General features: G+C 42.9%; 1 protein-coding gene across 1 annotated transcript; it reads right to left on the reverse strand.

The window, feature by feature from the left end:
- Nucleotides 1-4,345: 4,345 nt before the first annotated feature.
- On the reverse strand, nucleotides 4,346-43,924 carry LOC119648583 (cilia- and flagella-associated protein 43). Its single transcript, XM_038050354.1, has 16 exons — nucleotides 43,849-43,924; nucleotides 43,530-43,795; nucleotides 43,097-43,470; nucleotides 42,616-43,035; nucleotides 35,279-36,042; nucleotides 26,654-26,823; nucleotides 25,851-26,593; nucleotides 25,459-25,683; nucleotides 19,897-20,411; nucleotides 10,499-10,937; nucleotides 10,308-10,436; nucleotides 5,260-5,403; nucleotides 5,057-5,200; nucleotides 4,874-5,001; nucleotides 4,641-4,802; nucleotides 4,346-4,582 (listed from the first exon to the last, which is right to left on the reverse strand). Exons 1-16 carry the CDS (start codon nucleotides 43,890-43,892, stop codon nucleotides 4,435-4,437), a joined length of 4,815 nt encoding a protein of 1,604 aa, XP_037906282.1. The 5' UTR covers nucleotides 43,893-43,924; the 3' UTR covers nucleotides 4,346-4,434.
- Nucleotides 43,925-72,089: the final 28,165 nt, after the last annotated feature.

Below are 72,089 nucleotides of genomic sequence, written 5' to 3' on the forward strand. Positions count from 1 at the left end.
TACACTAGCGAATCCCAAAAGACCATACCAGTTGTGTCATAACGTTGCACCACATCGGCGGTTTTCTACTTTGCCCTGGTTAAAAGCTTGGCTTATATGCATCGTAATCCGTTGAAAAAGCTTAGAGTTCTGAATGTCAATAAAGCTCTAGAGTTTCGCACTCCTAGATCCAGACTCACGTAGTCTGACAGTACCTCACCATTTCCGTACAAAAGTCCTCTTGCAGACGTAGAAAACTGTACAGACCTCTGAGTGAAATTACGCGGTATTTCTAGCGATTATATTATTTGAAATAATAAAAACTTGCTTTTTCTTGTCGCTAGTGTTATTTATTGTCCTTCCAAATACCGATATTTTGGGGAACTACTTGTTCCCTCCATCAGTGCTACCAAGGATTTGTCCATTTAGCCGCAGGAGCTGAAATTCGAATACACTTGCCTTGTTGGCAAATATAATATATCATATTCTGTTTTGGTTGGATTTCGGCCAAGTCCGCACATCACAGTTCACGCGCATACCTTTCCCAATACACCCCACTTTTAACCAAGGGAAACATTTTTGACACCAATATCACCAAACTGTTGGCATATGTCACCATCTTCACCCCGATCGTGTTCAATATCTGTGAAATTTCGTCCATCATCTGGGGCGTCCCACTCCTCACTCTAGTCAAGTGGCTACCTCTCAGATCAGATTGCATTATCCTGATTTTGAACATAGATACTATCTAATGGGTAAAATACCCTTACAATTCTATTCTGGTTAGAGAGCTTCTTGATGGTTTTGATACTAACGTTCTTGAATACTCAGTCTACATCAAGGGAGGCAGGTAGGGTATATTGTTCGTGGTGTAGTTACCGCTCAACATCTCATGAAGAGCTGTTTCTGTAAATTTGTTTTTAAGGTAGGTGAGCCCTTAAGAGAATTTCCAGGACGCATTCCACAGTGTTCAACACGAAAGAGGTGAGGACGATCGACCGTAATTGTTTCGCGGACTAATGGCTACGCCTGACCACTTTCGGTATGAAAACCAAGCGCGTCCGTCCCCGGTAGTGCGTTACATATTCAAATGAAATTCAGCTCCGGTAAATCTGTACAAGCCATGGCGCAATCCTTTCCTCCCTCTTTCTTGAGCATGACTGACGTTATGGACCAGCGAGCGATTGCTGACCGAGTTATCTTTGTATGATTGCTAGTATTTGTGCCCTTGGTCAGTTTCATAGATTGGACAGATTCCACCACGGAGGAAATGCCTTTTTCCTGTGTTTTGTAGGGCACGAGGGTTGGTGGTATGGAATGCCTTTTCCAGAGCCGCAAGTTTTGACTCTAGTTCATCTGTCGTACCAAGAACTTCTTCCCAACCGTCACAGTACTCCGAGATGTGGTAATGGGGGGTTAATTTACTGCACCTGTTACATGCCGATAGGTTTGTGTTAATAATATAGTCAAAGAGCGACTGAACTATTTCGTTGTTTTCAGAGCTGCCCAAAATGTGTGCCTCGTATTCGCGTCAACTTTTCTCGCTACCTTGCTGGTCATGAGCCATGTAAGTCGGAGAGATATACACGTTTTCCGACCCCGGTGGATACAGGAGGAATTCGTAGTCCAATTCATGCAATTTTGCCATCGTTTTCATTCATTTGTGACGCGGTGTCTTCACTTTCTCTTTCTTCAAATTGGCGCGTTTTTCCGCCATTTTATCCTTCAAACGGCCCAAAAACGCTATCTAATAGCCACTGTTGACGGTTTTTCCCTTCTCAAAATAGTCGATGAATATTACACCATTTGCTTCCCAAAATACTGATGCCATAGTCTTGCCAGCGAATTGTTGTATCTTTGTACGCTTTGGACTCGGTTCACTACGTGCAGTCCACTTAGATGACGATTGTTTTAATTCCGATGTGAAATAATGGAACCATGTTACGTCATATATCGACACATAAATTCCAGTTTGTCATGAAGGAAGAGGTTCAAACACTACTTAGAATCGTCGACTTGTTGTTTTTGAACAGAACTTTCTGCAGCACGTTCGTTTGATATCTTTAGAGCCTCAGCTATTTCGACCTACTTCATTTCACGACAATGGGACAAATGTCTACTCAAGTGTTTTTATATAAGAAATGTACAGAACTTTTCACACCTGAAGCGTCCAGTTTTTGGTTTTCCGACTTGTTACCCACTGAAACCACCTCCGACTTCCTATTAGGTGTTATACGGAGCGGAGTTAGCTCTCTTCCATGACCTGTGCGAAATTGGATGGTTTCGTTCACGCAAATTCTCCAGTTGCTCCTCAGTTTCTCCTAGATTAATTTGTAGATTTTTTTATGCAATTTGGGAATTGGAGTCGGTACTTAAAATTGCACTATCGCTTGCAAACCTTGTAGATAAGAGTCAGTAGGTAGATCGGAAGTGTAGGCGAGATAGTAAGGAGGCTGCCTTGAGGAACTCCAGCTTGAATATTGTAATCGTGAGACTTTAAGGCAAAAGGTAGAATTTCGTTGCCTATGGAGGTCACTTGGGTGATTGCGATTTCCGGAAGGTCCTTCAACACTTTTCCCATGATGAGCTCATGCCCTGCTTTCTTTGAGTTCCCTTATTCTCTAAATATTCGATTATCCTATTTGGCTCGAAATAGCAAGCTTCTCTTTGGGGTAACCATAGTTGTTTTCCAGGTATTTTGCATATACTGCCCCTTTTTAGTCATAACTTCTTCCCAGCCGCTGCCTCCTTTTATTAGCTTTTAACAGGGAAAAGTAGTAGATAATACACCTCATATGTAGCTTTGTGGCTAGCGTTTCAATTGATTCTTGAGTGATTTATGAAACGATCGACTCTCCTTGGCTAATTGTTTTTTCAGATCTGGATATCCATGCACTTGCCATTGTCTTCTCAGTTTGCGTTTTATTGAGAACAACCGTAGTATTCTATATGGTGCACTATTTTAGTGGCATGTAGGCATGTGGTAGAGATCTGACCGATCATAGTCATTATTTCGTTGAATCTCAATGGGACTTTGGTGACTTTGCCTTTGGTTTTGAAGGGAGTGTTAATTTAAGTTTAAACATACACTTTCAGAAATTTAACGAGTTCATTGATTTGGCTGTTAGTTTCCCACCTTTATTGCAGGTTATAGGTGCACTTACAAGTTTCGCAATAACCCGCGAGTGGTCTGAAAATAGTTTATAACACGGACCGCTCGTTTTCAGCTTATGCTTTATATTCATAAGATAAAAGTTAGTCCGGTCCAGAAATTTTTGTGAATCACCTGGCCAATAAACGCGATATTCAAAAGAAACGATAACTTAGGATAGCTATCGTGTCTCGGGTTAGTGGATCGCACAACTCTTTTCCTTTGGGAGCTATCAGTTAGGACCCCCGATGACTGTGCTTAGAATTAAAGGTCTCAACGACATCTGTTCCACAGAGTGTTTGAATGTTTGAGAAATCCGTTTAAACTTTGAAGCATAATAAATCGCAGTAATGGTTATCTGGCTGATCTACTTGAGTAATTGGATTGAAGTTGCTTGGAGGTAGGCCCTGCGCTAGTAGTTTTCTAGAGGATAATGCTTAATCTGTTATATGATAAGTATTCCAATACGCAATGGGCTTTCCCGTCTTAGGCGTAATTTAGGAATCATTCTTATGAGTTTGACAGTGAGTGTGTGTTTCGAATATGAGGGTTGTGTCTATTTCCTTGTGAAACCGTTATTTATGCCGAATGAAGCAGTCTACAATCCAGTGACATATTTAACCAGAAGTCGGTAGGCATTTGATTAGATGGCGGAACTGGCAGTGAATGGGTCACACACCGAGTAAGACCAAGAATTCTCACTAATTTAGGAGGAGGAGTCCTAAAGTATATGGTGCAGAACAGCGGGAAAATGGTGCATTTTTTTCGGAAAATTGTGGAGAGGTTGGCGATGAACCAATAATAATTACTTCTAGTGCTTAAAAACCTTTTGTTTCTACTTCAATGTGGACTCTTTGGAGCAAACTTAATATTATAATTTAGGGATCCTAACGACTATTTATCAAAGAACTAAACAGAAGTATGAGCTCAAAAGTCTACTTGATTCCAGAAAACTTGAGGACAAAATCTTTTTTTTTCAATTGCTCGGGTATATTGTTTACTCTTTTGTCAGCATGTCCCATAGTCGTTATTGTTTCCAACTTGCCTGTCCAACGTTTGCATAGGCAGAGTCATATATGCACATCCCCGGAGGCATACCTATTCACATTCATAGGTATTTTGCCGAATAGCCCCTTTTGACCAGGAAAGGAGCAAATTCTACCAAAGCTTTTAAAATAATTATAAGAATATTATTGTATTATAAATGAACTCAATTTACATTTAAATGCATAAGCAAATTAAATAGTGTAAGATCTGCAATACAAATTAAGTTACTCAACTCAAAACTGAACTGTGACAAAAACTTATGAAAACGGATTTGTTTTTGGAGCATGCAATGTCGGGAATGTCCTCAAACGTTGGAGCTCAAGCATTGTAGCTAATTCCAATATTTGAGCATGTTGTGCTTGAACCTTCCTAATAAGTTTTCCTCTTTCCACGACAGTAGCCATCCTGCAAGAGAAATGCTATAAACAAGGGATGACCGATGTTAAGATGATTTCGAGAAAACCTCTCCGCCTGTTTCTTGCGTTCCTGTTCTTCCATTGTATAATCTCTAAATAAGCTTTGTTCCGTAACGTCTACGTTGATCCTAGCAATTTCTGCATCCAAAAACTTATTCTCGCGTCTCTTCATTTCAAGTTGGCGCTTTACCTTCTCCACGGAGGTATCTCTGGAAGGTACACGATTTGATTTAATTTTCTGAATTGTTGGCTTAAGGGTAATACTGTTTGGAGAGTTTACATTTCTTCAAGAGATTTTTTCAGATAGATCCGCGTGGCTTCAATTTCTCGATTCAGTGCGGATTGGCTCAAATCGTCTGCTAGTCCCAAGTCTTTGCGTTTCAAGTACATTTGGACTTCCTTTGTTACCTGAAATGTAGACCTTTATTTTTGGAAGCTTATAGGGATTATCTGGTGAGAGTACTTTGCATTTCTCGATTATGCTCAAATAGTCCTGCATATTCTTCACCTCCATTTGAAGCATTTTGTGTTCCCATTCCTTATAGATAATTTTCCTTCGGAAGATGGCAGAGCGGGTCATAGTTTTTATTTTAATTTCTCCGGCCTTCTGTAAAGATTGGGGTATTTTTGGAGTCGAATTCTTGAATAAAATACAAATATTTCCACCTTGATTATATCATTTATATTGTCGATATCTGAAGTGTTCAGTAAAACGTTTCCATCAAAGTCACCTATATGACCCGTAAGTGGAACTTCAATGATTCCCCTAGGCATCACTACTTGTATAGTGCGATTTCTTAGATTAGCGAACTGAGAAAAAGATAAAATATGAAATATATCACAAACTAATATATCCATTGACAAGTAATGAAAGCTGACTATCAGAGATAACAATTTGATAAGGTTTTAAATTAGTGATCCGACCCGCGTCCACAAGTCTTCACTTTAGATGGCATCTGTTCTTCATAAAGTACACCTCCATCGGTAAAAAATCTATAGGTATCATTCCCGTGGTGACGTCCACGGCCGCAACAGTTGTTGTCCTAAATACATTGTTCACTGTCAACTTAATTAGATCTTTGGTTCACGACGAGATAAGGCCCACGAACAGGTTGCGACTGCATTTAGGTTTTCCGAAGTCAGGTATATAGTAAAATTAGGGCAGTGGTGTGCCGTTTTATTTCCACAAACTCCTAAGATTGCGACTGCCGTGGCAAAGGGATGGGCAAGGGCACTAGAACCTCGCCAGCTCAGATTCTTAGGACTAGTTCGTAGTGTTTACGGAGAATAAAAACAAATCTCTCTGCTACCAATGAGATTTGAACCGCGACCTTTCGCTACGGCAGCCCAGCACTCTAACCATCCGGACAGACACCCCTAGATGCTATACATTAAAGAAAAGTCAATCTTTGTCCATACCTTTTACCCGACAGTGGAATGAACCCTTGAAGCCTGTCGCAGGTATGATATCAAAATCATACAAAACCATAGCTCGCAATTATCAATGACAACGGACTGCGAATTATTCAAAAAGCGGTGTCACAAGAAATGACTTTTGGAAGTGCCCGGTTTACGCAGAAAGATATTCACAAACAAACGCGGGTCTCCCCACTTTCATCTAAGTTGACCATGTGTCAATTGAACGTAGTCACCGCTTAGCATTGATAAATGTCAGAACATATAGTGGAGTCGGTGCAGATTCGGACCACTATTTCGTTGGCATGGTGCACCGGATTGCATCTTCTTTGATAATTAAGTGAGATTTAACGCTGCATTCACCTATAATAAAGTCTTTCGTAACACCTATAAGGGAGTATTTAATGCCTTAATAATCGTGGCTACAAAATATCCTGCACATGGAGAATTGACTAATGATCCACCTGGAGAATATTATCATTGGCACGACCACAAATATATTTGGTCCAAGTCGCATCAAAAGTCGGAAGGATTGGCTCTACTATGGATGTAAGCTAGGAATGGGACGGAGGGATACTATATACCGGGGAATGTTGCAATCTTAAAGGATGCGGGCACGCGTAGAGACCTAGCACGAACTACGTTGAGTGGAGAAATGGCGTCAAAGATAGAAAAAGAGAGCACTTCTAAGTTACTGGGAGAACCGACTGTGAACTCGAGAAATATAGAGTTTTACCAACGAGTCAACAAAGCTATGACCGAGACAGACTTCTACAAGTACCTAAAAATTCTGCAAGGAACCCATGCTCGAGTTGGTGGTCTGGACGATGCTCTGCTGTCTGAATTCCTATTACGTGTAAAGCTGGTGCTGAAATCGAATCTATCGGGGAAGAATAAAATAACCGCGTTGAATGTATTCGCTATCCCTGCACCGGCTTATGCATTCGGAATATTGCCGTGGACGAAGACCCATCTGGAAAAAGTCCAGCGGCGGATACGGACAATTATGTCCAAATTCCGAATGCATCACCCAAAGTCTGCCGTGCAGCGGATGAACCTGCCTCGTGACATCGGAGGTATAGGCGTGGTTGACGTAGCGGCACAACATCATCGCCAAGTCGACTCGCTGCGCACTTATTTGCATGCGGCTGCCTGCAAGGCAGACTGTGGACTGACTCCATTTAACTTGAAGGATCGTTCAATCCTCTGAGTGGGGTGAAGTCGGACCAAGAGCAGATCGATGAAAGGAAGTCGAAGGCAATACATTGTAAACACGTGAATTGTCTTTGGCAGCCATTTGTCGATTTGCATTTGCCGAATAGATGGTTGTGTGCTTTGGAGCTCTTGTTTGAGACGAAGGGGTTCATATGTGCCATACCGGACGGCGTGGTCGCCACCCGAGCTTATAAAAAGCTCATCATCAAAAAATGGGTGGAGAACGATCTGTGCAAAATGTGTGGTTCGGCGTTAGAGACATTGGACCATCTCATTTCTGGATGTACTGTTATGGCACCGGTGCAATACCACCAGGCATAATGTTGTATGTAAGGTTATCCATCAAAACCTTGCATACAAGCATGGGCTGATCTCGGGAACATGTCCGGTTTACCGATTTGAGCCGCAAGCAGTACTTGATTGTTCTGCTTACAGTATGTATGGGGACCGGCAAGTTCTGACTGATCGCCATACTCTACATAACAAGCCTGACGTACTGTTAGTTGACAAGACGGGTCGCTCCGCGTATATTATTGATGTTGATATCCCCCATAATAGCATGTTGCTAACATTAAACGGAAATATGTGGAGAAGAAGGTGAACTATGAGCCACTAGCTCGGGAAATCAAAGAAATTTGGCGTCTCGAACGGGTGGTTGTAGTCCCCATAATATTGTCAGCTACAGGTATTGTACCTAAATCCCTCACGGCTTCCCTTGATGTCCTGGGACTTTCGCATAGTCTGGTTCAAACAATGCAGAAGTACACCATTCTGCATACGTGTTCGATGTTGCGGGGAGTTCTCGACGGATTCTCCCATTAACCTACCACCGACCACTACCACCAGCGCCCCTTTAACTTTTAAGTGAGTAGGATCGTCCGAGCCTAAATGCTTCGAACTTAGTGCTAATATTAGGTAAAATCCGGCATCTGCGAAGATTGTGACAACTCGGAAAATAATAATCGTTGGCGCGACAACCCAATGGGATCAGGGTCTTGAAATGTGTTAAAGTACTCCATTCAAGACCGTAACGGTACACTACAGGATTACAGTACTTAGTGAGAGGCAAAGTTGTCAACATTGCGCTCGCTCGTCACTTTTACCCATTTGGCTCAGGAACTTATTCACAGCTGAGTCGACTGGTATCCGACAACAAGTCACGATACAAATCCCCCTGCCACCATTTGAACCACTAACCACTAACCAATGTGAACACGAATATAAAATGGGAGGTATAATGGGGTGCAGTAATTGCGTCAGACACCCCTTCAAAATTATTCTGGCTAGATCCTCCTTGATGGTTTTGGTGTTAAAGTTGTAGAGTATTACCCTACTATCCCGAAAGACATCTAAGGCATCTGGCTGTTGTGTAATGACCATTCAATCATGATAATTACCCCGTGAAGAGCGGTATCTGTCAATTCGCCTTTGAAATATATATATGGTTGCCATTTACACCTTGGTGGGGTGTAGTGCGTCAACTATACGCACGCATCACAATTGAATCCCCTTCTCTCTAATTAATGTGTGACCTATCCACTGCCACTTCCACATCGCCCATGATATGCCTCGGAAGGCATGGAGTTGAGAGACAGTGGCGGTTACTTTCTATATGCTACCCCCATATGGGAACACAGAAGGAACACTAGCACAGAGCAGCCACAACTTGATCTTGGTGCTGCGATAAGTGCATTTTCAAATTTTAGAAAGGGTAGTGAAAACGGATCTAGCGTTGTAAATGCGTCGCGCAACATTCAGTTTGTAGCTGCCGTCAGCAGAAACTATGTTTTCTAAATATCAAATTGATTGACTCCTTCAATGCTCTGGCCATTACTGCTGATAGTGAGAGTGCGATGACCCGTCATAATAAGGACCTTGGTTTTATTGGTGTTTATCTTCAGTCCAACTTTGCCTGCCCCTCTTTCCAAATTCAGAGCCATTTGGGTAAGGTCCACGACCCGGTGAGAGAGCAAACTGATGTCATCAGCATAGTCAAGGTGTTTGAATTTCTCCGCGTCCTTCGTACAAGGTAATATGAATATTGGTAATATTGGTATCGGAGCATCCCCGAGAGGTCCCGCACGCCCGATTCACTCCCTGTTCACACTGCTGAAAGCTTTCTCAAAATTGATGAAGAGAACGTGAAGCGAAGATCTAAATTCCACGCACTGTTCCAAAATAATAGGTAGGATGTTGATGTGGTCAATGCAGGAAAAACCGAAGCGGAAACCAGTCTACTTTCGTTCGTAGATTATTTAAAGTTTTATCTTTGAGGAGATAACCCTCCGATTCATTTTCTGAAAAGGACTCGGATTCCCAGATTTTTCGAACGAATAAGTAGTAGATCTGCAGTAACTACGGGTGCATCGATAAATAACTCTGTGGGACTTTAATCCGTTTGAGTTAATTGATGGCTGAAATGATTTCTCTTCTGCTTGGAGGAACAGCCCGTATCCGCATGTCACGGTGACTGGCTATTTCAGGCACAAGAGGAGGAACCTCACCGCATGGTTAAGAACCGAGGTGAAGTCTTCTTTCCACATTTTTTAGCTTACAAGACACCAGGTCTTACGCACAGGTATTACTATACCTCTGTAGGAATTAGTTTTAATACTGCTTATGTAAGAATTAACTCATAAATAAATAAATAAAATAAAATAAAATATATTTGGCTATGTGTCTTCGGTGTTTTGTAGCTACTCTACCACCTCATTTGAAACACCGATCACCGTTGCCGAGGCCAATTCCTTGTTATATCCATCAACTTGCTATGACATCGACCATAAGATGGGGTCGCCAAAATGTATATTGCGGCCCTGACTTGATTGCAAGTTCAGCTTCCTGCTGCGGAGCAAACGCTGTTTCGGTATGGTAGACTACCTAACGTAAAACGAGTAGAAGGAACGACGAACTCTTCGCTGCTATGGATAGTTGCTGCGAGCTACACTCCCTGACTCTCTTATCAAAACTGTGTAGGAAAAATAGATTCCAAGAAAACTAATTCATCCATTTAGAAGAATAATGTATGATTTTTACAGAAACTCAGGACCATTATCACTGAGTTAACATTGTTTCATACTCACGTAAACTTGTCGAACACTCTCTCGTTCTTTTTCGATATCAGCTAGTCTAGCCTTCTTAGCTGCCAACTCCTTAGCGAATGCATTTAATGTTGCCTCGGCTTCAGCCATTTGCATTCCCTGTGCCTTTAGCTGCAAGATATGAAAGGTAATTAATTTGTAAGTTGTGGTACATGTATATGCCCTTGTTCTACCTTAAATTCACTTTCAATTTTTACTCGTCGCAAATGACATAAAATCCCCCAAAGGTGGGGCGAAATTGAATTCGGTGCGCTTGAGATATTTTCCAATGAGTCGAGTAAAGATAAAAATTCATAACACTCTTCTGGAATAGGTGCTCCTGATTTTACATAATTCCTTGTGATTACTCGATTACTAATGTCCAGGAGAATCGACGCTGTAGCCCAGGCTCTCGTTATCCATTTCGGCCGTTTTTTGAAAATTTTGTATGCTTGATCAACAATTACAGGTGGAGCACTTTCTCCGAATTGAGATTTGAATTGACGATCGAGAAGTCGATCTCGGCTCTGTAGCTGATCATAGCGTACCTTACATTCACTGAGGCGTTTTTCTAGTTCTTCCAATGTTTGAAGAATTGTTTCGGCTTCATTTTTTATTTGGGTTATTTCATTCCTGGAAACGAAAAGACATATTAACAATGGGGCAATCTAGCGCTCGAGTTAAGTAACAAAATCAATTAGCAAGACTCTTAAATAAACCAAGGCAATAGATTGGCCTCCACATTATCTCACACTGGTTCGACGATGAATGTAAGCCAGCAATGTAACGGAACAATGCTACATACCAGGCACAAACTTGGCCGAATGGAGAAACGGCGCGGAAATTTTATCGACCAGTAAACAGAATGGAACCTTATACCCCTCGATGTTCATCCTTACCAAGACAAAGAGCGAAATCTGATTTCCTACCATGTGGCCATATTTGAGTTGAGTACTTTGATGAACTGCTTAACAACCAAAACGACGGACAAATGTTGTTAACACCAATATCAAAAAGGCATCACTCCAGGTAAATCAGCAACAGATCAGATTTTCTCTCTGTGCCTATCGATGAGAAAATTGTTGGAATGTGGCCATCTGTTCTCAGGGTAAAAGTGTACACCACCACAAGAGCCGAATTCTTTTGAAATTGATTAGAATGACTAGAGACTCAGGACCTTTCACCATCGACGAGACAAGGAAATGCCCTATCATGCATCCTCTTTAGCCTGGCCCTGGAAAAAAGTGATCCATGATGCTGATCATCTTGAAGTCCACCCAATTACTGCCCTATGCTGACAATATTGACATTATGGGGAAACCATCCCGGGATGTATTATATAATCCATTATATATTCATCCAGGTGAAGCAGTGCGAGATCTTCGGCTGCACATTAATGAAGGCTAGACGCAGTACAGGGTGGCAAAGTCAGCACCAAGAACTAAAGAGCAACATCATAAGTTGGCACTGGTCAAACGAGAACAATGAGGATCGAAGACTACCGTTATTGATAATTTCTCCTATCTAGGGTCGAAAATCACAACCGATAACAGCTATGACGACGACATCCGTACGGGGTTGTTGGCTGTTTCAGCTTTCCAAAATTATTCCGACAGAAACGTCTCCCCGTAGGGTCAAAGCTTTTATTACGTTGTTGCACATGAAATGGCCGATTTGGTACTAAAATTTGAAACGGCTGTAAAGCTTCCAAAAATTGATCTAATTAATCAAAATAGGTGCTAGTCGATTCAAAACACCTCTCCCAGCGAGATACAAGAGCATGTATGCCAGTTTCGTAGAAGTCCAGTTTTCAGGGGTTGATAAACCCGTCGAAGGCAATTTTGATGGCCTCTTCATTCCTAAATTGTTTTTTCGCCAAGAAATGATCTAAAAGTTTAAAAAAGTGGTAGTCGGTTGGCGAAAGGTCCGGTGAATATGGTGGATGAGGCAGAGTCTCATACTGCAATTCGTTCAACTTTTGAACCGTTCTTCTGTCGTGAAGGAGTATCACATCATCTTTGTTGACTGATCTCGGTCGTTGAATACTCAGTTTTTGGTGCATTTCTTCGTGTTTAGCACAGTATTTCTGTGCATTTATTCGGTTTCGGCTTCCGTGGATCATCAGCATCTAGCCATTGTGCTGATCGGTGACGATTGTCGTATAATATCCACTTTTCATCACATGTCACTATTCTGTGCAAAAAGGGATCGTTTCTGTTGCGGGAGAGTATAGAACTGCAAATTTCCATTCGAAGCGCCATGTTTTGTTCCATTTGTCGAGTTTTTTCACCTTTCCAAGTGCCGGTAAACTGTCGAATAGTGTACGCCCAGTTTCTCTGTAATGTTTCTCACAGACTGACGTGTGTCAGATTCGACTAGCGAACGCAGCTCGTCGTTATCAATCAATGGTCCTGGATGTCCAGGTGGCTCACTTTGATGGTTTACTTCACCTGACCGGAATTTTTCGAACCACCGCCGTGTGGTTCGTTCGCTTACCGTATCAGCTCCAAATGCGTTGTTAATGTTCCTGGTCGCCTCCGCTGCTTTATGACCGAGTGTGAACTCTTCTTGGCTCCTTTCCATCTTTTTTCCTTTTTATTCACTGTTATCACAACGATGGTCAAAACTGAAATGACTCCTTGATTAAATGTAGGAGTATTTATACTTCATTATCCGACACCAACAGCGCCAACTGGTGGTGGTTTGATATAGCAAAATCGCAACTGACTTCACTTGATTGCCAAATCGGCGATTTCATATGCAACAACCTAACACTGTGTTCCTCTGAGACCTGCGGTTTTAGCAAGAAAAATTGCGAACTGTTAGCTGCGTTCAAGAGAAGAATATTTCGAAGGATATTTAGTTCCTTACTATTCCGTAGTTTATCTAACAAGGTGCAGTGCATGGCAGTTTTGCTGCATTCCCTGCTTATATTTGGGGGTTGGAGGTTAAAGACTCGAAGTAAGAAGATGCGGGCAGGGTAGTTTTTCTTGTAGGTTTTCTTTGAGGAAAGATTAAAAAAGACGTGAAAAGAGGGGTAAAGTGATAAAAATGCTTGGACCTGAGAATAATTTAAATGACGGTGATGGTATCGTATGATTTATGGAGGTAGAGGTAATCAGAAGTTGAAGTTCGCAATCAGAGAAAGATGAAAAGTTGAACTAGTTCAGCTAATTCAGGAGACATACAGAAACTGTTAACTTTGGAAACCTACGGAACTTTCAATGTCTATCTACTTTTTGCTAAAAAAGAAATTCAAAGTCTTCCTTTGGAGCACAGGGGTAGTTGGAGTTGAAAAGCTTGCATTTGCCATAACTGCGCTCCTTGAAAGGGAAACTAATTATGAAATTGGAGCAACTTTGTACCAAAGGAGAAGTATGGCTGAAAGATAGAAATTACCAATGGGGGATGGAGAGAATATTAATTATGCGCCAAAGTGGTGAAGTGTGAATGAGAGACCAGGTACTAATAGTGGCAGCGGCTATGCTGAAAACGTCATGGATTAATAAATAGCAAACAAACAAAAACAGCCTAACGGAAATGGGTAATAGCCTGAGTATGCTCTTCAAGTTCATCGATCCGAAGCAATAATGAAGTCCAAATCTGGTTTACAAGGGAAATTTCGGAAAAGGAAGAAAATGTTTGGGCAACTGTGAAAAGAAGATTTCAAACGACAGACGTCCAGTTTAGTCAAGATTGTTATTCAGAATGCTTGACGCCTTTCTTACACTAACAGACAGTCAAAAAACACCTGGAGTTATGTCGCCTGGGTGACAATATCGTAACAATCAGGAGAGTTCCTCCTGCCATTTTGTCCAACTAGCAAAATCTGGTAGATAGATCCTTAGGAGACGAGATCATGGCAAGCCAGTTTACTTTCAAGGTAGCTAAAGCGTGCATTAGTTTTGACGAGATGAAGAAACGAAAATTGTTGCTTTAATTATCAACGTCATAAAGAACTTGTGGAAAGCGTACTCCAAGGAAGTTTGGGTGTCAACCATAGCTTCAACGAAATGTCCACAACTAGAATAACTGGAAATAATGGGATTAGAATGGGACTTTCGATACTTCAGTAGGCACGCTACCATGCTTCTTCCGATCTCGTACCAATTGAGTACCCTGATATTCGGCATCGGTTTTAACTTATAAAAGTCTGCTCGGCATGGAAAAGTGGACCATTTTGGTAATACATTCATTCATCATCTCTAGAACTCGGTATTATTTTTTGTAGAGGTGGAAACGTCCACTTTATCCTACTAAAACCATCTTTCCTTGCCCACTGTGTGGCATGGAGTTTTGTTGTGCTTCAACCGGCAGCAGATGCTCAAAGGCAGTAAAGTGTTAGGTAGGCCACGAATAGACTGAAGTGAATACGGAGTGCAGAATTGGTACAGACTAGCGATTCTACTTTAAGCTGGAAGCCATGTTCCCTTAATTGTTGGCCTTTTTTGGCGGTGGAATTAAGCTTGTTGTGTAGGCTCTCATCAAAACCTGTTACTATTTCTTCTTATGTCGAGCAAGATATTTTTTGGTTTGGTATATCCTAAGTGCACACCTATTTGATGTTGGACCGACCAGATGGAGAACAACTTGTTCTCACTTTTTTGGTCCATAATAGGGCCCTAAAGCAAACGGGTGAAGTTTAGATGGGGAGAGCAAACCAAATGTGATTTTCCCTTCATCATAAAAGAAGCTAATGTTGATTTCCAAGCTGCTCACATTTCTTCTTCTTTAGCCTTTCTCCTGTTAAAAACCAAGGTCGGCGCCATTTTGCTCAATCGTGAGCCTGGTCTGGATGGTATCAAGGGGCTTTAAAATCACCATCATCCTTGTTTCGATCAGCATTTTGGTCGATTCCCATCGAATTCCATATTAAATTTAATTTTAGCGAGTAATTTCTCACCAGCACGAATTACACGTCCGTATCATCCAAGATCCCTCTCTTGCAATTTTTCCACGATCGGTGCAACTGTATATGAATCGCGGCCGTCTTCATTTCGCATGTGAATATTTTGCGTTACGCCATTGGTTCTACGCAATATCTTGCCGCCATTACCGCGAGGCACCGTTCATTGTCTTTTTTAGTTGGCCAGTACTAAGAACCATAGAAGGCGATAGGGCGGACGAGACACCCATGTATGCAATACAGTAGAAAATAAATGCAAATAATCTAAAGAACATTCTCTAAATGTTGAGGGGCTAGGATAGCCTAGGATAGCCTAGGATAGCATATCTGGTAGGCAGTAAAGCTACTTCAACTAGTGATGCTCCCGATTGGCTTAGCCAAAAATGTAATTTACGAAAGGAATAAGTACTATTAAAATTGTGTAATACTTATTGTAGGTGTGAGAAATGCTTTGAGTTAAACTAGAACTGAAGCTTGAGTCGAATGTAAGCGGAGGTCAAGGATATGTTCGCAACGCCATGACATTGGCATGAGGAAGAGTAGCTATACGAGGAACAATGACATTTCCAGGAGTTAGCTTTGTAAGAGCAACAATCAACATTTACAGCGGTTACGTTTCTTCCAGTGCAACAGTAGTGCAATATGAGAAGATTTAGGGGGGGGGGGGGTGATCCTTGGAGTTAGGAAAGCCTAAAGCAGTTGGCTGGTATACTGAGACCAGGAGAGATATTCCTTGCGGCATTCGAAGGATATCGCGACCCGAAGGGAACATCGATGGAAAAGATAAATCACCCGTATTAGCGAGTAAACGAGATATATGACGCTACAACGTTCCGAAGATGTTTACATCCCAGTGGGAGACCAAACTATTTGCGGAACCAAGAAATCTCAACATTGAAATCATCTTGTCTGCCAGCGAGGCGATTTTGTTGAAGGGCATAGGGAAGGCCGGAACATCGGGACCTGGGGGAATAATACCTAGATCTTCATAGTAGCTATAGAAATGTCATACAGGAAAGCAAGCGGAATTAATAAAGGAAGCTTGATGCTTTGAGGTAAATAGAAATACGGAGTGTGTTGCCAAATAGGTTTTCAAAGTGTAGAAGTGGACATTAGCTAATGGTTTGACAGGACCTTGCTTCTTAAGGTTTTGCATGGAGAGGATTCGTTTGAGATGATTGCGGACCTTTGGAAAGCTAGTAGGAACGAACAATACAGGAGCTGGGAGTAACTGCGCGATTATTCTGGCAAAATCTGTGGGATCGACCCATTGATCTCGTTTATTAAGAGACGGGTCGAGTAAATGGTACTGTTCTTTTTAGGACAGGGTGGTTGTAGAGAGTATTTGCAATGCGTCGGAATCGAAGAGTCTGTCGACTGTTCCGCGGATCTGAAGCATGTTATGTTCCGAAATTTGCGAAGGATGCATGATTTAATCGTGCTGGCGTAAACTAGAGCTCAAAGTCCCACAGAGTCTCTATTGAATCTATTATTCCAGAGCATCATAGGATGCCACGATAGTGATATGTAACGAAAGTTTTTGAGCTGTGCCTCCGTGAAGTAATCCGTTTTGTGTTAATTGGCTAAATTGATACCTTCGAAAGAAAAATGGGCAGTGATGATCATTACAAAGTTGATCTGGGAATATATTATCTCCTCCAGCAGATATTTGAATGGAGCGATAAAACATCGTGATGAATTTGGTGTTGGTGGGCCGTAATGAAAATCCGTGGCATAGGTTCGAGGTTTACATGCAGAGTTTGAGTCTGAGACCGAGGGTCTGATTTTCATATTAATCTCCATAGAATCAGTCTGGGAAATAGTGTTATGTTACACAGCACGATTAGTGTCCTGATAAGTGTAGTTTAAAGTCAAGACGTCCATTTTGTTTACAGTACCGTCTTACAAAGCGCATCATGTGTTGTAATTGAAATCGACATCCAGTTCAACTTATATTTTCAGTTGTAAAAATCCTGAAAGAGATAGATCTCTGAGTAGTGGTAACCGTGAGAATGTTTAAATAATTCAAATTCAAATTCTACATTCAGGATCCAAAGCAGCGAATATGGAGGGAAATTAATTATATTCACGGGGAGGACATATCATCAGTGCTAGGAATACCGTGAGAAGCATCGTCCTCTCTACATTGCATTTCTGGATCTTGAGAAAACGTTTGACCGTGTGCCACACGAACTCATCTGGTATGCTTTACGACAACACTTAGAAGAACTCGTGCGCTGGGTTCAAGTGCTCTCCCACGATTCCAAAAGTAAAGTTCGAAGTATGGCGGGTGTATCAAAACCGTTTCGTGTCTCTGTTGGTGTTCATCAAGGAAACGCCCTCTCACCACTCCTCTTTGTTTTTGTTATGGACACCGTCACACAAGATATCCAACGTCCAGCGCCTTACACACTGCTTTATGCAGATGATATTTTCCTAGCATCTGATAGCAAAAACGATCTCGAGCAAATTGTCCAAAAATGGAATGATCGCCTCATGCAACACGGCCTCAGATTGAATTCAAACAAAACTGAATTTTTGACGACCGATCTCCATGAAACGGGAACAATCACTGTCAGTAACAGTGATCTGCCCAGAACTGAGCGATTTAAATACCTCGGGTCAACGCTATCAGCCAATGGAGAACTGCGTTATGAAATTGCTTCACGCATTAACGCAACCTGGATGAAGTGGCGTTCCACAACTGGTGTTCTTTGTGATCGACGTATCAACGAACGTCTCAAATCTAAAATTTACCGCAATGTCGTCCATTCAGTCACTCTCTATGGTTCTGAGTGTTGGCCGACCATAAAAGACAATGAACGGCGTCTTGTGGTAATGAAGACGCAGATGTTAAGTTAGACAAGTGGTGTGACATGTTTTGATCACATCCAAAATGAGGATATCCGCGATCGTTATGGGGTTGCACCGATCGTGGGAAAATTGCGAGAGAGGCGTTTTCGATGGTATGGTCACGCAATTCGTGCTAACGAGAACTCACTTGCCAAGATTGGTCTGAACATCGAAGTCGATGGTAAACGAGCAAGAGGCAGGCCGAAACAACGGTGGCTTGATACGCCAGATGGGGATTTGAAAGCCTCGAGATTGCACCCAGATCAGGCATTTGATAGAGCCAAATGACGAAACCGATCACGACGAGCCGACCCCGCTTGTGAACGGGACAAAGGCTGAAGAAAAAGACGGAGAAGATATATCATCAGTGCTCATATAGGTTTAAACTGGAAAGTTCATTTTATTGTTTTCTGTGCTAGTATCTGGGAAGAACTGTGGCAAGTTTTCGTTCATTGTTTGACTCAGATGGATAAAAGGCAAAAACTGAGAGGAGTTATTGTCTGAAATGGGCTGTTCTAAGAAAGTTGTAAGGAAACGCTTGTTTATTATAGGGGCGGTTATGCGTTTAATTCTGTCAATCAAAGGAAAGGAAAGTTAACTATAATTAGATTTGCTCTACGATATGATTCCGATAATGCTAGAGAGAAAAAGGGGGGGGGGGGGGAAATCCACACGTTGATACGTTTATCATATCAAAAGAATAAATTTCTTTTGGACAGTATAGTGGTTCCAGGCCCCTATCGTCTTATATTAATGTCAACAACTACTGTCAACAGCATGCCATGGGATACCTGATCGGATATAATGAGCTTAACTGCTCATTGGCTAAGGTAAAATAATCCTATTTCAACTTATAAAAACTGTTTCCCTCGAAACGTCTCACCATAGGGTCAAAGCTTTTACTGCACAAGACAATGATCTTGCTAGTCCTCATGTATTCCTCGGAGACTTGGGTTCTTAGCAAGAAAACTTGCGAACTCTTGGCCGCGTTCGAGAGAAGAATCCTACGAAGAATTTTTGGCGAGAGAGAGCTTTTAGGGATATCGAATTGGTGGACCTCGACGCAAAACCGGGATGTCTAGAGTTCCTTATTAAGGCAGGCCTAGACCGGATACCGGTTGTTGCACCGTTGATGATGATGATGAGGACAAAATAAAATAAAAATAAATTATCTTAGACATAAAGTAATTAATAAGGCATTGTACTAAGCGATTCGTGGGAAGTGCAAGCAGGTCCTGTTCTGGGTCTGTTTCTTCTCTCAACTTGTGATTGTCCGAACTGAGGAATGTAAAGAGCAGGAATTGGAAATAGAAATTGCACTTGTCGACCGGAAGATGTCAAAAAGTAGCGAGTACAATTGACGTTGATCAATTTGACGTTAATAAACTAAAGGTGGCCGTGGATGGATTTACAATGACTTACTGGTCGCAATGCAGAAGTAGAAATGAACCCTCTCATACCATATGCTTGCGGAGAAAAATGTGAATACTATCCAAGGGTGGTTAATTCTGTTTACTTAGATTGGGTAGGAAAAAAAAATGAAGGAAGTTGTTTGGGCAATAGGATTTGTCCTGCTCCGAATGTAATTGCTAGCATGACTAGGAGGAATTTCGAATATTTTGGGAAATAGGTACTTGATAGCGTCTCTTTCTTTTTTGGTTGGCATTTTATTACTGCGAATATACTCTGCGTGATATGGGAATATTATGAAAAATTTCGATTTACATGGTTTAGTGATTTTTGGAATGAATATTAGATTCCTATCTTTATGGGGCATGACTTCAACTACGTGCCAAATAGGTTGATAATCTATACACTTACTCACATACTTACATATATTTTATTTCGTTCCTTTTATGCTGAATCCGTTCAAAATTATTCATTGAATTTCTCAGTAGCTTCAGCTCCTCCTGTTTGATTGCAGCATCCACTTGGTGTTTTAAAATAAACATGGAGGCGCATTTTAAATTGAATTTTGTTATCATTTCACTTTGGAGACTCTGCAATTTCGATTTTTCTTCGAGAAGCATCAATCGATATTTGTCACGTTCCATTTGAAGTGACTTTTGCTGGGAATCGTATTCATTAATAGCTCGAATGTCATCCTTTGAGTATTCCTCTGGATTTTTGCCAGTTCTTATACATTCAGGCTGTGATGGTGGTTTTTTGATTTCGTCCTCCCATCGCTTTTCCAAGACGCCATCCATCATAGCCATGAGAGCTCTTTCACGAAAATCATCGGCTAATAACGCCAGTCGTTTCTGCTCCAGCTGATAAGCTTCTTCATCGAGGAGTTTCTGCTTGCTTGGTGAGATATATGGAGTGATTTGGACTTCACTGTTTTCGACCTGCAAAAGTAATTAAAGTTTGAATAACATTTGCCTTTGTGAAAAAAGAGGGAAGGTATTTCCTTTGGCCCCTGGTCAATCTTGTCTCATTTTAAGGCCATAGGGTTGGGATTATTTATTCAAAATCTATGTAGGTGCAAACATATGTTGTGGGGTAGAAAATTCAGAAAAAGGCGAACGGTAACACAATCAGATAAGTGGGAGAAAATTCCAACTAAGAATTAAGGGTTCAGGCCAACTTCGCTGTGCGATGAGAACTCATATCTAGTCGAACATTCGATTTTCATTCAAAGAAGTGAAGCTAGACTCTGTATTATACCAAGCTTTACAAAGGGTGGCGCGCATCGTGAAAATTACGGAGTTAGAGCATTATTGCTTTGACCAGGACAAAACTCAATGTGGTATATATGTATATCGATGGTATCGGTATCGGTGGTAATAAATTATAAAATTAGTGAAAATTGCCAAAACTACATTATTTTCTTCGGGAGATATTTTACTAGGTGTACTTAGTTAAGTCACTTTTTAAGGTTTGTTATTTCTCAGGTAGTATACTTCCATCGCACACGTGCGGGCACTCTAGTATATGTAAGATCAGAGGCCGCCTCACCTTCTTAAGTAAAAAAATCTCCAGTATATATGCACATATTTTTGCAGAAGACATGCAGATCCTGGTTGTTCAACGTGAGTATCTGATGTGTAGGCATAATCGTATGGTCCTCTTGGGGCATCCATCACTTCGGCGACCACAATCAGAACTCCGGCGTGACAAGCACAACGGTATTGGCTTTTACTGGGTTCATGGTATCAGATAATCTTTGGTGAGGCTCCGTAGCAAGAGATGAGTCCCTTGTAGATTGGGGTCTAACCATCATCATCATCAACGGCGCAACAACCGGTATCCGGTTTAGGCCTGCCTTAATGAGGAACTCCAGACATCCCGGTTTTGCGCCGAGGTCCACCAATTCGATATCACTAAAAGCTGTCTGGCGTCCTGGCCCACGCCATCGCTCCATCTTAGGCAGGGTCTGCCTCGTCTTCTTTTTCTACCATAGATATTGCCCTTATAGACTTTCCGGGCTGGATCATCCTCATCCATACGGATTAAGTGACCCGCCCACCGTAACCTATTGAGCCGGATTTTATCCACAACTGGACGGTCATGGTATTGCTCGTAGATTTCATCATTGTGTAGGCTGCGGAATCGTCGATCCTCATGTAGGGGGCTAAAAATTCTTCGTAGGATTCTTCTCTCGAACGCGGCCAAGAGTTCGCAATTCTTCTTCCTAAGAACCTAAATCTCCGAGGAATACATGAGGACTAGCAAGATCATTGTCTTGTGCAGTAAGAGCTTTGACCCTATGGTGAGACGTTTCGAGGTGAACAGTTTTTGTAAGCTGGGGGGTCTAATCGCCCCTCTCAATGTACATGGGACGGCATTTGCAGAGGACAGCGATGTTGCAAGAAATAATAGCGCTGTTAAGAAGAACAGGATAACCAAATGGGGTGCTGACCTGGGAAGAAAGTTACTAAATATGTACGATTGGGTACCAAAGTTGGTAACTGAATCAATGTGGATGTATCTGCTCAAGCAATGACAAAGTCACGTCCGAACCTATTCTAGAAGCGACAAAGACATTCTAATTAAGAGCAGCAATAAGTGGTAAGAAACAATTGAAGTTCTCTGCAAACCCCGAAAGAACAGCTCGAAAGGAAAAATGTTAGCGACGAAATTCTTCCAAGCTTGGTAGTTAAATTCTTCTGAAAATTACAAGGCAACAGGAAAGCTAGTCTCCCGCCCCCCTCTTGTGGAGATCAAGACCGAGTTCTTCAAAGATTACGAAGGCATGTTTTCCAAGACGACGCAGTAGGACAACAAATTGAATCTGTCTGAAAGTTCAAAATGCATTAACTGGGGGGTGAGTGATGACTTTGCTAGCTACGCAGAGTGTCCCCACTTCATTACGAGTACTTGCGGAGGAGAAAATCCGCAATGAAATTTTTATGTCGAACTAACCCTACTACAAAAATTAGTTGTTGTAGGATCACAACGTAGATTCGGCGGTTTTTATCGGTTTCGAATACACTATTAATCAAGACATCCTAGACACCTCCTACAGTTTGACTGTTTGACCCGTCTCCTGGAAAGTAACCCGATGCCACGAATACTTCGGGAGTATTCTAATGGATCGTTGATAAATATGTGATATTCAGCGAGGCCTTCTGAGTGCATATATATCTATTTTAATTTGGATTTGCTGGTGATACCAGCTCATGTTTTTTTCAATAGGTGTGTTTCAAATTGTCTGCATAATTCTCTCTGGCAGAGGATTTTCGAACCGATACCAATCCAATGTTATTTTCACAAGTTGCTATTGGAATTACTGTAGATGCAGCTTTGCATGGTGAAACTTTAACTGGGCTATTCTAGCGCTTCTCTTCTCCCTTCTACATGGCACTTGCTTGTGATTTGTAGTTCGCCTTGAGCCTTAGGAGATCCAGCTTGAGATCGCCTGGTCTCTCTTCCTGAATAGGCAGCATTTCTACCTTCTTGTTCGCTCTTGACTTTTCAACCTGCGTAACTTTCTCGATTTTTCAGACATCTTGGTAGAAGTTTACTTTTTCCATTTCTCCTGATGGACTCCCATTTTAAGCAGTTTTCATTTTCTCTCTCCTTTGCTTCTAACTATTCTTCATAACTACATGTGGCGATTCGCGCCACAACCGGTATCCGGTCTAGGCCTGCCTTAATAAGGAACTCCAGACATTCCGATTTTGCGCCGAGGTCAACCAATTCGATATCCCTAAAAGCTGTCTGGCGTCCTGACCTACACCATCGCTCCATCTCAGGCAGGGTCTCTCTATTGATTGCTGCGAGTAATAGCGAATGTCACGTGCTCGAGCTCCGAAATTCCGGTTAATTCAGCATAGTGTACGCCACAACAAAAGGGAATTAGAAGCTGCTGCCGATCGCAATCATTTCAGAATCGTATATCGCATCACGAAAGAAACACTTCAACACGGGTCTTAACCGTATGATATCCGATGAGTTCCTCGTCTTGTGAATAAAATGGCTAATCGCCATAACATATGGATGCGGATTGCTCCTTCAAGGAAGAGAAATCATCTCTGCTATCAATGCACTCAAACAGAGGGTTACAACGGATCATGGCATTTTTTCTCAAATATTTCGGCAACGATCGTGGCATCTGTTCGCTTTCACACCTATATCTTACCACTATATGCATGCAGATATTCGAAAACTACGCCATGCAGTGGAATCCACTAACTCAAGATGGTCAGCGAGTGGGTTGCTCCGTGAGTATATTGCACAGAACAGTGAAGGAGTAGTTCGGGTGACTCGAGAAGCCCTGGGGGTAGCTGAAGCGCATTTCGGGAAACCGCGAACGATGGCGTGTAGGTGCGATTGACGCGCTACGCCTCATATAAGTTTTCTGGGATTTTTATTGTTCTATCTATTGAGGAATTGCCCTCGATGTTAAATCTGTTGATTGTGTGCTTCGATATAGAGGCGATATCGTAGACTCTTCGGTTTTTAATTAGTCGAACTTGACGAGCAGTCCCCAGGGCTATGGTTAGGACCTGTTGCTTATCATGGACGACTTGCTTTCTTCTCTTAATTTTTCTTACTTGTTACTAAGGACCAATTCAAGAAGCTACTTACATCTACGCGTTGTCATCGCAGCCGTGGTAGTATCTTCCTCTTGCAATACTTTATCAGTTTATTGACTTGGGGAGATCCAGGTGTTTGGGAAGTTCCGGGATACCATGATTGCTCTATAACTACTCCCGAGTTCTAACGAAGTTTGGATAGTTACGAGGTCTTCAGTCATTGTATAGGTTATATATTTCAAATTGGATTTATAATGATGCATATGCTTGGTTTTTATATATTTATTCATGTCGATCTCGGGTTCACAAATTTTCTCTAGGGTCAACATTTTCTCCTTCCAACTTGGTAATAGAGATCCGGGAATCGTTTCTTGAGATCCTGGTGGCACAAATCCTTCGCGAGTACTTTCGCGGCGAGGAAGCCTGAGAGACCATGTTTTCTTCTTAGCTTTTCAACTTTAGGGCTACAGTTCTGAACCATTCTGCCACATCGTCCGTTGCACAGTATGTCACCTGGTTGAAAGCATGTTCCGTTGACCAGCGACTTCCTCCCTCTTGGGTTCGGTTTTGGGTTCCTTTGTAGTATTCTCTTTCGTGAGCTGATCTCTGCTCCTCCCTTCTTTCTTTGGCTCTGCTGTGGAGGACTTAGCTGAGTTTCTTTGAGGGCCTCTCACGGTTCTAAACCTTCTGGGCTACTGAGGACTATTTTCATTCTAACGTCTAATAGCTGCAGACGTACATTTTTGTTTGTCTCTGCCATGTGATCATTGATCCTTGGTGGTTGTGGTCTTCACGGCTTTGCTGGCTAACTACCCAAATTTTCTCTTCTTCGGTATTTGCACTTGATGGCGCGTCCGGTGTGGAAAACAGCTTGTATTATATAGATTAGTGTCTTTTAGTTTTTAGCATTAATTAAATTCGCATGACTGTGATCTCTCAGTCGTCCGGTAGGCTCCGGCTTATTCCCTGAGTTGATAAGGTATTAGTGAGGTTCTATTTGAATATAGTTGGTTATGCCTAACTGAAATCTATTCAATGGGCACAGTTCGCATTGGATTGGAGGAGATATTTTTCAATTTCCCAGTTTAAACTCCCAACCTTTTGTTAATAGTAGGGATATCTCGTATAGGCTAGTATATGATTATCACTGCATACTAACAGTATTGAAAGGGTTGTCGTGCGGAGAGATATATATTCATAACTGAATTGCTTTCGGGGAGCCATAGTTCATATCAGTCTACTTTGGGGTTTACTTCCTGTTGAAAAAGGTGAAAGCGTAAGGAAGGATAGGGTGAATTTAGGGTGGGAGGATTCTACGCATTACTACGAGCGGGAGAAATATGATAGTAATGGTCTTCTCGAAAGTAATCAATTTCAGATTAAACTACAAAATATATTCACCCAAGAAGTTTACCTTAATTATTTTCTCCGGTTCCTCATCTAATTGATATTCAGGATCAATAATTACATCATCAAAATACTCGTTGGAACCCTTTAGCTCAGCTAAAATGTTGAGTTCACTTTGTATTTTTCTTAAGCGATTGTTCCTCTTTAAAACTTCATCCATTTGATCCTGTTTGAATTTATAGAGACCAGCGAATTGTTTGTTGAAGTACACGCGAAGATTGTACATATCCAACTGCGAAAAAGGAGATGAGATATTAATAAATAAAATATTTAAAATATAGAAACATTTAATTTTAAAAATGGTTGTAAATATGTTTGCCATTTTCTTGTTTCCTTTAATATGTCCTCTGCGATCTAAATAAAATGAATGTGTGTGAGCATATTGTCATTCATACATACCTCTCCTAAAATTTTCTCCGAAAAGGTCTGTTGGAAGGTAACGACATCCATTTGTTCATACCGATTAGGATGGGGTTCTATAAAATTATGTGTGCTGGTGCCCGTCAAGGCGTATTTCAAACGCTTCATTCGAATATATTCCTGAGAACTGTCTTGCACTTCAGTCTCGCTTGAGGACGTACTATGTTTGAATCCTGATTCTTCGTCAACAAACGTGGGGGCCTGAGAAAGCTGTTGGATCATTTTCTCCGCTGATTTCGGAAGCCACGGTTGAAACTTATCAACTTTGGCAACCATGTTCTCCGTGTTAAGCCACAGAAGCACTTTTTTCAAATCCTCTTCGCTCGCTCTATCCTTTTGTAGAAGCGGATAATTTTCACAGCAAATGCTGGAGAATATTCCGCGAACTTTACATCCTTGCACGGCCATTCGATTCCAGGTGTTGTCTATTATCCACTGTGTGATGCGGTTTTGGTCAGCAACATATGCTTTCATTGCTCTGTCCTCTAGTTCGCGCTCTTGACGGGCCATTTCAAAGAGGCTTTCAGCCCACTCCTTACTTAAGTTGAAATTTTGCAGTGGGAGTCTTTCATTTTCTGGCCATTCCTCATTGAGGTCTATGAGTACTTTCAATTTTTCCTTTAAATTTAGAAACTCTTCAAAGATTTGATCCTTTTCCTTTTTATGTTCCTGTCTTTCGTGTTCCAGCTCACGTTTCTGTTTTACTTCTAGCCAGGTCTTATCTAGAAAACGTATGCATATGTATTTGATTCTATAATTGTATGTAGAGATGACAGCATTACCTGCATCTTCGCCTGTTGGATGGAAACTTCTCGTTGCTTTAGTGAACATTGCTGCGACAGTTTCACTTTGTAGTGAGTTAGCCAATTCTGTCATCTTCGTAGAACTGGCATAATTAGGATCGATGCGGAAACATTTCAGAGTACTTTGAATACCTAAGCATATTCCATACCTGCAAGGGGCTCATATCAAGTGAATTCTACCAGAATAGGTGATGTAGGTGATATAGAGTTCAGTGCAATAGATTTCTCCTTTTAAATGTGAACGTTAATTAGGACTCGTGATCAATGCAACGCATAACGTGGAGGACGCAAATTCTTCACTCATGCACAAAAATTAGGTCAAAAGTACGTTTGATGCCAGAGATAATCATACTCGCATTAACATTGAATCCTTTGATACCTCTTGCAGTAGGCATCATGAAATACTTTTGCCGGGAACATTCTTTCCCTTAGGACATATTGGTAGCGAAATAGAAGCAAACAATTTTTTTTGAAACTCGAAACACTGCAACTGCATCGCTGCAATTAATCTGTTCTTTGGTTCAGGGAGTGACACGGAAGAAATGAGTAGTTTAGCAGGAATATAGAATCATTGACTTTTTAGTAGAGCACTGGAAAACATTTGGAACAACTCAAAGGTAATAACGAAGAGAAAACTAAAACTAAACAATGAATGTCGCATGCAATTGTGGGCAGTATGTAGAAGATATTGAAGGACGAAGTAAATTTGCAATTTGTGATGACCATTGATAGCTCTTCACGTCCACCCAACTATTGGTATGCTGACGATATCGACACCATGGGAAGAACTACCCGAGACGTACAAACTGTCTTCATCCAGACCGAGCAGGCGGCGCGAGATCTTGGGCTGCACATCAATGAAGGCATCAAGGGAACCAGTCAACACCATCAAACCGCACTGGTCAAACAGGAAGAATAAGGATAGGAGAATACAACTTTGAGACCGTTGACAATTTCTTCTATCTAGGGTCGAAAATCACAACCGATAACAGCTACGATGATGAAATCCGTGCACGGTTGTTGTCAGCCAACAGAGCCTATTTCAGCTTACAAAACCTCATAGGGTCAAAGCTCTTACTGTACAAGACTATGATCTTGCCAGTTCTCATGTATTACTCGGAAACTTGGGTTCTTAGCAAGAAAAATTACGAACTCTTGACCGCGTTCGAGAGAAGAATCCTCCGAAGAATTTTTGGCCCCCTACATGAGGATGGACTATTCCGTAGCCTAGACAATGAAGAAATCTATGAGCGATACCATGACCGTCCGGGTTTGGATAAAATCCTGCTCAATAGGTTACGGTGGGCGGGTCACTTAATCCGTATGGATGAGGATGATCCCACCTGGAAAGTATATAAGGGCAATATCTATGGTAGAAAAAGAAGACGAGGCAGACCATGCCTAAGATGGAGCGATGGCGTAGGCCAGAACGCCGGACAGCTTTTAGGGATATCTAATTGAGGCAGAGAGTTTGCAGATTCTTCATTTAAGAAAATCTTGCCAAGGTGTCTTTGTATGAGATATGAGGATGTCGGGCAACTGCATAAAAAGTGCAGGGCCGTCTCCTCCTTCTTCTCACATTGGCTGCACGTAGCCAAAACAACTACCCCAATCATTTCAATATGGTAGTTTAAGGAGCAGTGCCCCGTTAAAAACCTTACTAGGGTTTCCGTGTCCCCCTTCTTAAGGGACAAGGACTTTTGCCTGCCGAAAAGAGTCCAAATTTCTCCACACGGTTGTGTGAATCCTTTCAATTTCAGCCTTCAAAGTAGATTTGACAGTAGATGGTCAGATTCCAAGAGCTGGTTCTTACCCCACCATTGTGGATTCAGACCCTCGGCGAGCCAGTCTGTCAGCCTTCTCATTACCGGCGATGTTAGAGTGCCCTGGCAACCACATCAGGAATGTTTCGTTCAGTCGGCCAAGTTTCAGCAGCCCCTGATGACAACTCCATACCAACTGGCTTGACATATCGTTGCCATTTAGTGTAGACATTCTTCTGCTGCAATGAAATGGCATATATCTCCGCCTGGAATATGGTCGTCATTTTTCCGAGGGATCAGGCCAGTTCTATAATCGGATTCTCCGAGAACACCCTCCATGACTGACCCGTCGGTGAAGATTATTAGGCTTGTAATCTGAAAAGACTCATGGGCATTTGTCGACCATTTTTCTCTTTCGGTGATTACGACAGTGTATGTCTTTTCAAGGATGAATCTGGAAACCATATGATCGATTGGCATGAGGGCTACCGGATGTTTTTCAAGGAATTTACAGTTAGACGCATGACCGTGTGATGATTGGCCGCCTGAGGCGGTGAGTCGGCGTAGTACTTATTGCTCCAGTGATACTTAGGCAACCAAGTCTCTGAATCTGCGTTAGCAGCTTCCTGCTGTTAGCAAAGTTCTGTCTTGGCCACCAGACGATACATGGATACATCAAAATGGTTTTTGTTATGGATGTATACATTCAGTATAGCTGTTTTGGTGAAAGTCCCCAGGTCTTACCTATCGCATTCCTGCAGCACCAAAGCAGTCTGCAGGATTTCTGATATTGTTCCTGGATATGATGTTTCCATGTTAACTTGGAGTCGAAATGTACTCCTAGGTAGGTAGGTAGGTATCAGTGGCCGCTCCGAGGAGCCCAATTAGCGCTTTGGTGCGCCGTTTTGATGCCACAAACTCCCAAGACCGTGACTGTTGTTATAGGAACAGGGAAGCGGAGTCCAGCTGGCTCGGATCCTCAGAGCCAGCCCGTAGCATTCACGAAGGAAAGCAGCTCTCCGACCCTGTAACTAGAAATCTCACCGAGGTCCCCAAAGAATGGTTTACCCAGTGTCCGCAGCCTGACTCGAGCTAGAGCCGGGCAATCGCAGAGAAAGTGCATGAGGGTTTCCCTTCCTTCTCCGCAGCTTCGGCAATGCGAGTTGTAGGGTAAGCCGAGCCTAGCGGCATGGTCCCCTATGGGCCAGTGCCCCGTGCAGACCGCCGTAATCTTGAATGCATTTGATTACTCCTACTCCTAAGTACTTGACTATTTGTGCCAGCTGGATTTCCGCCCCTGCTAAGGTGGGTAGCGTATAACTGTCCCACCTGACGTTCCTAGTGAACATAACTAGTCTAGTTTTCCTAGCGTTCACCGTGAGTCCATTGCGGAGGTACCAGCTGTGGATTTCATGCAGAGTTGCATTCAAGCTAGGTCGCCCGCAAATGCATGTGCGCAGACTTTTTTGTCCTCCAGGAGCCACAGCAGGGTATCCATTACCAAGAGCCATAACAGTGGAACGGACCCCTCCCTGTAGGCAGCCCCTGAGACATCCTGCTTCAATAGACTTCTGGTCCACCGATATGTGGATTTTTCTCCAGTCTAGCATGTGAAGGATCCAACTGATTAGCAGCGGTTCAATTCCATGCTGTCTTCCTGCATCACAAATTGCCGCAAATGAGGCATAATTGAAGGCACCTCTGATGTCCATGAATGCGTCTAAGGCGTATTCTTTTTCGAACATCGCCTTTTTAATTTTTGCCGTAAGTTCATGGAGTGCTGTCTCCGTGGATTTGCCTTTTTGGTAGGTGTGTTGCCTATGGTGAAGTGGCCTCTTAGAAACGTGTGTATCGCTTATGAAGCGATCTACCAGACTTTCTAGTCCTTTTAGCAGAAAGGACGTTCGAAGGATCGGTCGAAAGCTTTTTGCGTCTGTGTAGGTGGGTTTTCCTGGTTTGGGAATGATTCATTCCCAAGGTAAGGAAGGAAGGTATTATTAATACCTTCACATCACGCCTTTTAATTGGAATATAAGCATATGCTAGCATGCACGATATATATTCCGAATGTGTAGACCCAGGGCATCCATTCCCTCTATTACCACCGCAGGAATGATGCTATTCGGACCTGCAGACTTGTATCTATGGAACGAGTTAAATGTTCATTTTACTCGCTCTAGTAATACTACTTTGCACGCCAGATTCCAGTCCCTCGGTTGAGGGCTGTATGCACCTGTTGGCCCCGAGATCAGATTTTGGATATTGCCTGGGAAGTGCACTTCAAGCGAATGGTTTGCCATTTCTTCATCACTTTCTGTGTATCTCCCGTTCTTTAAACGTAAATAACGCAGTTTCTGGCTACGTTCTTTGACCGGAATCTGCTTCAGCTTTGAGGTTGCCTCAAGAGAATTAGTCTCTTTGCAAAAGCGTCTCCATGATGATCGTTTAGCCGATCTTATGCTCTTCTTTAAAGCCTTCTGTGCCTCTTTATAGCGGTTCCAGCTAGCGCCTGAATCACCTTTCAGAGCGCGTTTGAGGAGCATCCTTGTCTTTCTCCTCTGTTTTGCCACCATGTTCCACCATGGTGTTTTACTCCACTTAGGCATCTTGAGTGGACAGCTTTCTTCAAAAGCTTCTCTCATGCTAGTTGGGGGTTGTCTTCTTAATTCCAGCAATGGATTTGATGCGCTTCCCAGGGATCGTGACTCGGGTGCTCAATTCTATTTTATACATCACCCAATATAAAATTGTTTGCTTTCTACAGAGTGTGGCATCATAACTTCCTTTTTTAAAATGCACGCCACTCAGTTAGTTGATGTCATAGCGGAGCGCTAGTGGTATCGTTCAAGAGGGGATACTGTAAAGTTTTGTCCCGACATGGTTCAGTCGCCATCATATGTTGGAATAGTGAGGAGCGTGCCTTTGCCGTTGAGGTTTACTTTTCAAGCGGATGTTCGGTTATTGCAACACAGCGTGCATTTCGGAATCACTTTAATTTAGCCCCGTTGGCTCCCGTCCCAGACCGCAAATCAATTGTTACATGGGTCACTACATTCAGACAAACTGCAAGTGCGACAAAAAGAAGAACTGGAGTCCCTCGGCCCGTTAGATCACCTGAGAACATTGAAGCAGTGAGAGCGTCAATGTTGCGATCGCCACGGCGTTCTGCGCGCAAACACGCATCTGTCCTTGGACTATCCGATCGTTCTGTGAGAAGAATTCTTCGTGATGATCTTCATTTTCATCCCTCTAAGATGGCGATAGTGCAGGAACTTTCAGAACGTAACTTCAATTCTCGGATGAACGCGTGTGAGCATTTTCCCGAGGGTGCTATTGTTTTTTTTTAGCGATGAAGCCCATTTTCATTTGGGTGGGTCGGTTAACAAACAAAACATGCGCTACTGGGCTGACACCAACCCTCGAGAATTGCATCAAAAACCTTTGCATTCACCCAAAGTCACAGTGTGGTGTGCAATTTCCTCAGCTAGAATTATTGATCCCTGGTTTTTTGAGGAAAATGAGGTTACAGTGACAGTGAATTTGGACCGGTATGTAGACATGCTACAGGATTTTTTTTTTCCCACGGCTAGAAAATTTGGATTTGGGGGACACTTGGTTCCAACAAGACGGTGCAACAGCACACACTTCAAGAGTATCGATGGCTGTTTTGAGGGAACACTTTCCAGAGCGCCTTATCTCAATTAGAGGCGATTTGGAATGGCCGGCACGCTCTTCCGATCTGTATTTTTATGTGATTTTTTTCTATGGGGTTTTTTGAAATGCCGTGTTTATGTGAACCGTCCAAGAACCCTACAAGATTTGAAGACCAATATCCAAGAAGAAATTGCCAACATAACACCTGCTATGCTAACAAGAGTTATGACAAACGCCAGAAATCGGTTTACGCAATGTATGGAGGGGGACGTCACTTAACAGATTTGATCTTCAAAACAATGTAAATAAAAACTTTAGACATGTACCTACATTATAAAAAATAAATAAATATTTTCCGATGCAAACAATAGTTTTTATTGAGTTTTGAAAAAAGGAAGTTATGCTGCCGCACCCTGTAGAAATACCCTTCTTCGAGATAAATCGCTCTTTTGATGAAAGTCTATGCCTGGGCTGCAAAATAAGTTTATCAGAAATCTAACTATTTTGAAGTTTCATCATCATCATCATCATCATGAACAGCGCAATAACTGGTATTTGGTCTAGGAATCCTTAAGTAAAGAATTCCAGACATCCTGGTATCGTGTCGAGGCCTACCAATTCGAGATCCCTAAACGCTGCCTGGTTTTCTGGCCTAAGCCATCGCTTCATCTCAGGCAGGATTTGGCACACTTTCTTTTTCTTTCTCTAGATATATCCCTTATAGACAGCTTGGTTTGGATTATCCTCACCTATTCCGGAATAAGTAACCCGCCCACTACAAACTTTTGACTCCTTCTCGGACACTACCTTGTCATGGTGGGGGAGCCTGTGGTAGTTTACTACTACACTTAGGGAGTCAACAAAATCGTGAACATGGAAACAAAGGATTGTAACTCTCCAAGTGGTATGAAGCACAGGTTTCCTGTGATTAGGAGGAAGGTCGTGGCCGAGGAACGGATTTTGGAGGCCTCACTAGATTTCTGTTCCCTCACGTGATAAATCCGTGGAAGGCAGGCCCTTCACTTCAGTGGAAAGCCTGCACTCGGTGTCTATGGCGTGGTCAGCCAGAAAGGATTGTATAGCAACTCCCATAATGAGAGGAACTGGAAGCCTGACTACGGCCGGTCTGTCGATGACACAACATACCAAAACCTCTTCCTATCAACAGGCAGCATGGCTGGCAAAGTTGCAGGACTGCCCTTATATATTCCTGGTTCAAGAGCCATGGGTTCGTTTTATCAAAATCTGTGGCATTGGATCAATAAAGGCGACTAGGATCTTCTTCGATAAGAGATTCTCGAGACCGAAGCCTGCGTTTTGATGTCAAAATTGTTAGAGTCAATTATGTTGAGACAATTCTGTTCCCAGGATCTTGTTGTGGTCAACTTAAAATAACAGGCTAATGGTGAGAGGAGAAGCGTCATAGTTGCCTCTGTTTACTTACCTTATGATTCTGTTGGTGCAGTAGCAAATGCAGTTTAGTTGGTGTGATGACCTTGAATGCTACGGCAGAGAAAGAGCTGACTTTTGAGAAAGTATGGTAAGACTCTGGGAAAATGGTAAAAGTAAAGGAAATACTTAATTTGGAGGAGCAGAACTAAAGAGGAAGTTGGGATGAATTAACGGTAAGTAGTGCAAAGCTAAGATTTACACGGCATGACGGCAGAATCTGCTGCAAGTGGGTAGATACTTGTTCAACGTTTTCGAAACTGAAGGATTGGAGTGTACAAATGTGATGGGTGTGTTACGAGCAACAACAGGGGGTATCATTTCGAAGCATGATGAAAAACTAAGCAGTGAGAATTTGGACGTCATTGAAACTATAACGAAGTGCAAACGGTGGTTTTATTGGGTTAGATGTTTAGGATCAGATTGTGTGAAATTATGTGAACGGTAAGACTTTGTAAAAGGGCCGAAGAGACGAAGGCGGAAGTACATGCTCCTATGTGAAATGGGAACTACATTCGGAAGGAGTTTTATGTTTGAGGTAAAGCCGTCATCAGAGAGCAGTAAGAAAAAATTGCATATTTCTGGTAATAGGAGACAAGCAAAATTTGATGTAAGAACCAAATCCGTTGGTTCCTTTGAGGATCAATTGGTATTATCGTTGAGTAGAGAAGGGGAAAACAAGTTGTAATTGAAATTGGGAGTTCCTCGTTGGGAAATTACGGAATTTAGCTATGGCGTTAACTAAATTAGTCGAAGTGGGCAAAGCTGAACGAAAATGAAATAGAAGTACCTTCAGGTACGATTCGGAACACCAGGTAGATAGTGATGATTGTTGTTCGGGAAGTTTAGTCGGTGGGCAGTGTAACGAAGATCACTTTGGAAAAATTATGTGTGACGTCAATTGAAATCGCAGTAATGACACCAAAATTATACAACACTAGGACGAATATTTAGTTAGGATAATTGTTAACAGATGACTTCAATGCCAGTAAAGAAATCTTGTCAAATGCGCAAAGTAGTTTTTTAGTAAAGTGTTTGCATGACTTTCTGGAATGTTCCGCGGAGTATAAAAGGTCGGAGGTCCGCCCACGGGTCCAGTCTAGTTCTAGAGTTAGAACAGGTTGCGTCGGCTATAAGCAGCCCTCGAATTGTACCGCTTGAAGGAATTGTTCTATAATTAATTATGCAGTATGATTGTATAATTTAGTGTAAAATAAAGGCTTATATTAAAATTATAGAACGGGTTTCTGCCTAGTGCTACGTAATCAGTGATACGAGCTATGTAAAGCAAGAACATAACAACTGCAAAGAACTCATATCGCGGGTGCATAGAAGTGGTTTTTACGCTAAGCCTCACCTGAATGTTTTCACCAACCACAAAAAATTTATTTTTTAACCAAAATTAATAGCTATCTGACAAGCCCGTGTTCAATATCTGCATACGGACAAAATTCGTCCACAAAATACTGGCAAATTGAATAGGTCAGTCATCGGTTTCGAAATAATACCAATGAGTAAATTTGCTAGCAGGAATACATTTCCCATAATACGCACACAGCGGGCCTTGAAGGCAGGACTTCATTTTATATCACATATGTACAAACATATGTATACCTGTCAAGATTAGGCTCCGTTGCAAACATTTGATAGCAGGAACAATTGGTATTTACCCTACTATATTACAATCGGAACGTCCAGACCTATTGCATTGAAATGAAATTCATTTACCGTTACGTACTTCCTAGCTGGATCAACACGAACTTTCCGCATCCTATGTGCATATCGGTTTTGAGCAAAATACACGGCATCTATTTTTCTGGTGTGTGCATCAAATATGCAAACAATGCCGTCCATACCCCACGTGACTATGAAATGCGTATTGCTCACCACTTCCAGGTAGGGTAGTTGATTGAATGTTGCAATGACTTCCATTGACTTTATAACGTCGCCTTGCATTTCAAGGATATGGATGTCACGTTTCATGTATGGTGTTGCAATGTACTGGTTGGGATTTGTTGCTGACGCCACGATTGATGTGTAGCGCTCTGCAAGGGAGATGGTAGTCTCTGTTTTTTTACGGTTTCCTAGCGTGACTGTGACTCGATGGATTTTGTTAGAGGCAATCGTGTTTTCCATATCTTTATCCATGGGAGACAGCAGGAGTAGATGAATAATCATGTCGGTAGGTTGCTGAGCACAAAAATGCAGATCGGGATATTCAAAAGTGAAATGCGCGGTGATATCGAGCCGACCCCCAATTTTTCCTGTTATAACGTAGAAATCTCCATAGCGATCATTAACTACGAGAACGTCTCCTGATGGGGCAAAGCGAAGCTGATCTATCCACGTTTCGCTCAGATTGAATTCTGTAATTATCTTCGGCTTTTTAGGGGTGTAGTATGACAATAAGGTAACCATCCCCATTTGATTTCCAATTGCAATATAAGGGTAGTGGGGATGACTTCTGATATTTACTATGTTTTGCGTCTTCGTAGTTGCAATCTGTAAATAGAATGGTTCAATTGAATAACTTTTAGGGTATACAGTACTTTAATTTTAGATAGTTTGCTCTGCAAGCTTTGAATGTACGAATTCGTTGAATGTAAGCAAGAACCGGCGGTACCAAAGAGGGAAGCTCATGCTGCAGCAGAAAAAGTCCGGCCAGAGTATCGCTTTACAGTGTAATGACTTGTGTAGTAGATATACTGCCAAAAGCGGCGGCTCCTGTAAACCACCTGTGGATCGGGGGTGCAAGTGGTTACAATAAGCGAACCATAAAACTAATGTATGGTTAGCTGATTTTATAGCTGAAGCGGCTTTGTGGGCGTGCATGGTCAAGTCATACAGGGATGGGTATACATAGACGGAATATACGTCTACAGTTACTCCGCCAAGCCTGAAGTTGGTAGAGTTCGAAGATATGCTGCACGGATTGGAACGAAGCGAAGGTTATGACTGCAAGAGGGCGTTGTCTCTTGAATGACTTCATGCCGGTAGATATCATATTATATCATATCATAACGGTGGTCAGGTTAACATTTACCGGAAAGGAAGGGCCGATTCGACTTGTACTGGACTTTTGCTAGATCTTCACTAACTCGCGATATTTCTTTGAACGTCAGTGAATACTACACATACAGTGATCACTAGGCAATTCAGGTGGTTGTAATAACAGCGAAGGAAGTACTTCAGATTTGTAGTAAACAGGAAGACAATAAAGTATTATTCGTCCAAGGTGTACCAAATAAAGTCCTTGAGTTGTTGTTATGTCAAGCCCGGAATTTTAAGGTTGTTTGAAGCATGGTTGGCGGATGGGACATTTCCTAAGGTATGGAAACGATAAAAGATAAAGGTTTACCTCCTGGAGAACCATCTTCCTACAGACCTATGTTGTTTTTGGATACTATGGGGTAAATGCTGGAGCGAATAATTTATAACAGATCCCTCCCGGCAGAAGACAGTCTGAGAGCCTTATTCTATGGTCAGTGAGAGAGGTATGGTCAGATCAACCATTGATGCGATCAAGATGGTGACTGGTTTGCCTGAAAATGCAACGCACGAAAAAGCATTACAGTAGAATCCCGATATATCGTATGTTCAAGCTGTTTGCCGACGACTGGTGTACCCAGTTGCTTAGCTGCACTTGTGGCTATCTAACAGGAAGAAAGTTTTGACACAATGCAGACTGTGGAGCCAGGAAATACATTATTTCCAAAAGTTCTGCATTGGGACCACTATTGTGGAACTTCATGTATGTATAATTATGTCCTCAAAGTTTCAGTAATTAGGACAGCCATGATGGTGGGTTATTCCGGTGGTATAGATGTGATTATTATTGGAAAACATCTCGTAGATGTGGAGTTGTATTCATCCGAAGTAAACACTGCAAAGAAGAATTGGCTGAAAGATGCAAGTCCTGCCCTCGCAGAGTACCTTAACGACTGCTTGGATCCGAATCGAGAACCCCTTCGAAACCAGCAATAGTTCAAACTATTGCAGCCATAGTTTGAATTTGTAACTAACTATCGCAGCTTTAGTTTGAATTTGTAATAGCTTTTGCAACACGCTTGCATTAAGAAGTGTAATGTCAGCATAGCATGGCAAGGATGATACCAAATGTTGGAAGCGGGGGAGAGGCGGGCGGTGATTATAATTGGAGAAGCTTGATTTTTCGCACATCTTAACCCATACGGGCACAAGCCCTCGCGATTGAAAACGCTACTGCCAGTGGGGAGTGTATAGTTGAAGTTGAAAAGACGAAATTTTCACGCCAAACTACTCGAGTGATGTAAGATGCCCTCATCGCACTGGGTAACAAGTTCATGGAGCTCCCAGAATTCATCAACGAACATCGGAATATTCATAAGAATATAGGGGCCATAATGAGAGGAGTCAAGTTGACGCATGGTAAGGTCCAGGATGAAAGAGGAGTGAAGAGATTGATTGAAAAAACGGGCCAGGCGACACAAGTGAGAACGAGAGAAGAGGGCAGGAAGGTATAAAACCGTCATGAGAAAAAAGCAGGAACAGATGAGGAGCACGGCTGCAGGGGCTGGTGAAACTCACGTAGCTGCAATTCTGCAAATAGGGAGTGAATTTCACAAGGGCAATATGAAAGCCTGGAGAAACGTGGCATCTCGGAAAAGGAGAAAACGGACGCTATCATTATCCTTAAGCGTGGTGAAGGGACATATGGTGACATTCTCAGGAAAGCGAGGGTAGACCCCAACTCATCAATTTGGGTGGAAGGATATCTTATGTCGGAAATCAAAAAATCCAAGGATACAATCCAGAACAAATTCTTAAATCAGATTGGAAACCGCTTAAGACAGGAAGCTGATATAAAGGCTAGCTGAACGGAGATAGCTATAGTCTGCAAATATGTAGATATGGCCACCACGTAGGAGGTTCGCGAAGTCTTCGAAAAGCAGGTTGACCACATCAGATTATAAGAGTTAGCAGTGAGAAAACTAAGAAAATCTTATGGTGGTGGCTATTATCAGTTTACCAGGCAATTCTACTGGGTTATGTGTTAGTTAAGGAGGAGGTGGCACTGATGTGCTGTCTGAAATACTTTGGTCCCGATCAGGACTCTAGGGCTGACCCAAATTGCTTATTATGCAAAGGAAAGGAGGGTGTGAATTATCAGAACATTGCAGTCAGGCAACAAATGTTCGGTATACAGGAAAGTCCTCAACACACACTGCAGATGAGGTTGAAACTAACCCTCAACCCCTGCCAGGCAGCGCAGTACTTATTCTCGCATACCATCCGTGAAAAAGACATTGATATGTCCTTAATTAGTTAGCCATATTGAAATCACGGTGGTGGCACTTGAGTCAAAGGCCAAACTGGCCAAACAGATCTATGAGCTCTCGGAGAATAAGCTTTCCAGGAAATAGGATGAAAGGAGGTTGGTTTTATCAGAGCAACAGTGAAGTGAGCAGATGCTAAAGATGCTAAGCGCTCTGGATCTGGGGGCGAGGGGAAGTTGGCCGAACATCATAGCATGGGATCTTAGCGTGTGGGTACTTGCATGGGGCAGCTGGATCACGAATGTGAGAGGATGTGTTCTGTTTGAAGCATTCCAGGGGTATGTTGGAGTCACCCAAATCACTCAATGGGTGGCGGAAGCATGCGATACCCAGAAAACGCTACTTATCAGTAGGCAATACAACTACTGGGGAAACAGGAAAATCGCAGCTTTGTGAGTCACAGTTTTTTCGGGCACACAGGCTATTCCAGAGGTATAGGGAAAATCCGGTAGCAACGATCGAGAGATGACAAAAAGGCAACAGCGGAGCGGCTAAAAAAAGTCATTCGGTCGTGCTGCTCCCAGTGTAGGAGTGAGGCAGCGTCTGATGAGTTGCCTCTGCCCTTCAGGGTAGTAATGAAAATGAAAAAGGCTTTGAAGAGCATTTCAGGTGACCGGCTTACATAGCTATTTCTGGACATTTGGTTGGTGGACAAGTTTGGTCGGAAATTGGTTCTCACAGATTCTCTAGTATAAGATGGATTAGGGCCCCAAAAGTACATCGTTATAGTCGGGTATCATACAGTTCGGTGCTGGATTTTCTGCTGTGGAATATCAGGTATTATGGGGTGTTGTTTATCCTTCCCTTGCGATTGTCGGCTTTGGGTATGGTTTGGTCGTAATTGTTGCAGCAAAATACCGAGAGGATGAGGGGGTTCACACGATGGAATCAGTGCGAGTGACAAGTTCTGGCTAGAAGGATCATGCTGAACTTGACGAGTGAGAAAACGGAAGCGGTTTTAATAATGAACCGTAGGAAGATGAGCTCTGTGAAAGTGAAATTCGGTGGACATACGGTCCGGCTATCAAATACTAGGAGATGGTGATTAATGCCAAATTGACCGTTAGAGAATACAGAGTGTGCATGCCAAAAGGGAGTTAGTCCCACCACAGCAGTTGCAAAGGTGCTGCCGAACTTAGCGGGCAGAAAAATGATCGTAGATTGCTTCTAGCTGGAGTGATGTGATCTATTCTGCTTTATACGTTCCCTGTGCCGCGGAGTGACGTAATTTACAAAACGGGCCAATCAAGCGCTGGGCAGGAGTCTGAGCCCAGAGAATGTAGTTGCGGAGACGTTGAGTTCGAAAGAGAAGTGGCTTGTGTTTCCTCCGCAATCATAAGAATACAGAACGAGCTGCTGAAGAAAGTTAGAAGCAGAAAACAAAAAAGGAGCAAAAACCCGAGTACTTAAACGCAAACCCACCCCGCGTAATAAATTGTGGTTCTGCGGGGCTGGGACTGAAGAGACCGCGGATGGTTTTTAGTAGATTCGAATCAATCGATAAAAAAACACAAGATATTTTTTGCGGAATAAACAAAAGTAATATAGCCTCACAGTCTACGATACACCTTGATATGGGGACTTGGGCCTAGGTAATGAGAAAACACGTTCTTATCATTTGACCGATGATTGTTTATGCATCTGTAGTGTGGAATGTTAGGGTGAAAGAACATCGATTTGTATTGTAAGATAACCTGCACTTCAGGTTAAAGTACATATAGGGCATCCTAAGAGTGGTAATGGATATGGAAATCTACGGCCATAGTCAATCAGTTCTGAGGGCGTTGAACATTCTTTGGATCACAAAGAAGTTGTTCAGGATTACATACATTCTATGATCTCTGAATGTAGGTTGAGTAGGGTGGTAATACTTCGGGTACCTTGGTATTGTCGCGTTTGTGAAGTGAATTTTCTTCTATGTCCTGACCGGAACTAATGGTTGGCGTATCAGCCGTATAAGCTTATGTCAGCGATGGACAGGCTTCCCATAAAGATAGGTGATAGACACTGAATGCGATTGGAGATACCAAATTTTCCTAATCAGAACCAAAAACCTTCCTAGAAAGTCTCTTCTGCCAAACAGAACCTAAACATGGGTAAGTATTCTGGCCTACCCGACTGGCCGCAAATAGTTTGCTGGTTCTTGATTGTTGCTGAGAATAGGAGAATTACAGGATGATATGTATTTATCCAGTTAAGAGGAAGTGGAACTCATGAAACACTTCCTACATCACTTCCTGGGTAAAGAGGATTCCGTCTAATGGGCATAGGGCATCAGATTTCTGGCACTGATGTATTTCAGTTGTTGCGGGAAGTATGCTATCCACTGATTGATTCCGATTTGCAAATGGATCTGGAATATTCGGTTAGGAGTGGTGCGAAGCCTCACGGGCCACTTTGGCCTTAGTGTTCGTGTCCTGAATTTCCCATTATCCAATAAACACACATCTTCCGAGAAACAGAACTAGACTCCATTGACAATTTAATGTATCTCACTCCATTTTGGTTCGAAGAGTTGATTTGCTGGGTTAGTGAGCATTACACTTATATTGATTAGTAGATAGTCTTTCTCCTCATTAGAGAGGGAGGAATCGGCAAGGGAAAGTGCTTTTACAACAATATAGCCAGGGTTTTTGGCTGGTCCATTCTGGCTTTTAAGGGGAATCACCAGTAGTTGAAGCAAGGATACCGCGATTTCTTAAGTGGCTTAAGGAAGACTTTTCGGAGAAGTAAGAGGGGATGTTATAACAAATTGTTCCTTGAAGCGAATTTGAACTTGACGGGCATTGTTAACAAAATTAATACATATTTGAAGTACAGATCATTTTGAGTGATATGTCCGCGGTGCATATTAAATAATAACAACTGTTTTATGCAGCTGTAGAAGGACGACCCATGGCCATGTTTTATTTTAGAGATTTTATTTTTCTGCAGTTAATGGGGAGGAATTTTGAGAAACGTACGCATAACAACGCAACAAGGCTCAAGAGCCAGACATAATTCCAAACACAGCCATCAATTTTGTCAAGTCACAGTCTCAGTAGGTTCCCACCTAGTGGCAAATTTAGGACTAGTTTTTACTAAAAGAAAACCACCTTTCCTTTTTTACGATTGGTAAGGTATTAGGAAGAGGGATATACTAACAACAAGCTGTTCCTGTTTATTGCGTGCTCGGCGAGTCTGCTCTGTGTTTAACGCTTTTGCAGGGGTATGGAATAGTTTTCTTAGTCCTGTATTTGGATCTCTATTACGGAAAAAGATGTACGATGGAACCTTCGACGTTTGGCCAGTGCGGTGAACTATGGTGCATTTAGAATATCAATGGATGAGACAGATTGGTATGAACATTCGAGTTGATGAGAAACGACCTAAGGCGGGCCAAAGCAAATGTGGCTTGACGTAAACGGCGCAACCGATCAAGACGAGCTAAGCCCACTTCGGAACGGGACAAAGGCTGAAGAAGAAGATCAGATGAGGCCATGTGCGGAAATGATTTCTCTGGATGTTCCCGCAAATGAAGGGGAGCTGGTCTAAACCAGAGCCCAGGATGGAGCGGTAATTTTGCAACGTTGGCAGGTTTAATAGGAATCATTTTGGAGGAGGAGACCTTAAACTTGATGAATGCCACAACTAAATCTGCATATTTTTTATCTTGTTCATCACTAGTTTTTTATTTCCAAGCTTTTGGAGAAAATGTGGGAGATATATTCTTTGTATTAATTTTAAAGGTAACTCAATTAAATCTTTGAAATCAACTTACATTTTTTCCCGAGCTACACTCAATTAGTTCAATTGTCTTGTATCCAACCACAACTGCAATGTATTGTCCAACAGGATTTATCATATCGAAATTTCGCACGATGTGTTTGGACTCGTCTGGAACAGTGATAGACTGAGGGTTCGGACTGGCGTTTTCAGAATTGTCTATAAGGTAGGACGTTCCTTGTGGTGTGATATTGTATAGCTGACCATTGAGGACACGCAACAATGTTACATCAATGGGCAGTGAAATCCGCCATTGTGTTGAATATACTCCATCCAGCTTTTTGACAAATGAAATTATACCTGTTGAACCGTGAATCGCAAACCCTCCTTTGTAGGATTGGATTAAAGTTTCTTTCGTTCCTGAGACTTCTTCACATTCCCAAAGTAATATCGGAGTATGAGCTCCTGGTAGTAGCTGCAATGAGAAAGAGAAAGGATGAGTCTATTAACGCGCGGTCGTGAGCGCCAGTATGTACCGAATGAAGGTTCCCGATACTGTCAGTCATGTAAACATTATTGTCTACCCCAAATGTGAAAGCCATTTTTGTGTCGATATTAATAAACGGAATCGTAGTCGGCTTTTTTATTATGAAAGCCTGTTCCATACTCAAATGAATCTCCCAAATTACGAAAGTTGCTAGTTCGGGGGCATATTGAGCTGCCATGAAAGGAACACTGCGGTTCGGTCTTATTACTTGATCTGGAGAAAACAGTCCAGTTTCTACCGTGCCGAGAAGTTTCCCTGAGCGCCAGTTCCACACTTCCAACGAATAAGTTGGTAAACCGGTAAGAGCCAATAGATATTCAGTCTCGGAGAACCGAAGGTGCCGATAAGCCTCCATATGGTTACCTGCCGAAATGTAGAAGTGGTTTACCAAAGAAAAATATGAAATCGTACGTATACAATACTTTTCAATACGCTGATTGTTTTGAAATCTGGATAGGTTAAAACAAATATGCTCGGTCTCAAACAAGTTTCGCTGAAGGCAAACACTGGCAAATTGCGATGCCCTACGGTTGCAGTTATTCCGTCACCATGCACTCCATCATTTGCCCGGTAATGGGTTTCCTCTTTTGTAGTAACATCGCGGAAAAGGATTGTATCATCACACCATGTCAGAAAGACCTTAGAACTCAGCGTGGAGACCTCTTCAGCGTTTCGGATTTTCGCCCACCTATGCAATTTATTGGATGAATTATTAACGAAGGATATTGAAAAGATACTTACGCTAATGTAGTCGTCGTTTGAGAAAGATGCATTCGCGTAGCCATTTTAACAAAGATTTTAAAGTTACGAAGTAGTGACTGATGTACGAGGATTGATATTTAGATATGACAAATAATATTGAATCCCGGCAACATTATTTTGTTACTATGACGATCGCTTACTTTTCTATGAATTTTACTGTGGAACATGTATATGAATAGATACAACAATTGAAGATGTGTGCGTTTCATTTATTTAGGTGGCTAGCAGCAAAGCCAAATCGTTTCCTATTTCGTTCAGAGGGGGGAATAATTCTAATTGCGAAATGGTACATATTTCAACAAAACTGTTTAATTGAGAATACCAGTTCCCCATACTATCGCTTTAGTTAATATTTTCTCATGAGAAAAGCCCCCAAATATTGAACTTTGATATAATATGGTATATATGTATGTAATCAGGAGGTGCGAATCCTGCGAATATTTTTTTAGAATGCAGGTTTTTTGCTATTTGTTGAGTTGTGAGCTAGCGTCCCTGCAGGGGCTTCTTTTGGATAATGGCCCTTAATTAAGCATTTATCATGCCTGACCTGATATAGGCGGCACTATTTCTTGAAAGTGGCTATTCAATGGCCCTTTGACCGTAGTTGCAAATCTTGGAGCATCTTCCAAAGGAAGAGAGTGTGAAAACTCTACGTGGAAAAGTACTACACTGTCACCAATGAGATTTGAACGGCGGCTTCCGTACGATAGCCTTGTGCTTTAACCACTCAGCTATTCGGACGCATCGGTTTCTTGTCTTGGCTTAATACAGCTGTGGTCTCTCCCCTCCCCCGAAGTTTCCAATGTGGTAGTTCCATCCGCGATAGACATGCAAAAATGCGAGAGAGTTGTCTTCGATGGCTTACTTGCGAAGATTGGTCTGAACATCAGCTGCGATGGGAAACGACCAAAAAAGCGGTCAAAACAATGATGGCTTGATAACCTAAATCGTGATTTGAGAACCTCTTCACCCCATCCAGGACTATGCTCGAGTAAAATTGAGCAAACGAACAAAAGTAGCCGAATGCGCTTTGGAATGAATCAGCGGCTGAAGGAGAAGAACAAGTTGAAGAAACAAATTTTTTAGCAGTGAACTATTCAGTGCACGTTTTAACTAACCCATTTTATTCTGAGACATATATCACTGTTATTAATATTACAGGTGAAATGTGTTCGCCAATCTGTGGTATTTTATGTGTCATCTGCAAAGAGCAGGTCGAAGTTTCTACATCTTCGAATTCCTTCAGTCTTTCTTGACATCATTGTGAAATTTGCGTCAAATATTTCTTACCGTATTTCTTGCAGATGGGATTCGCCATTAACATTCGGACATGCTAGGCTCCATTCGACAGCAACTGATTTTGGGCCAGTATACAACAACTGTCACCTATTGCACGGTTGGCTATTTGAGCTATTCCCAAAAAGACTTCGATCCTGTATTCTCGCGCTTTCAACAAGCAATTGACTACCGTTCGCTGTCTCTACGGATAAGGTGCTGAAGTACATCAAATGAAAAGTTGACTCACCTTCAACATCGTTTTGAGTTAAACTGACAAAAGACAGTGACCCCGAGCGAATGATAGCTTCTTTCAAAAATACTTACCCCCACCAATGCGCCTCAATCGGAACTCCTTCGTTCTGCTCTGAAGGTGTGTTCCTCAAGCCGTACAAGCGCGTACAAGGCAGCCTGCTTGCCCCGCCGACTAAATTTAATTGATTACGTGTTTATTGCTCTCTTATTTTGCCAAAATGTTAAGGGTTTAAGAATGAAGCTGGTGCCTTCCATTTATCTGTGCTGGCTAAGCAACATCATGGCATCTGTATTTCTTCAACCTGGTTTGACGATAATATATAAAATTCCGAGCTTCCCGAAGGGTACTCCATTTTTTACTGCGACAGGGACCACTGGTGTAGGGTCCTAATTGCAATTAAATATCCACTCAACGTTGAACCCGCCTCCTCCTCCTCTGGCTCTTAGTAATTTTTAGAGTATACTTTCTGATCTCCTACCCTGTTATGTCCTTTCATCTTATACTTGTCTGCGCTCTTACCCAACTTGGTTCACCACGGAAATCTACCTTAGTTCACAATGAAGAACCATAAAATCATCCGCCTGGAGCATGAACGGCGGAAGGAGTTTCTGACTTCAAAGAATGATGGCGACTTTGCTTATTTCAAGACTACGTGCTCCACTGTGAAGTCTATGATTAAAAAAGCCCATAAGCGATACTTGTTGAGCATCGTGGCCGCCCTTGCTCGCGATGATCTGAAACAGTTTCGGTCCAACACTCGCTATTCCTGTAACCCCTCACAATCGCTCCCTTCTTCTTAAAATTTTGTCGATTCAACTGCCAACTCCCTACAACAACTCTGCGACCTACTCTGTTCTTACTTTGCTTTCGTCTTTATTTCTTCGGCCATTGCGCCCTCTACGCGTCTTTTAGGTGCAGACTACTCTGAACCTCTCGCCATTCGTCTTCTTACCCTTTCTTTGGTTAAGTTTCTCACTTGCAATTTTGACACCAATATCGGGTCTAGTCGTGATGGGCTTCCTAACCTCTTCCTTGTTAATTGTAAATAATACATTGTCCTCCCTCTGTGTATACTCTTATAATAAAATCTGGAGAAATGTTTACAGCTCCTCTTCTTTTTAAGGTTTTGTTTGTAAAACAAAACCTTATTAAAATCGGTTTACTGTCTGTCTGTCTGTCCGTCTGTCTGTCTGTCTGTCTGTCTGTCTGTCTGTCTGTCTGTCTGTCTGTCCGTCACACGCATTTTTCTCGGAGACGGTTGTAGCGATTGGCACCAAATTTGGTAGAAAGGTGGGAACTGTGAACGCTCACGCATATAGTGAGTTACATCCTTTTACAACGAATTTAAGGGGGGGTCCCCATACATGCAAAGGGAAGGTGTAAATTTTTTTTTCATCAAATATAGTCATGTTGGGTATCAAATTAAAAGTCTCGATTAGTACTTTTCGAAGCCGGTCTTAGTTTTGACATTTGTTGAAAAGGTGGGGGGTGCGGAGGGTTGAAAGTGGTCATTTTTTTAACGAACCCATTCTCAGAAACTACCAAACCGAAAAATCTGAAAAAAATCAGGGGGCTGTCACTATATGGTGCCTAGGCTTCGAAATACCCTTCACACCGATACCTGTTCAAATAAAGTTAATAATAGTATATTACTATAATTTTTAGTAATTGACAGGAAAACCCCCCTTAAGTTCACCCTAGAATCACAAAATTTTGCAACAATATAGGCTACAGTATAGAGCATGATGCTGCCAAATTTGGTGAAAATCGCACTATTACTAACAAAGTAATACTAGGTCAAAGCCGTCGCTTCTCTGCAAATTCGAGACTATGAATGTCAATATCACTTGAAAGTGGCTATTTTCACATAATATATGCATATTTTACGTGCTACATGCTAATGGGACAAATGCACACCCAAATCTCTTTATAAAAGAAATACACAAAACCTTTCATACCTGAAGCGTCCAGCTTCCGGTTTCCCGACTTGTTCTTCTCTTATGACTGGGTGCAGCCTGCTCTGCATTTTTTTGCAAGTGAGAACTTTGGCACTAATGTTGACTTCTGTTCGCTTAGCATTGATCAACACATTCCCTTCCCTTGCACCAAATCGAAAATAAAAAAAACTAGGAACTTGCTTATTTTCTTAGCCTCTGGAAAGAGACTCTCCTGTACATAAAAGTGGTAATGATACCCTCGTTTAGAATTACCCTCAACAAGGACTGTCTTGCTTATGAAAAAATTGAAAGTAGCTTTGCCAGTGTGGGCTATCCTAGCTGCCTCGACTTTCCTGAAACTACGTAAAACCTTCCTAAATATGTGTACTCTCTATCGGCTTGATGAACTGCTCCGCTTCTACTGACATCATCTTCGTATAGCATACGTAACAGAAATTTTTGGAATGCCTTGCGCGCAACTCGAAGTTCATTTCCGCCGCTTGATTCCGAAGCTACGTCGATGTTATAACGCTTTATAGCTCGGCCGTATGACTCTCTCTGTTCATTGTTCTTCTAATAAATAGATAAATATGTACAAACTTTGGTCACGCTGTTTGCAGGGCAGAGGTGAGGCAGCGTCTGATGAGTTGACTTTGCCCTGGATGAGACGGTCTGTCAACTTTTTTGAAAGCAATTAAGTTTTGGGAAAACCATTCAGAATAAAACAAATGAAAAGAAAGAGATGCTAAAAATATAGGCGGTCAAAGGGTAGTGTAGGTCCTAGGGCGAAAAGTGGATTGGTACCCACGATGGAGAATAAAACGGGAAACATCTGCTAAACCAACACCAATAACTCTACTACCAAATCATATATCCAAGTGGTGACCGCTGGCAGCTCTTTCTTACCGAAAAGCTGCAAATGGAGACAGATGAAGGCGTGTCTCCCGTGCCTGAAGGCGGGACATATTGTACCAACTGGTCCTCCAGGTTGGGGGCTGGGTAGGGCTGACAACCTTACACGGAAAACTGACGTTACGAAGCCACAGAAGGAGCCTCGGACAGGATGGACTTTACAATGACAAACTCGGCAACGATAACGAAATAACGATTTGTGCATTTTCTCATGGAACTTACGGAGCTAGCCGATATCTTTTCCCAACATAAGCCTAGTGCAACAGCGCTGGAAGAGATATGCTGGACAAGGACCGATTTCCTGGAGAAGAGCCACTATATTGTAGTGGGCATTCAGTAAATCATGTGTTCGGAGTAGGTTTTTTAGCCAGCCAAAAAATGAAACCTGCTGTTTCGACTTTGAAAACATAGCATAAGCGAACGACTATGCACTCTGCGCTTGCGCGGCAAATTTCGGAACATAAGCCTCATTAACGTTCACGTTTCTACAGAGGAAACTGCAGGGCCAGAGAAGGATACCTTCTACGAGGCAGTTGAGCCGACCCTAGAAGCTTGTCCCAAGTATGACATCAAAATCATGGGGATTTAAACAGTCAAATAGGGGCGGAGCCCGGAAATAGTTGTTATAAGTATTTGGTTTGTGACGAAAGCGACCCACGAACAAACGTGGGTCTTTGCTGGTGCGACCACTTTCAACCAAACTGACCACGTGTTGATTGAACGTCACCACCTTTCAGTCTTGATGAATATCAGGACATACAGGGGGCTAAAATAAACTCGGATCATTATCTTGTTGGCATGGTGCTCCATGCCCAGGCTCCAGGAATCCCCTCTGACAATCAGGTCAGTGTTAATATTGAAGCCATCCACAGCACAGCCCTCCATAACACCCATAAGGCAGAAATGGATGCCGCAATAAGCGCGGTCAAAAGAGGTCTTGGAAATGATGCATCAACTAATAATCTTCAGAACCACCTAAAGAATGTTATGATTGATACGGTTACAAAGATACCATTGCTCAAGTCGGAAAAAAATTGGAACGGCTGGTTCGACGATGAATGTTAGCTAGCAATGGAACGGAGAAATACATAATATGGAGATATCACGCAGTTCAGCGATTATAGAGATATCACTTTGCTGAGTATCATCTACAAGATATTCTCTGCTGTTTTTCTAGGTTGGATAGCCCATACGCCCAGAACATGATTGGCCCATACCAAAGAGGCTTTACTACAGGCAAAACAGCAATAGATCAGATTTTCTCTTTGTGGCAAGCAATGGGAAAAGTGTTGGGATATGGACATCAGTAGCACCATCTTTTCATCGACTTTGCGGCTGCTCATGATAGCATAGCAAGGGCAAAATTGTATACAGGCTTGGGAAAATTCGGTATCCTGATGAAATTGATAAGAATGGCTAGCCTGGCCCTGAACAATGTGCGAGGCCAGAAAAAAGCACCAGGATAACTCTCGAGACCATTCAACATTCATAACGGTCTGAGGCAAGGGGATGACCTATCATGCCTGAAAAGTGATCCGTAATGTTGACGTACTCTTATTTGGATGAAGGCAGCCTTGATCTAGATCGAGCGAGCGGCGCGAGATCTTAGGCTGCACATCAATGAAGACAAGACGAAATATATGGCGACAACGTCAGCAGCAAACACCAATCGACCAACAACATCAAATCACACTGCTTAAATGAGTATAATAAAGATAGGAAACTACAACTTTGAGACCGTTGACAACTACTCCTATCTAGGGTCGAAAATCACAGCTACGACAATGGCGGTTGCTGGCCAGAACCTATTTCAGCTTACTAAAAATGTTTCGCTCGAAACGTCTCACCATAGGACCAAAGCTCTTGCTGTACAAGATGATGAGATAATCTTGTCAGTCCTCATGTACATATTTCTCGGAGACTTGGGTTCTTAAAAATTGTGAACTCTTGGCCGCGTTCGAGAGAGGAATCCACCTTAGAATTTTTGGCCTCCTACGTGAGGATGGACGATTTTATGAGCGATACAGTGACAGCCTGGGTGTGGATAAAATCTGGTTGAACTGGTCACGGTGGGCCGGTCACTTAATCCGTTTGGGTGCGGATGATGCAGCCCGGAAAGTCTATAAGGGCGATATCAATGGTAGAAAAAGAAGACGAGGCAGACCTTCCCTGAGATGGAGCGATGCCGTAACCAGGACCCTAGACAGCTTTTAGGGATATCGAATTGCTGGAGCTCGGCCCAAACCGGGATGTCTGGAGTTCCTTATTAAGGCAGGCTTAGACCGGATAGTGATTATTGCGCAGGATTTTATATTGAATTCCGGGAACTTTTTGATCAAGGAATTCTATTACTTTTTTGAAAGCAATTAAGTTTTGGAAAACCATTCAGTATAAAGCAAATGGAAAGAAAGAGTTAAAAATAAAAATAGAGACGTTCAAAGCATAAAACCTGGGAAACGCGTGCTGAATCCACACCAACAGCTCTACTATCAAACCATATCTCCATGTGGTGACCCCTGGGAGCTCTTGCTTTAGGAAAAGCTGCAGGTGCAGAAAGATGAAGGCGTGTCTCCCGTGCCTGAAGACGGGGCAAACTGTACCAACCGGTCCTCCAGGTTGGGAGTTTGGTAGGGCTGACAACCCTACATGGAAAGCCGATGTTACGAAGTCATAAAAGGAGCCTCGAACAGGATGGACTTTACACCGACGAACTCGGCAACGACAACGAAATAACGATTTGCGCATTTTCTCATGGAGCGTGCGCAGTTAGCTAATACCTTTTTTAAATATAAGGCTGATGTAACAGCGCTGCAAGAGATATCCTGGACAGGGACTGGTTTCCTTGAGAAGGGTTAATACACCATATATTATAGCGGTCATCCAGTAAATCGTGGAATTCTATTACCAATTCATTTAAAATTGATCCCAAATAAATACATAGCACCGCAGTGACCGTCCATAAATTTAAACGTTAAACGAGTTTTTTACCATAAAGTCATCAATAATATCCCGCTAAATCCTTCTCTAACTTCACTCTTAGCGAACCTCCTCACAACTAACATTCAATGCAACAAGTCCCAGGGAAACACTCTAAACGAAATCAGTTCAAATATATACCTAATATCATCTTCTATTCAAGAGCTAGAACCTTTCTTTGTAGCCTTACATAAATTTTAAGATTATTTACCACCCACTGTATAAACTGAAAGGTTAGAACTACGTAAGAGCTCACTTGAGAACTTCAACAAGAGCAACAATAATAGCTGCCTTCGTCCCACTGAAAAAGCACAAAATTGACGCAACAGGCAAAAATATATGGTAAACACAAAGCGACAACAGTCAATCCTGTTTTTCTCTTAACATGGAGCATATTCAAGGAAATCCATTTTCTCGTCATCTTTCATTCTCAAGGATCAGGAAAATCGAGTCGAGACATGAATCTCAACCCGACCCCGACTAGAGTCAAATGCGAATTTCATTTGATATCGTCATCTGTTTGTGCCTCAGAACCACACTGTCTTCCGTACAACAACTGCAGATTCCAGGACTTTGCATGAGTACATGCTCACATAAGAAACCAGTCACGTTACGTAGCTATCAAGTGTCTGCTAGTTCCTCAGGATCCGCTCCTCCGAGATGCTCATGTTTATTTCTCAACCCTGATTTTGGAAACATAAATCTTATAGCAGTTCATGGTAAAGTGTGAAAATTAGATACTGAGCAGATTTCTACGAAATTGTTCATGATATATGGAATTTGTATCTACATATGTATATATATGCATAGTGGTTTCATTATCCATCATAAAATGGATGAAATTTATGAACTAACAAAAAAAATGTATGTAATAGAATGTATGGATAAAATACATAAACAATGAGAGGAGGCGGAAGGGCGACTTAGTAAACAGATCAGTTTCGTGTATTGATGATTGCGACGCTTACAGAGATGAAATCTATTAGTCCGAGACTGCTTCCAGGTCAAATGGATAACATACATACACAACGGTATTTATTTTAGCTAATTTTGCCCAAATATTATATATTATATATAACGCCACTTGTGGCTATGATTTTGAGTGTTATCTATTATCTAAGTCATCGAATACCCGATCAATCTTATTTCGAATTATAGGTTTCGATGTTTAGAACAAGATTTTATATGGCTACCAGACTAAATCCAAATACAACCCTATCGGACCCTCGACCGAAGTTCTTTTTAACTAGTTATCGGATTGATCAATTTTTTTCAGTCGAATACGTCTACATTTTTAAAGTTTTATTTAAAACAAAACCTTATTAAAATCGGTCTGTCTGTTACACGCACTTTTCTCAGAAACGATCATTTCTATTGATACGATATTTGGTGGCAAAATGGGAACTGTGAACTGTGAGTAACATTGATCTTTGTGGAGTTTACGGGGGAGTTGGGAGGGAGTAACATTCTGTGCAAGTGAAAAATCTCATTCAGTACTCAGTTTCTGCATTTGATGCAAAAGAAAGGAGTGCGCGGTTGGAAAGTGATCATTCTTTCCATGGGCCCCTTCTCAGAAGCTACACAGCCGAAAGTACTGGAAAAATCCGGAAGCTGCCACATATGGTGACTAAACTGCGAAATACCCTGAATACCGATATAGCAAAAAAATTAGTAAAAATTGACTGCAAACGTTCCTTAAGCTCATCCCAGAATACAGTATAGTAACACAGACTATAATATCGTGCATGATGCTGCGAAGTTTGATGGAAATCGCACTATAACTAATAAAGTTATAATAGGCCAAATTTTTCGCTTTTGTGCACATTTACTGTGATCTAAGGCTTCGCATATCAGCTTCACACCAAGGTAGCTATTCACCTCCGCCTACCTCAACCACACTGACACAGATGAAATGCGCTTCAAATCCTTCCAGAACTTCCGCGAAGCTCGCACTCCTCCTCCACTGTTCTCCGCAGAAAGATTTAGGGCCGATCAGTGGTCGGCCATCTTGGGAGAGTGGGTTCCACTGCATGACGTAATTAGCAATGCATTTATCGCCCCCTTTTAAATTTGTCACCTATACATGACGTTGCCAACGGGTAACTGGCCTGTGTGCCGACCTAGTTGTGGCCATCGTACTCCGATTATGCTTCACAGACAAGTGTTCACGAAGACTAGGAGCTTTAGTAACAGTGGGGGTCATTTCCCATGGGTTAGCAATACAGAAAGAACACTTGCAGAGAACAGTCTAAATTTCATCTTGGTGTTGAAATAACTAAATTTCCCAATTTTAGACAAGGTAGCGAAAGCAAATCAAGTCGAGCGATATCCAGTTCAGTGTTACCGTTTGTATTTACCTTCAGTCCAACTCTACGTGCTTCTCTTTCTAAATTCAGAAACACTTCCCCAAGGCGCTTGACTCATTGAGAGAGAAAACAGATGGCATCAGCGTAGTCGAGGTGTTTGGGGTAAGATACCATAGCCGGTTGAACTCCTCTACATCCTAAAGACAAGTCACTGATAACAAGAAGAAATATGGTAATATCGCTGAAAAATGCTATTCTGGCGGACTCCGCTTTCGACCTCATAACACTCCGAGATTTTACCTCGAATCAGCACTACCTATATTATGCGCTTATATGTCCCTCTGATAATAGTTATCAGTTTCTCTGGAATGCCCCTCCTGCGTAGAGCACGATAAAGACACTCGCTGTTCACGTTGTTGGCAGCTTTCTCACAATTAATAAAGACCAGCTGAAGTGAAGATGCAAACTCCACACACTGTTATAAAATGATTTGTAGGGTGTTGATGTGGTCAATGCTGAAAGATCCGGATCGGGAACCGCCTTGCTCTCCGTCGATCAAGTTCCCGAAAAGTTCTTTGTTTTGTTCAGGGATTATTTTAGCTATTATCTGAGGCAGGGAGCATGCAGATACGCCGCCAATTGTCACACCTAAGACAATTTGAAATCTTATCGATCACTTTATCCTCCACTCCCTGGGAAAGGTCTCGGATTCCCAAGATTTCCATATGAGTGAACGTAGCAGACCTGCAGCAGTTGCAAGTGCAGCGATGAATAACTTTACGGCGAGATCGCCGAGCCCAGCATCTTTACTCTGTTTGAGTGCATTGATGGCCGAAATAATTTCTCTTCTGCTCGAAGTAACAGTTCGGATCTACATGTTCCGGGGACTAGCGATTTCATAAAAAAGGGGAGGAAACTCACCGGATGGGATATGATTAAGAAATGTTCTTTCCATCTTATCAGTTGCTCATCGTGTACTTCGCAGGCTTATCGAAAAATTTGCGACCACACACAAGCGCCTCCGTAATGCGGTATACACTTCTGTAAATTATTACGTTCGGCGGCATTTCCCGCCTTCCCTGACCAGCACAATAGTAAACTCCCTTTTGTCAAGATGCACACTGCGCTGAACTTCTCGGGATTTGGCTCGATATCGGAGTTCGAGCGCGTTATGTCCGCCATCACTCGCAATGGTGAATAGAGCCTTAAGCCCTCTCAGTTCATCAATTTGCTTCCACGACCCCGCAGTCAGCTAGATCTTATGACGCCCTTTCGGGACGTGTCGAACGAACTGCGCAGCACACGAGAAAAGAGCACTTCTAATGGCGACCCAATACTCATCGATATTCTTAGGCGGGTTACTCGGTATATCTGCCATCCGATCAACAAGATAGCTCTCCCATTCTCGACCGGTAGCTGGATCGTACAAGCGGTCGACATTGAACTTAGGGGGTCGGAGTTCTCCAACCCTGCGGGAAATGGCGGACATAACATGCATGCGAACGTAAGCGACCATTAGATAGTGAGCCCCTTCTAGTCTGATGCCAGCGCATCTTTTGTTACGTACATCTAGGATATCACTTCTATATCTTCAACTGATTATAAAGTGGTCAATCCGATTGCCGTCCGGTGTTGATCAGTTGAAGCTCAGCTGACCTGATGGCAGGCTCTGTGCTCTGACAATTTAGCACCAATGACGAGGCGATGGAAGCTGCAGAAATCCACAAACTTCTTACCACTATCGTTACCGTCGCCAAGAATATCTTTCCATATCGCGTGTCCGAGGAAGATGTTGTCAGGGCCCACTTATTACACATTCAGATAACCCATCAAGATCATATTGTCACATCTAGGAAGCCCCTCGTGAACTTCCTATAATTGTTCGTAGAAAACATCCTTCTCCACTATATGGAAAGTCGTTGGTACACTTATGATGCTTTTTATTTTGGACCAGAATTTTCCAATTAGAATCCTATCAGGCTTTCAGATCAAGAGAGCGCGCCTGCGGAGGCTGTCAGAGACAACCTAACACCGGGTTCGTCGCTGCTATCACTTGGTTTTTCAGAGTATAAAAGCACATTGCTGCGACAATGTCCCAGTGGATCCCCGGCGGTAGAGTAATCCTCTACAACGGTAGATACTCCTCATCCCAGTTTACAAAACCTACCCATCCTTAGCGCCACTCCTAGCTCCCTTTCCCAAACCCCTCCCGCATGCCCCCCATCCCATCCCACATCCTAGTTCCCTCCCCGCCCGCCCGCTTTTATAAAAATTTAGCTAATGGAGGTTTTTTTCGACTTTTCCTCCAGATAACATTTCACATATTTTTTCAATTATTCTTTAGCGATAAGTTAGTTTAAGCCATAGATTTTACCTTAGATTAAGCTAGGCTGTTAAGGTAGTACTTAAGTTAGGTTAATTTAGCATTATATTTTTATAGGTTTAATAAAAATTGTTGTTTTTTCGCAAATTGTTGTTTTTTCGCAATGTCCCAGTGGATAGTAGCTAGGGGTGAATTCACATCTTTGGAATTTAGCCGACTTGCACATAGCGTGGCCGTTGGGATGAGGGATTTATGCATGTCATTGGAAATTGGGGAAAACAATCCGAATGCAAGTTAATTCTCGTAATAATGAACTGAAGACCGTGTTCACAAAAGTTTATGAAGGAAGATAATTGTGAGGCAAACTGATGATGAAACAGTTTGTAACGTGAAATTTGCTCTGTCGGCAGCCAACAACCGTGCGCGGATTTCATCGTCGTAGCTGTTATCCGTTGTGATTTTCGACCCTAGATTGGAGAAATTATCAACGGTCTCAAAGTTGTATTCTCTTATCTTTATTCTTCTCGTTTGACCAGTGAGGTTTAATGTTGTTGGTTGGTTGGTTTTTAGTGCTGACGGTACCACCATACATTTTGTCTTGCCTTCATTGATGTGGAGTCCAATATCTCGTGGCGTATGCTCGATCTGAATGAAGACAGTTTGTAAGTCTCGGGCCGTTCTTTTATCTGGCCTCGCACATTGGTCAGAGTCAATCTAATCAATCTTATCAATTTCGTCGGGATACGGAATACTCTCCCGGCCGTGTACAATTTTACCCTGGCTATGCTATCATAGGCGGCCTTTAAGTCGATGAAAAGATGGTGCAACTGGTGTCCATATTCCAACAGTTTTCCACCGCTTGCCACAGAGAGAAAATTTTGGTTTGCCTGTGAAACGTCATTGGTATCAGCCAGTGATGTTCTGGGTGTATGGGCTATTCGACCTAGGAAGATAACGGAGAATATCTTATAGTTGGTATTTAGCAACTCTATAATTGCTGCATTATGTCATATTTCCATTTTTATGTATGGGACAGATGCCTCGTTGCGAGTCATCAGGCATTGAGTCCCTGTCCCACACCTTGAGCATAAGTTGATGAACCGCTTGGTGTAATTGGTCGCCCCCATATTTATCCAATTCGGCTGTAATTTCGTCCATCCAATTTTTAAGCCGATGAATTGCACGGACTGTTTCTTCTATATTCGGTGGTGGCAGTATTTGTCCGTCGTCTTCAGTTGGAAGGATCTCCAACTCGTCGATGTTCTGGTTGATAAGCAGTTCATCAAAGTACTGAACCCATCGCTCCGATATGCTCATTCCGTCGGAAATCAAATTTCCTCTTTGTCTTGGCAGAATGAGCATCGAGAAGGGTACGGTTTCATTCTGTTACTTGTTGGTAAAACTTCCACGCCTGGTGCGGTTGCTCTCTACACTTTTCGAGTTCACAGACCGCAGGCTTCCTTTTTCTGTCTGTGAAGTCGCTTCTCCGCTCGCATTCTATTAGAATGCAACATTATTCGGTATGCGCATTCTTCCGCTCCGTTACTAGCTTTCATTCGCCGTCAAACCAGCCGTTCCGACTCTTTTTGTGGCTGGGAAAAAATAGTAGGTAGGTAGTTGGGTGGACTTGAAGCAGATCGTACCTCTTGCATCTACCTCAGCATCAAGGATCACTGTCTCAAGGGCCAGGTTAGAGAGGACGCCTGATAGGGCATCCCATTGTCGTAGACCGTTGTTGATGTCGAATGGTCTTGAGAGTGATCCTCCTGCTTTTATCTGGCCTCGCACATTAGTCAGGGTTTTATTAATTTCGTCGGGATATCGATTCCTTATCATGGCCGTGTACAGTTTTACCCTGACTATGCTATCATAGGTGGCTTTAAAGGCGATGAAGAAACGGTGGAACTGACATATTCCAACAGTTTTTCAATCACTTGCTGCAGAGAGAAAATCTGATCTGATCTGATTTGCCTGGAGTGAAGCCTCTTTGGTATAGGCCAATGATGTTCTGGGCGTATGAGGCTATCCGACCAAGCAATATAGCGGCAAATATCTTATAGATGGTACTCAACAACATAATACCTTTATAATTGCTGCACTGTGTGGTATCTCCCTTTTTATGTATGAGACAGATAATGCCTCTTTACCAGTCGTCAGGCATTGATTCGCTGTCCCACACCTTGAGCACAAGTTGATGAACCACTTGGTATCATTGATCGCCTCTATATTTAACCAATTTGGCTGTAATTCCATCGGCTCCTGGCGACTTATTTGTCCGTCGTCTTCAGTTGGCGGGACCTCCAACTCGCCGATGTTCTGGTTGTTCAGTAGATCATCAAAGTACTCAACCCATCGCTCTAATATATGCCCATTCTGTCGGAAATCAGATTTCCCTCTTTGTCTCGGCAGGGTCAACATCGAGGGGTATAAGGCTTCATCCTGCTGACTTGTTGGTAAAACTTCCGCGCCTGGTGCGGTTGCTCCCTGTACTTCCCGAGTTCACAGACTTGTTGGTTCTCCCAGATTTCCTTTTTCCATCTGTGAAGTCGCTTTTTCGCTCGACGGAGTTCGTGATAAGTCTCCGCGCGTGCCCGCGTTCTTTGAGAATGCAACATTACTCGGTATGCGGCATTCTTCCGTTCCGTTGCTAGCTTACATTCATCGTCAAAGCAGCCGTTCCGACTCCTTTTGCGGCTGGGGCCAAGTATCTTTGTGGCCGTATCCATGATAACGTTCTTGAGGTGATTGTGAAGATCATTTGTGGATGCTTCATCTCCAGGTCCTCTGTTTACTGCGGTTATTGCGGCATCCATTTCCCTCTTATAGGTGTCGCGGTGGGCTGTGTTGTGGATGGCTTCAGTGTTCACTCTCACCTGATTGTCAGAGGGGATTCTAGGTGGTATTGTTATTCGAGCTCGGAACACCATGCCAACTATATAGTGATCGGAGTTTATATTGGCCCCCTATATGTTCTGAGATTCATCAAGGCTGGGAGGTGACGGCATGACGGCTGGGAGGTGACACGTGGTCAATTTGGTTGAAAGTGGTCCCGTCTGGAGACGTTTGTTTGTGGACCGCTTTCCGCGCAAACCAAGTATTTCCAACAACCATTTCGTGTGGCACTGCTAAGTGAATAATGCGCAGCCTGTTATCATTTGTATTTTCATGTAAGCTATGGGCGCCAACGTATCACCTGAAACGGGCTCCGTCCCTACTTGGCTGCTAAAATCCCCAAGTATGATTTTGATATCATATCTGGGAGAGGCTTCGGGGGTTCATTCTTCTGCCTCGTAGAAGGTATCCTTCTTCGACTCTGCAGTCTCCTCTGTAGGGGCGTGAACGTTAATGAGGCTTATATTTCAAAATTTGCCTCCCAACGCAGAGTACATAGCCGTTCGCTTATGTTTTCAAAGCCAATAACAGCAGGTTTAATTTTTTGCTGACTAAGAAACCAATTCCGAGCACATGGTTTGCTGGATAGCTGCTATAACATATGGTGTAGCGACTCTTCTCCAGGAAATCGGTTCCTGACCAACGCATCTCTTGCAGCGCTGTTACATCAACCCTATATTGGGGCAGGGTACTGGTTAGCTGTTTGGTAGCTCCATCTCTGTACAGGGTGCGTACGTTGCATGAGAAAATGCGCAAATCGTTATTTTGTTGTCGTTGCCGAGTTCGCCGTTGTAAAATCCATCCTGTCCGAGGCTCCTTCCATGGCTTGGTAACGTTGGTTTTCCTTGTAGGGTTGTCAGCCCTACCCAACTCCCAACTTGGAGGACCAGTTGGTACAATTTGTCCCGCGCGGGAGACTCGACTTCATCCTTCTCTACAAGCAGCTATTCTTTAAGAAAGAGCTCCCAGCGGTCACGACGTAGAGGTGGAGCTAGGGTTTGGTAGTAGAACTTTTGGTGTTGGTCCAGTAGGCGTTTCCCGAATTTTATGTTCCATCGTGGGTACCAATCCACATTTCGTCCTGGGACCTACGCTACCCTTTAACCATGTTGAAAGAAATTAGCAAGTAAGCTGAACAGCTTTGAAGCACATTTTGGAATTAGGACGTCGGATGCTGTTTAAAAAGTATATAAGATAACTCAATACAAAATTATCTCCAAAATAACATACTTTCCTCGCCAAAAAACATATTTCCCTTTTCAATAAAGTCATGCAGTTCATATGGTTTCTCAGGTAGACAATTCATAAATTTGTGTTGAGAGGTGCGAAACTGAAAATCTGCACGGTTAAGTGTGTGCTGTTTATTTAAATGATCTTGTCGAAAGCTTAGTTGATAGGTAGTAGGTTTGATTTCGAGCTGAAGGTACATATTAATGACTATATTGTAATGAAACAGCGTCTGACCTACCTTTAGAGAGTTCTGCTTCGGTTTGAAATTGTAGACAAGCTGATAGATATTATGAGAGCCACGGCCATATGTTGGTGGAAAATATCTTGAAACAAGTCGGAATACCGGAAGCTTGTGCTTCGGGTATAAAGGTTTTGTGTTCATCTTATCTAAGAAATTTCAACGCACATTTTTCTACCCGTATACAGCTACAAAACTACGAGACATACGTACATATTACAGCCGTAGATGTACGCTCACCCTAAACAAACAAACTGTCTATTTTCGAATACTGTACACATGTATGCACGTATATAAATTGATCGTACCCATATTTCCGATTTACCTCTTATATCTATTTGAATTAGGCACCACCCGCAAAGTTCATTAGCACGCATATATTATATACCTACATACACACATGTCTCGTTGGCCTAATTGATATTTATATACAAATGACTAAAAAACTAAAACAAAATAATCCTTTTCCACCCAATTCATATCAACTTACTTCGTTGTGGTATTGGTGAATTGATATGTGATGATGACGTCATGCAGGTTGTAGAGTGCACGAAATTCACAAAAAATTGTAAAGTTTCACCCCCTATAACTTTGTTAATAATAGTTGGATTTTCTTCAAACTTGACCAAATTGTGCATTATGTTCTTCATTATACGCATGCCCAACTTTGTACTTCTGGGGTGAACATGAGGGTGGTGCCGGGTAAATTTCTAAAATGTGGAAATATACTATTATTAACTTTATTTGTGCAGATATCGGAACCGGATATATTTTGAGGCCTAGATTTCACAAAGATCCACTACTGAGATTTTTTTCAGATTTTTCGGTTGGATAGGTTCTGAGAACGAGACCTGTTACACTTTTTGGGGGTCATATTTTGAGCCCTCACTCCCCTATGTTTCACTCAATATCAAATATTGAACCAGTTTCGAAAAGTACTAATTGAGACCTTTCATTTGATACCCCACATGGCCACATTTTATAAAAAGAAAATTTGCACCCTCCTTTCATATGTATGGGGAGCCCCCCCTTAAACTTAACACAAAATGGCGTCAGTTGCTGCATGTAAAGGGAACGGCAGATTACATACTCCTACCAATTTTCGTGACAATTGGTTCAGCCATTTCCGAATAAATCGGCTGTGACAGACAGACAGACAGACAGACAGACAGACAGGCCATCATTTTTGAAATCAGACATGGAAAACGAATGAAACGGGCGAGAGCTGAAAGGTGGGCAGCTAATAGGTTTGACGAGGAGATTTTCGGAGAGGTTTTGCAGCAAAATACAGCGCTTGAAGGAAGCGCAGAAAATAAAGCTCTGCAGATTGGCGAGAAGTTGCGACGAGCATGTGACGCATCCATGCCAAGGTATGTTGTATCACAGAAGCGAGTTCCGAACTTTTGGTGGAATTCTGAAATCGGAGAATGCCGCAAGGCCTGCCTCAAGGCCAGAAGGCGCAGTCAGCGAAATAGAAACCGATCTGGATACGAGCAGTTACATGAAGAATATAAAAACGCTCGGAAGAAACTACATGTGGCCATCATGAAAAGTAAATGCGAACACTTTAAGCGACTGTGTAATGAAGCTGACACGAACCCCTGGGGTGGCGCTTATAAAACCGTAATATCGAAAGTTAAAGGCAAACGCTCCCCATCGATCTCTTCCCCTACTCTGCTTGATGAAATAGTAACGGATCTTTTCCCACAGAATGTGAGTACCGCTAACCTTCCCACTGTCGAGATAGACACCGCGGAAGTTCCCACGGTAAGCGAAAAGGAGGTCCTCGAAGCTGCGGATAAAATTGTTGGAAATAAATCACCTGGCTTGGATAGCATCCCCAATAAAGCTCTGAAGGCAGCAGTAAAAATAGCTCCAAATATGTTTGCCGAGGCGTTCACCACATGCCTTAAAGAAGAAGTATTTCCTACACAATGGAAGAAGCAGAAATTAATTCTAGTCCCCAAGCCAAACAAACCTTTGGGTGAAGCTTCGTCCTACAGGCCGATATGCCTTCTAAACAATACTGGCAAACTATTCGAACGACTAATCTATAACAGATTAATTCGAATTGCCGAAAAGGATGGCGGTCTCTCCGAAAATCAGTTCGGTTTTCGAAAGGGGAGGTCTACAACGGATGCACTTGTCCTAGTAGCAAACACAGCTAAGACCGCACTTGACAAGGGCAAATGTTGTGCAGTGATTACACTTGATGTGAAGAATGCCTTCAATTCCGCTAGATGGAGCAAAATACTTGAGTCCCTAATTAACTTAGGCGTGGCGAAGTACCTGGTGCGTATTGTTGCCGACTTCCTAATCGATAGGACTCTGTGCTGCGAATCAGATGAAGGAATGAAATCCTACCAAACGACATGCGGAGTTCCGCAAGGGTCTGTCCTAGGGCCACTCTTGTGGATTATTATGTATAACGGGGTACTGACCCTAGACCTTCCTACTGGTGTGGCCTCCATTGGTTTCGCGGACGATATTGGTGTGACGGTTGTTGCACGCCTTCTCGAGGAAGCCGAGCTCTATGCAAATGAAGCAGTCTATGAGATTAAATCCTGGTTAGAGAATGCTGGTCTACAGCTCGCAGAGCATAAGACGGAAGTAGTACTTATTACCAAGCGGAGAAAGTGCACTTCCATGAAGATCAAAGTTGGAATGCAAACAATTTATTCCAAGCCTGCACTTAAGTACTTAGGTGTAATGATTGACCAGAGGTTGAATTTCAGATTGCATGTGGAGGGTGCAGCAACCAAGGCATATAACATCGGAGCGCTGGTTGCGAGAATGCTACCAAATATAGGTGGCCCAAGGCCGAGCCGTCGACTCCTTATTTCAAGGGTGGTCAGTTCGATCCTACTGTATGCAGCCCCAGTATGGGCAGATGCACTGGAAAATATAATAAATAAAAAAAAGATTGGAGCTGCGTATCGCATAAGTGTACTCCGAACATGTTGCGCTTACAGAACAATTTCTAATGAAGCAGCTTGCGTGATAGCAGGAATGATCCCGATTGAGATTCTGGCGAAAGAAATACAACGACTTTACGATCGAACGTACCTCACCGGAGAATCTCCTGCCCGTCGGCGACAGGTCGCACGAGCTGAAACTGTCGCGGAATGGCAAGAGAAGTGGGACGAGTCAGAAAAAGGCCGTTGGACTCACAAAATCATATGGGATATCCGGAAATGGATCGAGCGACCTCACGGCGAAGTAGGTTTCGACCTAACTCAATTCTTGAGCGGACACGGAGGCTATCGAGCATATCTGTACCGATTTGGGCGCGATGATTCGCCTTATTGCCCACAGTGTGTAAACATTCCAGAGGACGCAGAACACGTCTTTTTTCACTGCCCCAGATTCGAATCCCAAAGGGCTACATTAGAAGCTACAACCGGGGAGCACTTTACACCCGAAAATATCATGGAGCTTATGGTGAAAGCCAAGGGGATATGGACCGAAGTTGAAAAAGTGATTACAGCCATCGGAAAGAAGCTTAGGCAGGAGGAAGTCATCCGAAAGAATGAACGCGAGAGGAACACGAATGTTGACATGAGCGCAGAATAAATTCTGATCCAGCCCCGCGACGTAATACCAAATGGGAGTCCCGCGGGGAGAGTGGAAGGAGAAGGAGGTGGTTTTAGTGGGTAAGAGTCCCACATAACCGTGTGGCAGGAGCCTGCGGTAGCTTTTGAAGCTTTCCACCTTCCATCGGAAAAAAAAAAAAAAAAAAAAAAAGACAGACAGACAGACAGACGGACCTGTGAGGAGTGGCCAGATCTCCCATCAGGCGCGACCCCAGGTGGCGGATAGGGGCATACCTATTGATGTGTAAATATGTGTTCATGCACTCTTCTTTTCTGACTGTGCATGGGCTAGTGTTTGCTCATCTCTGGTGCGTGGACCAAAATGGCTATGGGAAGGACACCCAGAAAATAAAACCAACATGGACGAATTGAGAAGGAGTAAAGTTACGGTGCAGGGGTTCGGAACCCCAGTACCGGCGGCTTTTGGGAGTGAGCAAGCGGGCTCCCGGCCGTCGATATCCCTCGACCGCAGTGCCTCGGTGGTGGACAACTTGGCCACCGTTGCATCTAATACTACAAGTGTTTTAGATTTGGAGAAGGAGGTGTTCAAACGAAGCACGACTCTGCCAAGAACACCAATTGCAAAGGCAAAGAATGATGGACTGAAAGGAGATAGCTGGCCAAAAAAGGCGATTTCGACACCCATCGGATCTGATCAAGAGGTACTCCAGCAGCAGCAAATAGATCCATTCAGGAGAAGCTCATCAATTTTACGATCTCCTCCAATATCAAAGCCGGCAAAAGAGAAAGCTCATGGGAGCTCAGCAATTGAAAAATGTGAAGGAGCCAGTAAAAGGAGTAGTCGGGCCAGGACTCACCGAGAACAGAGCCCTGACCCAGAAGAACTACCTTTTTTGCAGCTTGGGACTAAAATAGTTGAGCTGTCCGAATTCATCAAGGACAAGCACAACGTGCACCAAGCCATCAAGAACATGGTGAGAGCCATCAGGGTGCTTTACAGTAGGTCCCAGGAAGAAGTAACAAAGCCTAAAGAAAAGCCGGACATTCCAGCCTCAACAGTGTCACAGGCGACCCAAGTGACACCAAAGCAGAAGGTCACCGATCTTCGATCAAGTAAGCGAGTGCGAGACAAAGAGGGCGAAGCTTTGGTGAATCAACAGGCACCAAAAAGGAAGAAAGGAGTCTCGACTAGTCCAACAAACGGAACTAAAAGTTCAGAAGGGCCCAAAGTGCCCAAAGTAGGAACGTCGGCTAGCGAAGCGAAACCGAGAGAAAATAAGAGCGGTGGTTGGACTAAGGTCGTGAACAAGAAAAGAGACAAGAAACCAAAGATGCGAATTCGCCCGGAGGCAATTGTAATCTCCAGCAAAGGACATCTAACGTATGCGGAGATACAGAAGAAGGTGAAATCTGACCCCGACCTAAAAGACCTAGGCGGAAATGTCAGCAAAATCCGGAGGACCCAGAAAGGGGATCTCATGTTTGAACTGAAAAAATCCAGCGTGGGGAAAACTGACGGCTTTCGTAACCAAGTTTTAAACTCACTTGGGGAAAATGTCGCGGTTCGTTCCCAAAAACATGAGATCTATATCCAGTGCAAGGATCTCGATGAGGTAACATCCAGAGAAGAGATCTGCACTGCCTTGAAGGAACAATTCAAGTTGGAGGAATTTGGGGAAGCATCTATCGTGAGCCTAAGAAAAGCTTATGGCGGTACTCAAACGGCCACACTGCGACTGCCAGTGGAGTCAGCGCAGAAGTTGTTGGCCGTGGGGAAGGTTCGGATTGGATGGGTTGTTTGCCGACTAAGGGAACAGATCTCTTTAAAAAGGTGCTTCAAATGCCTAATGTTTGGACACTTCGCGAAGGCATGCACTACCGGCATCGATCGGTCCGATCAATGTCGAAGGTGTGGGGAAAAAGAACATATTGCCAAGGAGTGCAATAGAGACCCCAAATGCATTCTGTGCGAAGAAAAGGAGGGAAGGGATAATCGGCATATTGCCGGAAGTGGTAAATGCCCAGAATTTAGGAAGGCGTTAACTGCAGTGAAAAAATGAGGTTAATACAAATAAACCTTAATCATTGCAGGGTCGCACAAGATTTGCTTGCGCAGACCACTTACGAATCCGCAATGGAGGTTGCTATCATTAGTGAACCGTACAGAAATCTTGACGGTGGTGTATGGGTCACAGATGCGACTGGTGGAGCGGCGATATGGGCGTGCGGTCGTCAAGCCATACAATATAGTATGCGTCAGGCGGCTAGTGGCTTTGTGTGGGCGAAAATAAGCGGTATATTCGTATACAGCTGCTACGCTCCACCGAGCCTCACACTTCCTGAGTTTGAAGAATTGTTAGATGATCTTGTTCATGACGCAAGGGGACGAGGTCCAAAGGTGATAGCCGGTGACTTTAATGCGTGGGCTATCGAGTGGGGCAGCAAAGAGACTAACGCAAGGGGGCGGTGCTTATTAGAAGCATTTGCCCAGTTAGATGTAGTTCTGGCCAACGAAGGCGATGTAAACACTTATCGGAAAGGGGGAACTGGTTCAATTGTAGATCTGACTTTTGTCAGCCCTGCGCTGGCACGTGGCATGTCCTGGAAAGTTAGCGAGGACTTCACGTACAGCGATCACCTTTGAACTAAGGACCGAGCCACAAGGCAGGAGACCCGCACCCCGGAAGCCGAAATCCAGAGGAACACCAGGATGGTCTGCAAAAGCGATGGATGAGCCAACATTCATGGAAGTGTGGCTAGACCTGCCTAGCAAAGCCGGCACGTCCACGGATAGAGCTCTCCATGTTACACAAAGCGTCTCCAAGGCATGTGACGCGTCGATGCCTAGGAGATGCTCATTCTACACTAGAAGACCCAATTATTGGTGGAATAGTGAACTTGCCAGTCTTCGATCGATTTGCCACAGAGCCAGACGAACGGCTCAGAGGGCAATAGGTAGGATCGATCAAAGGCAAAAGGAGTATGCCTATAGGGAAGCCCGCAAGAACCTCAAGCTCGCCATCCAGCGGAGTAAGAGGGAATGTTTCAAGGAGCTCTGTTTAGAAGCGGACATAAATCCGTGGGGTAGCGCCTATAAAATCGTGACAGGGCGATTCAGAGGTGGATCATCACCGCAGATCACGTGCCCCATGCTCTTGTTGAAAATAATCCAGGGGTTATTTCCCCAGCAAGAGCGGGGTACTAACACTTTCCAGCGTCCCCTGAATGTGACGCCGTTTCCACCAGTCACCAGGGACGAGCTGCTGGAGATCTGCAGTCGAATAGGCGACAGCAAAGCCCCGGGTCTGGACGGCATACCGAATAAGGCGCTCAAACTTGCCGTCAAATGTAGACCGGATATGTTCGCGGAGCTCTTCGAAGCGTGCATGTCCGAGGGTATCTTTCCAGCGACGTGGAAGCGGCAGAAGCTGGTGTTGCTGCCTAAGGCTGGCAAACCGCCAGGGGAACCGTCCTCCTATAGACCCATATGTCTTCTAGACACTATGGGGAAAATGTTGGAGCGGGTTATTTATAATAGACTACTCCCAGTCGTCGAGAGCCAAGGCGGCCTTTCAGATAGGCAGTATGGGTTCCGCAAAGCCAGATCAACCATTGATGCCATCAAAATGGTTACTGGCTTGGCCGAAAATGCAATTCACGGAAAGGGTTCTACCAGCAAATATTGTGTGGTGGTCACCCTGGATGTGAGGAATGCTTTTAACTCGGCCAATTGGAACCTTATACGAAAGTCTCTGGCGACGATTGGTGTTCCCACCTACCTTGCCACTATCATAGATAGCTATTTGCACGAGCGAACATTGTGGTATAATACCGATGATGGACCCAAGGAGTACATTGTCTCCGCGGGTGTCCCACAGGGTTCTGTGCTGGGCCCACTACTGTGGAACATCATGTACAATGATGTGCTTAACCTTCCGGTTCCGGAGGAGGCCACGGTGGTGGGTTACGCCGATGACATAGCACTGGTTGTGGTCGCAAAGCATCTCGATGATGCTGAGTTGTACTCAAGCGAAGCAATCAGTGCTGTTAAGGCTTGGCTGGAAAGTGCTGGACTGGCACTCGCGGAGGAAAAGACAGAAGCGGTCCTCATCACTAAGCGCCGCAAAAGAAATTACGCCTGCGTCAGAATCGGGGATCGTATCATCACTTCCAAGCCGGCCATCAAATACTTGGGGGTGATGATAGACGGAAAACTCAATTTTAAGCAGCACATAGAGCATACTTGTAAAAAAGCATCCACCACGAGTATGGCTCTCGCAAGGATGATGCCGAACGTAGGAGGACCGCGGCATACTTGCAGGCTGCTCATAGCCAGCGTGGTGAGTTCTATCATGCTGTATGCAGTCCCAGTTTGGGGAAACGCGCTGAAGGTTTTAGGAAATGCATATAAACTGAGTAGGGTTTACAGAAGAACAGCCTTAAGGGTGTGTTCTGCCTTCAGGACCGTCCCAGACGATGCAGCGTTCATCATCTCGGGAATGATGCCAATTGACATCCTGGCAACCGAAATGATGAACATTTATAACACCAGGTCCATCTCTCCCTTATCGCAGGTGAAAAAAGCCGAAAGAGAGAGATCCATAAGCAGGTGGCAACAGCGATGGAACCAGTCAGAAAAAGGTCGTTGGACTTACAGGTTGATCCCTTCCATCAGGGAGTGGCTGGAGAGAAAGCATGCGGAGATCAATTATAATCTCACCCAGTTTCTCACCGGCCATGGAGGATACCGTCAATACCTGTACAGGTTTAAATTGGACACCTCGCCTAATTGTCCAAACTGCGACGGGGTCCCGGAGGACCCAGCGCACGTATTCTTCCAATGTCCTAGGTTCGTGGAAGAAAGGAGGAGCCTAGAGGAAACTCTAGGTGAAGTGCTATCACCGGAAAATTTTGTCCGGAGAATGGTAGCTTGCCAGGAAGACTGGGATGCGATTAATTTCATGATCGCAGTGATCCAGGAGAAACTGCGAAAAGCAGAAGAAGTGAGGAAGGCGCGGTTACGGACCCCGCGGGAAGACGGAAGGAGACCTAGCTAAAGTAAGCTAACTCCGCCCCGTGATGTAATACCTAAAGGTGGTTCCACGGGGTAGGGGGGGATTCGGGGGTGGTTTTAGTGGGTAAAAATCCCACACGCTGGTGTGTCCAGACCAGTGTCTTTTGAAGATTTCCACCTCCTCAAAAAAAAAAAAAAAAAAAAAAAAAAGACAGACAGACGGACAGACAGACATCGAATCGATTCTAATAAGGTTTTGTTTCACACAAAACCTTAAAAACGGCGTCTGTTAATTATGATGCACTTATTAGATATTACTAAACTAATTACAATTACCTCATAAAAATAAGGGAATCTCATTGAAATCTCTTGAAATTATTCTAGTTTTCCATGATGCCAAAAATCAATATATGAACATATATAAATGGTTAAATGCAGAGTTTCAATTTTTGAATGTGGGAAAATGGCGAAGAGCAAGATTGCAATTTGTGAATGTGAGAAGATGAGAAGGCGCAGGAAAATATCTACACTAGGGCTACACATTTGCCAGTCTGGTTAATGATAATTGGGCATCTTAATCATGCCTGTATCGTCTGTAATTTTGTTGAAATGTGGATTCACTGAGAACGTGTTTAATTAATATCATATTTAAAGCAATGTTTCACTCGTTTGAAAATTTAAATTCAATTCTAGGGAAACCATTTTTCACTGCAGACATAGTAGAACTGCAAAATTGATTATTACGGTTGCATGGACAAAACCACATGAATGAAGGATTTTGTGCTCGTATGTCTAGAAAAGCTTCCATGCTCCTGATGTAACCAGCTTGTAAACGTGCTTCAGGCTGCATAGGTGTAAAGACCTCAAATAGGCTTTGGTTGGTTTATTTGTCACTTCCAGGATTGCACACAGTAAACTGTACATATCTGAAATAAACAGTGACCAATGTTTGTGGCATTGAGAATATTGGCTGCTACATACATAAATTTAGTTATTGTTTGAGGTGAGTGAGATTTTGTGCTAATGGTTTAGCGGTTTGGTTTATTGGCTTGTTTAACTAAGAGCCAAACAGTTTGATCCCAGTACTTTCTCTGAACACACTTTAATACACATTTGGTATTATTGTTTCTGATTGAACGATGACGTTCTAATAACTCGATAGTTTCATACGTTAGTAGCGTCTTATAGGTAAATCGGCAAATAAGTAATATTTAAATTTTGAAGGCAGCCATGTTTGATGAGAGGAGGTGGAAAGGGGATTCCCCGGGCGGCGAATAGAAATTCCAATGTGGAAAAAGGATAATAAAAATGCCCGAGCAAAATCAATGTTCATCTCGCATCTAGTTTTTATGCCCAGGACTTCCTATTTATGGCCATTAGCATGAATGCCAGGCTTGAGCGCCGACCGAGTTCTTCGTTTGAGATAGTGTCAGGCCAGTGTACTCCGATGATACGACGCAGAAAGGTGCTAAGTAACAGTGGAGTTCATTTTGCATATGCTACCCCCATATAGCAACGCAAAAAGAACACTAGTAGAAAACTGTCTTTACTTGATCTTGGTGTTGACATAACTGCATTTCTCAATTTCAGATAGGGTAGCGAAAGCGGATCTGGCGCTGTTACTACGTCGGTGAATTATTATATTAATTTCTTCGGAAAGCCATTTCTGTGTAAAGAACTCCAGATAGACTCCCTGTTTACGTTATCGAAAGCGATGAAGAGCAGGTGAAGCGAAAATCGAAACTTCACGAATTGTTCTAAAATGATCCGTAGATTGTTGATGTCGTCAATGCAGGAGGAGTCGGAGCGGACACCAGCTTGCTCTTTTCCGATTAAGCTCGAGATGCTTTTTGACGCGTTCCAGGATTTCTTTCGCCATTATAGTTTGCGACAGTAGGAAGCACGCCGACACCTCTCCAATTGTGACACTCAAAACGTGGTCCCTTCTTTGGAATCTTAACGATCATCCCCTTCTCATATACTCTGGGAATAGTCTCGGATTGCCAAGATTTCCGTATTAGTGGAAGTAACTGCAGGTGTAGCGATAAATAACTCTGCGGGAAGGTCGTCAAACCCAGCGGCTTTACTCCGTTTGAGTGCATTGATGGTGACACAATTTCTCTTCTGCTTGGAGAGTAGTCCTTATCTGCATGTTACGGAGACTAGCCACTCTTTTCATAAAAGGAGTAACTTCGCCGGATGAAATACGATTAAGAACCGCGTTCTATATGTCTCTTCACTAGCTCGTTATCGTGGATGAGAAGCCAACCATTGACGTCCTTCAGAGGACCATCGAAAGATTTGCGAACACATGCAAACTATTTTGTGATGCAGTATATTATTCCAAAAATTTTTGTGTTCCCGGGATTTCACTCGTTAACGGAATTTGAGCGCGTCACACCTCTTATCATTCTCAGTGGTTAAAAGAGCTTCCAACTTCTTTCGTTCATTGATTCTGTAGGCATCCAGAACGCGCTTTCGAGATGAGGCCGAAGAAGACCTGTATAGCACCCTAGAAAAGGTCATTTTCCATGGCAGCCTAATGATGATCGATATTTATCTGCAGCCCAATCCGCAAGATAGTTCTCCCAATGTCTAGCGACGTGAATCATACAAGCGGTCGATGTTGAACTTAGGGGGTAAAAACTCCCCAACCCTCTATATGGCGTCCAGGGCTGAAAATACTCGCCATAATGATATCAATTCAAATTAAGTTAGTAATAGTTATATCACTATATTCCCGAATTTGATCAAAATCGCACTATTACTGATAAAGTTATAGGGGTATGGAAATTGTCTTTTCCGTGTAAAATTACTGCAACCCAAAATACAAAATATCAATATCACACCAAAATAAGTAGTTTGACATGCTAAATATACACATACATTACGAGCTACGTACAAATGGGATATTTTTGCATTCAAATATACTTACATAAGAAACAAAAAAAACTGATTTTCGACTTGTTTTTTTTTTGATGAAGGTGTGTCCGGATAGCTGAGTGGTTAGAGCGCAAGGCTGTCGTACGGAAGGTCGCGGTTCAAATCTCACTGGTGGCAGTGGAATTTGTATCGTGATTTGACGTCGGATACCAGTCGACTCAACTGTGAATGAGTACCTGAGTCAAATCAGGGTAATAATCTCGGGCGAGCGCAATGCTGACCACATTGCCTCCTAGTGTACCGTTACGGTCTTGAATGAAGTGCTCTAACACACTTCAAGGCCCTGATCCAACATGGATTATTGCGCCAACGATTATTATTATTATTTTTTTGATAAAGATATGAGTTTTTGAAAAAAGTATTT

Source organism: Hermetia illucens, chromosome 2 (assembly GCF_905115235.1).
Source record: "Hermetia illucens chromosome 2, iHerIll2.2.curated.20191125, whole genome shotgun sequence".
In the NCBI taxonomy this organism is placed as follows: Eukaryota; Metazoa; Arthropoda; class Insecta; order Diptera; family Stratiomyidae; genus Hermetia; species Hermetia illucens.

Bases quoted from the DNA above. Each gene is read 5' to 3' on its own strand.
- LOC119648583 (XM_038050354.1), bottom strand. From the start codon at position 43,892: ATGGCTACGCGAATGCATCTTTCTCAAACGACGACTACATTAGC. The intron at 36,043-42,615 runs GTAAGTTGATTT...TTCTATTTACAG, and splicing joins AGTGTAGCTCGGGAAAAAAT to ATTGCAACTACGAAGACGCA. The intron at 20,412-25,458 runs GTAAACTTCTTG...TTACTTTTGCAG, and splicing joins AACCGGAGAAAATAATTAAG to GTCGAAAACAGTGAAGTCCA.